The sequence below is a fragment of the Mirounga angustirostris genome, unplaced genomic scaffold (genome assembly GCF_029215605.1).
Source record: "Mirounga angustirostris isolate CCGP_5_RB_7025 unplaced genomic scaffold, mMirAng1.0.hap1 SCAF_11, whole genome shotgun sequence".
NCBI lineage: Eukaryota > Metazoa > Chordata > Mammalia > Carnivora > Phocidae > Mirounga > Mirounga angustirostris.
In genome coordinates this window covers 25,922,595-25,994,683 of record NW_026991719.1, presented here as the reverse complement: position 1 = coordinate 25,994,683, position 72,089 = coordinate 25,922,595, and the positions used below count along the sequence as shown (strand labels likewise).

The 72,089-nt window shown below is 41.1% G+C and overlaps 2 protein-coding genes and 1 long non-coding RNA gene across 3 annotated transcripts; 2 read left to right on the top strand and 1 right to left on the bottom strand.

The window, feature by feature from the left end:
• Positions 1-1,785: 1,785 nt before the first annotated feature.
• LOC123853620 (uncharacterized) lies at positions 1,786-3,738 on the top strand. Its single transcript, XR_006793176.1, has 3 exons — positions 1,786-1,873; positions 2,044-2,142; positions 3,647-3,738. It is a non-coding gene; the product is annotated as an uncharacterized LOC123853620 (long non-coding RNA).
• Positions 3,739-14,288: 10,550 nt separating this feature from the next.
• Positions 14,289-31,478, top strand: TASL (TLR adaptor interacting with endolysosomal SLC15A4). The gene is made up of 2 exons (XM_064573895.1): positions 14,289-14,439; positions 27,809-31,478. The coding sequence occupies exon 2, from the start codon at positions 27,810-27,812 to the stop codon at positions 28,701-28,703; it is 894 nt and encodes a 297-aa protein (XP_064429965.1). The 5' UTR covers positions 14,289-14,439; position 27,809; the 3' UTR covers positions 28,704-31,478.
• Positions 31,479-40,549: 9,071 nt separating this feature from the next.
• LOC123843531 (voltage-dependent anion-selective channel protein 1-like) lies at positions 40,550-42,235 on the bottom strand. The gene is made up of 2 exons (XM_045873020.3): positions 41,944-42,235; positions 40,550-41,851 (listed from the first exon to the last, which is right to left on the bottom strand). The coding sequence occupies exons 1-2, from the start codon at positions 42,211-42,213 to the stop codon at positions 41,270-41,272; spliced, it is 852 nt and encodes a 283-aa protein (XP_045728976.2). The 5' UTR covers positions 42,214-42,235; the 3' UTR covers positions 40,550-41,269.
• Positions 42,236-72,089: the final 29,854 nt, after the last annotated feature.

Below are 72,089 nucleotides of genomic sequence, written 5' to 3'. Positions count from 1 at the left end.
CTAGCCCTTTATCTGATATGTCATTTGCAAATATCTTCTCCCATTCTGTCGGTTGTCTTTTGGTTTTGTTGACTGTTTCCTTTGCTTTGCAAAAGCTTTTTATCTTGATGAAGTCCCAATAGTTCATTTTTGCCCTTGCTTCCCTTGCCTTTGGCGATGTTTCTAGGAAGAAGTTGCTTCGGAACATGGATGCAAAAATTCTCACCAAAATACTAGCCAATAGGATCCAACAGTACATTAAAAAGATTATTCACCATGACCAAGTGGGATTTATCCCTGGGCTGCAAGGTTGGTTCAACATCCGCAAATCAATCAATGTGATACAATACATTAACAAAAGAAAGAACAAGAATCATATGATCCTCTCAATAGATGCAGAAAAAGCTTTTGACAAAGTACAGCATCCTTTCTTGATCAAAACTCTTCAGAGTATAGGCATAGAGGGTACATACCTCAATATCATAAAAGCCATCTATGAAAAACCTACAGCGAATATCATTCTCAATGGGGAAAAACTGAGAGCTTTCCCCCTAAGGTCAGGAACGCGGCAGGGATGGCCACTATCACCACTGCTATTCAACATAGTATTGGAAGTCCTAGCCACAGCAATCAGACAACAAAAAGAAATCAAAGGCATCCAAATTGGCAAAGAAGAAGTCAAACTCTCACTCTTTGCAGATGATATGATACTTTATGTGGAAAACCCAAAAGACTCCACCCCAAAACTGCTAGAACTCATACAGGAATTCAGTAAAGTGGCAGGATATAAAATCAATGCACAGAAGTCAGTGGCATTCCTATACACCACCAACAAGACAGAAGAAAGAGCAATTAAGGAGTCGATCCCATTTACAATTGCACCCAAAACCATAAGAGACCTAGGAATAAATCTAACCAAAGAGACAAAGGATCTGTACTCAGAAAACTATAAAATACTCATGAAAGAAATTGAGGAAGACACAAAGAAATGGAAAAACGTTCCATGCTCATGGATTGGAAGAACAAATATTGTGAAGATGTCAATGCTACCTAGAGCAATCTACACATTCAATGCAATCCCCATCAAAATACCATCCACTTTTTTCAAAGAAATGGAACAAATAATCCTAAAATTTGTATGGAACCAGAAAAGACCCCGCATAGCCAGAGGAATATTGAAAAAGAAAAGCAAAGCTGGCGGCACCACAATTCCGGACTTCCAGCTCTATTACAAAGCTGTCATCATCAAGACAGCATGGTACTGGCACAAAAACAGACACATAGATCAATGGAACAGAATAGAGAGCCCAGAAATGGACCCTCAACTCTATGGTCAACTAATCTTCGACAAAGCAGGAAAGAATGTCCAATGGAACAAAGACAGTCTCTTCAACAAATGGTGTTGGGAAAATTGGATAGCCACATGCAGAAGAATGAAACTGTACCATTTCCTTACACCACACACAAAAATAGACTCCAAATGGTTGAAAGACCTCAATGTGAGACAGGAGTCCATCAAAATCCTAAAGGAGAACACAGGCAGCAACCTCTTTGACCTCAGCCAAAACAGCTCATTTCTGCAGAATGGAAGTGGAGGCGATGTGAAGAAAATACAGATCAGAACCACTAGGTGTAGCAATACTTGTAGGATAAAGAGCTTTCTGACCCCTCGAGGCAGCTCTAAATGGGAGAGTAGATCCTTCAGGTTCCCAGCTTCAGGTGGAGTCCCTCTGGGCAGGGACGGGAATTCTAGGGTTGGGGAATAAAGACCCTAATGGGAAGTGGGAAAGCTTTAGGAAGGAGAAGCCTGCATCAGGTTTGGAGCTGAGGGGCCGCAGTGGGCAGGAGGGAAGGGATGAGCCTGGGGGAAGAAAAGTTCGTGTACAGAAGACAGGTCGGTCATCTCTTCCTTTCTCCTCCCTATTACTGGGCAATTCCTGTGGGTGATAAGCAGAGACTGAAACCTCATGGGGAGGAGGGCAAGGAGGAGGAGAGGAAGAGCATCAGTGGAAAAGTTGGTTCTTAGTTACTGAACAAGATTTTCTCTTCCTTGCTTTCTGGCAGGTAGATGGCGCCCACTCCAGGAGGCTTTCCTGCCCCCACAGGCCCTTCCTGCCCTATAGAGACCCTCTGCCCTGCCCTGCTCTGATGTGGGAAGGCAAGGTTGGTAGAAGACCTGTTCCCGAGGGAGGCATTTTCTTGAGCACACAGGGACAGGAGGAGCAAGTGGGGGGCAGCCTGTCTGCATTTTTATGCTTTTTCATAGATAAAAGTAAATAACCTTTCTTTCTAGGTGAGGGGTCTCCCATTGGCTGGAGAAGTGGAATCCCACTTCAGAAAAAGAGCTCTTGTCTTGGAAGTTAACACAGAAAGCCATTTTAGTGGATTGAGTAACAATACTGCTGCCGTTATTTTTAGAAAAAGGAAATAAACCCCAAGAGGACTAATTCTTGAGGTGGTAAATGGTAAAGGAAATGGTTCTCTTGTTACACCCATGAGGGTTCCAGTGCCCTGGTCTTCTCCAGGAACAGGTGCGCTCTTCAACGGGTGTCTGTCATATGCTCAGTATGACATAGACCACATAATTTTCCCATCTGCACCCTGGGTCACCACATCCTGATCTTGAAAAGCTGAAATGTAAACTGAACTATGCTCCTTTTAGGACTCGAAGTGATTTATGTGAATTAACTTCTTGCCTAAATTTCCATACACTGAAAGTTTTTCTACACATGCTTTTGCCTCGCCTTGAGGAAATGAAACATATACACCAAGATTTGTTGATCATATGCTATTTTATATGTCAAGAGGCAAAATATTTGTTTCATGATTTAATTTGTTTCATATATATAATTTTAGGTTTCTCAGTGTTTTTAATTAGGGGATATTTTAGCAAAATGTTTTTTTTTTTTTAAAGATTTAGAGAGAGAGAGAGAGAGAGAGAGAGTGGGGTGAGGGGCAGAGGGAGGGAATCTTCAAGCAGACACCTTGTTGAGCTCGAGCACAGAGCCCAACTCGGGCCTCAATCTCACCACCCTGAGATCATGACCTGAGCCAAAACCAAGAGTCGGATGCTTAACTGACTGAGCCACTCAGGTGCCCCAGCAAAATGGTTCTGGAAGTCAGTCTTCTTGGGTTAAAATCCTAGCTCCGTAGTTATTAGCTCTGTGTCTCTGGAAAACCTAAGAAACTTCCCTGGGCCTCTGTTTCCTCACATTTAAAATAAGGCTAATCTGGACCCTGTTGGGAGGATGAAATAAGCTAATACATTTCAAATTTTGAGAATGGTTTTTACTTATATTTTTTTCTGAGAATAGTTTTTAGAGCCTAGTAAGTGTTCATTAAGTCTTATACCTGCCATTCAAGCCCAGAATAGTTCAATAGAAGGAAGGGCAAGAGAACAAGCTTAAAATCACCAAGATCTAGATTTTCATCTAAATTCCTGGTCCTTGTTTCATCCAGAAAATTGCTGAACCATTCTGAGCTTCAATTTCCTTATTTGTGAAATGGGAATAATGCTATCTACTGTGTGAATGTTACTGTGAGGCTTAAATAAAATAATGAAATAACTATGTGTGGTAGACATTCTAGTCTCAGAAATATAAATGTAAATGAATGCTCAACCTGCCCTACCCAAATCCCCTATTAACACTGCTCTCTGGTCTTCTAGGTCAGCAGTTCTCAAAGTACAGTCCCCAAGACCCTTCCAGGGAGACCAGGAGGTCGAAACCATTTTTTATAATAATACTAAGAGGCTATCTGCCTTTTTCACTGAATTGACATTTGCACTGAATATGCAATAGCAATAAAAAGAATTCTGGCTCCTTAGTACAAATCGAGGCAGGGGCACCCCGCTCTCTATTAGTAGTCATTTTATTCTTCCCCACCACACAATGACAGTTAAAAAAAAAAGCTGTTGAATTCAAGAACGTCCTTGATGAAGCTGCACAAAAGATTAATTTTATTAAGTCTTGACGCTTGAGTAGATTTAAAAAAATTACCTGGAATGAAACATGAAGCACACATAAAGCATCTTTGCTGCGTACTGAAGGAGAATTGATGCTTTCAGGAAAAGTCCGTGAGTGAGTTGCAAGCTGAACTAGCAGCTTTTCTCATGAAACACCATTTTTACGTGAAAGAACAATGGACAAACTATGGCTATTCAGACTTGGAATTTTGGCAGACATTTTCTGGAAAATGAATAGAGTCTGTCACTTCGAGGAAAACAACTGATTGTATATGTTGCCTATGATAAAAATTCAAGTTTTCAAATGGAAATTAAAATTTTAGAAAATTTGATCCACCATTATCATCTAGCCAGCTTCTCAATACTTAAGGTCTTTCTGTTGAGACTGTGATATTAATAAATGTGATTTTTTGACATTATACAATATGAAATGTGCAAGCATTAGGAAGAACCACAAAACTCACAGTAGTTTTTCAAATGACCAACGCATAATACAAAATCATGCCTGAGTAAAAGATATATTCAAAGTATAAGATACACTAATGGATTTTAATGGAACAGGGCATGAAAAGTTCACTGATACACTTTCAGACTTCACATAACAAAAAACCTTTACAAAGTTAGCACTTAATGAATTATGGTGTGTGTCTAAGAAGGATCTCTGCAATTATCTGAAAAGCCTATTAAAATACTCTTTCCTTTTTCAACTGCTTATTTCCAAGAGGCTGGATTTCCTTCATATACTTCAATTTGAAGTCTTTAAACAAAACAACATAGTCCGATTAAATCCAGAATCTAGCTGTCCTCTATAAGCCAACATTAAGGAGATGGACAAAAATAGAAAATGATTCTACTCCTCTCAATGGTTTTGGAAAATAAATTTTTCTTTAAAATCATGTTATTTATATTGTATTACTACTTAATGAGTTTATTATGATTCTTTTTCATAATCATCATTCTTAAATGAATACATACTAAGAATTTTCCTTAGTTTTAATTTCTATTGCGAGAAATATCAATATAAACCACCTAAACGAAAGCTCTTTGGTATCCTCACTCCTTTTTAGGTGTACAAAGGAACGCTGACACCAAAACATTTGACAACTACTGCTTTGGACTATCATTTCTGAACACTGGAATAGCTGTATACTAGAATCACCTGAGAAACTTTTCAGATACACCAGTGCCTGGCCCCACCCCTAGATAAATTAAATCAGAAAATAGTTGAAAACTATTGCCCTAGTCTTTTCCCAACTTGTCCAGATATAAAATTCATCTGAGACTGGTGTTAAATGCAGCAGTCCCAGGTCCCTTTCTAAATTTCATGAACCGTATCTCTGGGGGAAGTGGCTGGGAAATCTGCCTGTTTTGTAAGAACCTCAGTTGACGCTTTTTTTTTTTTTTTAGATTTATTTATTTGAGAGAAAGAGCACGTGCAAGCAGGATGACAGGCGGAGGGAGAGAGAGGGATTCTCAAGCAGACTCCCTGCTGAGCATGGAGCCCTATGTGGACTCCATCTCCAGACCCTGAGATCATAACCTGAGCCCAAATCAAGAGTCAGATGCTTAACCGACTGAGCCACCCAGGCGCCCCATCTCAGATGACTTTAAAAATGAGACAACTTTGGAAAACATCCCACTGTTCTCTTCCCACCCTCCTCATTCTTATTGGCAGGCTAGCTAAGGCCAGAGTTGTTAACAAAGGCATTACTTGACTAAGTTCAACCTGCCAAGTTTGGAGTACACACCTTAAAACTTCCCCTGGGAAATTACCTTCTAATGTGAGGTGTTGCATGCAAAAATGACTTTAGAATTTAAAAGTATAAAGACAGAGTAGTTAATTATTTGACAAGGTACTATTCTTGTATGGAGGGACTTTTCTCCCAGGTCACTCCAGTTTCACCCAGTTCTGTGGGAAGTACTTCCCAATTTGGGTTGGGTGAGTGAATTCCGCACACAGCGCTGACGCCTCAGCCCTAGTGTGTGGAGGGGGCCTGTGTAAGAGGACTGGCAAGAACCAGTTTTTCTTGATTTGATTGTCTTGTACCTGGGATAAAAGCTTTGTCAATACAACAATGTCATTTCCTCATGAATTTTAAGGAGGCAAACAGATCGAGAGAGGGGTTCAAATGGATTACCTTGGAGGGCAGACTGGAGAGTGGTTTATGGGAATTACTGTGGAGAAGTGAAACTTGCCTCAAGAGAACACGTCCTCAAATTCCTACTTTTTATCTTTGGGTAAAACAGGAAGAAGGCACTGACAGTATTGAATAGTAATTTCCTGTCTGCGCCACCAGAGTTCATTCTTTTTCCTGGTCACAGAGACATAGAAATCACTCCACTCTGAGTGAGCGGAGGTAGAAATTGAGCCTTGGTCGTTTTCATGTGCTAAATGACTAATGCCTGGTTCTCATAATAAATGTTCAGTAACAGTAGTGATCACCTGTCTAGAGCTCAATGCCAAAAAGATACAAAAATATTAATAATTCTATACAGAACATTTCTTTAACTTGTGTTCAACAAAGCTCACACTGCATATTGGCAAAAACCCCTAAGAAAAACTTAGTACTGCCAGAAAAGATAACCATAAGGCTGAAAACAGTATTTCCCTCTGGGGAGTGCCAATGAAGGGGCTAGGGGAGGAGACTTTTTTTTATAGCTCTCTACCATTACATATTTTTAACCATGGGTAGCTAGTTTATAGACTTTTTTTAAATGACACATTGACATTTTGAATTACATAATCATACAAGCGGAGCCCGTGAAGGGACCTTGGAGACTCCTTTCTCGCCCTCAACCCCAACCCTCTGCAAAGGTCCAACTTCACTATTATCTACAATTGGCCTTGGCTGGAATGCTGACAATTCTCTTCCATCAAGACATACCCATACTGTCTTTTGAATATGGGTTGGCCCTGTGATTTGCTTTGATCAATGGGATGTTAGCAACTGTGCCACAAGCAGAAGCTTAAAAACCACTGGTTCACTGGGGCCTGCGCTTTGGTGCCCTTCTCATTGTGCAGCTTGTTGATGAGAGACAAAAGCCCATTCATACTCGGTGCCCTAACCAACCACTAGACATGTTGGCAAGGCCACCTGGGGCTGCCATCTGATTCTACTGACCAGACACTTCAACAACCCCGGCTGAGATCAGCCCAGCCTTGCCCAGACCCGAAGAAGCCTGGCGCAGAACTGAGAACTAAATCAATGGTGGTTGTTTTAAGTCTCAAAGTTTTGGTATGGTTTGTTATGCAGCAATTGGTAACTGATACAGTCTTCAAATGATGAGTTCTCTGCTCTAATTATATAGGTTCATTCAATCTCCACCACAAGCCACTGTTCATACACTCTTGTTCATACCCTTTCCCTAGATGTGCTGTCTTCAGTTTTTATCCAAGATGCATCTCTCTTCTTTGAAGATATTCTCAATTCCTCTACTTCTCCATGACCAAGAACTTTCTTTTCTAAACTCTTGAAATATGCTTTCTGTTAAGTGTGCTAGTGCTAGATTTTGATTTCTATTGGCAACATTTCCATAGTTTAATACAAGGGAGATTAATGGGAGTTAATCCAAAGTAATTCTATAAAAATATGTTGAGTAATCTTTTCCCTTTCCAATTTTATTATTATTAAACTCAATATTCTATATTTCTGTGATCCTTGCAAAACACTTAAAAACTGTTATCTTTTTATGTGTATGCCCAGTTTCTGCCATTATATTGTTTTTTTCTGCCTTCGTATTGTTGACTTCCAAAGGGTAGAAATGCTTGCCTCTCTCTCAAAGTGCTCTGTACAAGACCTTATATGTACCATACACACACTAGCGCTCTGGCTTTGGAGTCAGAAAAGCCCGAGTCCAAATCCCTGGCACCTACTAGCTGGGGGACCTTGGCAAAAGAATTAATTTCTCTGAAAGCCAACATTTGCTTATTTACTTGACAGAGTTATTTTGAGGATTAAAAGACATAATTTAAACTTTCTAGTTAGTATTGCACACATAATGGTCATGCTACAAATTAAAACTTTGGCTAGAAATGTAAGCCTCATGTTAAGATGCAGAATGCAGGTGCCTTAAAACCTGGCAACACAAAGTGTGGTCCGCTGCTGATGAACAGCATGGTCATGCCCTGCGAGACTGCTAGAAAGAGAGAAGGTCAGGCCCCACTCCAGACCTACTGAATGTGGATTTTGACAAGATTCCCAGGTGATTTGTATGCATGTTAAAATTTGAGAAGTATTTCCTTAAAAGACCTTAAAGTCAAGAGTTCTGTAAATTGATTTAACATGGTATCTGGGCAATTAAGCACTCATATGAACTGGATTAGATGCTCATCTAATCTCATTTGGTGGGAATTTCTGATAATGAGCCCCCAAAAGAAAGCTTGGATCATCATCCACATCACAGTAGTTCCTCCCAGAGAGCTGATATAAAGGATTTCTTTTTTATCTAAACTTCAAAACCAATTAATTTATTTCTGCTAAATGTGAGTGCAGAGGAACTTATAGGTTTAAAACTTATCTTGAAACGTTTTTTGTTTTTTGGTGCTTTTTTTGTTAGCCTCAAACATCTTTCTTTTCATCTCCAGGAGTTAGAGAGCAAGGGAAAGACTTAAAAAGAAGAGAAATTACTTTGTTGTTGTAAATGGCACCTGTAAATAGAAGACAATGCTAGCTCTTAAATCCATGATCCGACATAGGCATTACTTCAAATTTTACCCTACAGGGACAAGAACCAAAGGAGGGTTGGCTGTGGCAGGTAGGAGACAGAGATGGAAAATTTCCACCCCAGAAGGCTCTCCACAAAGGGAGGAAATCTGGAGACTTCAGGGCTCAACAGCACTATTTTCACTTCCCTGTTGCTTGTGAAATGATATTATTTGGACTGAAGTTCTAGTGTCTCCTCCATAGGCCTCACGTGCTCCTTTATAAACATGAGTCAGTACAGTGGCATGATAAAAATAGAATCAAGGGGTGTGGGGGGGATAAGAACAAGCATGCCAAAGAGAATGTCAATTTTTAAACATCTGGAACTTTCTCTGGGGTGCTAGAAATTTCTACTTAGTTTCAGTTGTGTAGTCCCCCTTGCTTTAGCTCTCTGCCCTTATTGCACAATCTGGTGGGATCAGAACTCACAAAGATGAGGCAGGTTTAACTTTTCTAGGCCGGCATCTAAGCGCTGTTCAGTCGGCTCTCATGAACGAACCTATGAACTTCTAACTGCTTGGGGACAGAAGCTCAAATTTTCATTAGAAGCCAGGGTGTAGGGAATTATTTAAACTGTTTGGAACCTTTGCCCTTTGCCCTGTCTCAGTCAGGCTGCGAGAGAAAATGCATTTGAATTTGAAGTTTTACTATGCTCATTCTCTGTATTATAGTTCAGATTATCCTAAAATGCAGAGACAAGGGTGCTCAAGAGAATGGAATCCTTAACTTCTCTCAAAACCCAATTTTTACCTATTGGTTTAACATATCTTTCCTTTTCTTCTAATTCAGTCCCTCAGGGAGGCACAAGTAGGAAGGGAAACTAACAGATTCAACTTTCTCCTTTCTTTTCTTTGATAGAAGTTTGAAAGGCAGACAAAAGGAAGGATAATGAGATACACTGGGGTTGAGGATTAAAACTGATGCATAAAAACTGAAATTCTCCACAGATTTGGCTGAGTCTTTGGCCTCTTGGTCTTAATAGAAATAAATGATTAAGAGGCTAAAGCAGAGTTCATGCAAATACTCATTTGTATGAGCTGCAAAGAAAAGGTAAACAAACATCAGTAAAATGGAAATTCTCAGTTGCTCAACTAAGGGAGAGAACAAGTTTTTCTCTTTAAGACAAATTTACGGTAGAGGAAGTGAAGCATTATCTTGACTTGAGGAGGAAGTGTCCCTGTGTCCCAAGACCTGAACATTGGATTGGGGGGAGAGGTAAGACGTGAATAGAGGAAAATATTAAAACTAGGGAAGAGGGGCACAGTTATGTAAAAATGGGTAAAAAGCAGCAAGAATTTGTAGCCAAACTATCGAATATTTCTGGGGTCACTTACTTCAGAGTAAATGAGAGGGATTTGAGTTTTGGTGTTAGCAACTTTTGGCTAGATTGTTAAGGCAGAAGACGTCAAGTAATAGCAAAGACTAATAATTAGAAAGCAGGAGCCGAAATAGTTCATGGGGTTGCTAATTCCTTAAGCATTCGGGTACTTGTCTTGCTACCTTTCATTAATACCAATTACTGGGTAATGGTCAATGAGATGAATTATTCTCTATTCTACACACAGACTTAAAATGAAATCTATGGGATGAAATTCAATTTGCCCTTTTAATTTATATCACATTTTGAGTCATTTTTCAACTGAAAGAATTCCAAAATGCTTCAGAAACTTTACAAATGCAATAATCATATTATTTGATGCCAAAATGAAAATCTCTCTGAAGTGGAAAATGGGAGTTATCCAAGAGCAAACAGTACACATTACAATCAATTATATCCTAAATAACAAAATCTCTAGTGCACAACAAACCATTACAACTTCATAGGAATTCAGAATGTTGTACTTAATAAAGCAATTATAATCTGTCATCCCATCCTCAAGATAAGCAGTATTGCCCCAGAGCTTATGTTATGGATTTCTTTGGTAACTTTGGTATAAATTAGACTTACTGAAGTATAAACCAAGAATTTTTAAATGTCATATTCATTTTACTCTATTGAATATGTAACATGTTCCGAAACTCTAACATGTTCATGTTAATTTTTAGGGAATATCAATTAAGATTAATCTTCTATGGAGGGAATGCATGAAAATTTTCTATATAAAACTCTAATTGTGCCTGCAGGAAAGAGTGATTCTAACAATGACTAAGATAAACTGTGAGAATGAATATGGGAAAACAGGATTGCTTTTAAAGATGCTACAAGTTATACGTGGCTATGAAAAAAGCTTATTCTTCCACCATTATGTACTGTCATGTGGACACGAGGGCTTCTGTTTTGTTGGCTTTTCCTAGAGGCACAGCTCAAATTGGGTTATAAACTACTCTGGTCTATTGAGTCGAGTTGGCAGGCACTGGTAATTAATCTTTTGTAGAGATTAGGGATAAAAGTGGAATTAGGGAGAATTTCAAAGCACTTGAGTAATGCTATCAGGATAAGTACAGATGTAAATTTTGGGGCCAAAGATTAAAGATATGGCCTCACTTATGTGAAGCAGTCAGATATCCACAATTGAGAATCTGGAGATCACAGGAGAGACACCTCGAGGACTGGAGATACATATTCACAGATGATCCAGAGAAGATAATGGCGGGTGTGCCAAGGGCTGAGTTCACCAAGAGAAGATACTGGGGGACGGAGGGGGTTGGGGAGGAGAAGCAAAAATTTCAGTTCTAGGAAATGGAACGTTGATAGGAAACCAATGAAAGTTCTTAGAAAGGAGAAAGTGGGGAGGTAGGAGAATGAGGAGCAGTGTGCAAGGACACAAAATCCACCGGGTGGTAGTAGGGAAACCTTCCTAAAGGAGGGGTTCTATCGATAAAGAACTGGACTCATACATTCTTACTGGAACATTCTATACTTTGAAAGACTGTGTAGCCGTTCAAAAAGGATGTCAATCTACACATACGGACGCTGAAAAATTCATACAAAAAAGGTACAGGACAAAATCGCCTATATAGTATCCGATCACTGGTGTACAAAAAAGATGTATGTAATCTTCAGAATGATACACAAGAAAGTGACAATCCTAAGTGCTTCTGGGGAGGGCACCTGAGAGCTGAAGATCAGATGGAAAGAGAGCTTGAATTTTCACTGTATACCTTTTAGTACCATTTACACGTTTACCACGTACATGAACCTTTAAAAACAAACCGTTAAAAAAGAAAAGTGATTTGTAGACAGGGTCAAAGTCTATAGCAACGTCACAGAGGATACAGACCGAGATAAAGGTCATTAGATTTGTTTAATGGGACTTGGTAACTTTGAGAAAGTAGGTTAAGGTCAGTCATTTGATACTGAGAGACAACATTGTATTGTACGTGGCTGGAGAACATAATTCAGGAAAACAAAGAATTTGTCTTGGAAGTGTTGAAGTTTCAGGGATTAAGCTTGTGAACTGATCAGGTGTGTGTATGTGCATACATACACATATCCACCTTTCTCTGGTTATGGGACAGGCAATAATAGATTTTACTGGGAACTGGCAATTGGCAAGTATGATGTGACAGAAAGACCAACGGTTGAGGAAATTGAGAGCGTGGAAGAAACCTATTGAGGACTAGGGGTGAGCTAAGTATGGATGAAAACATAATGGAAAGAGCTTGGAGGAACTTTCGACACCAGGAGAGGTAATTGAATAATAGGAAAAAATATCCTGTTAGAGACACAGAAATCAAGGCAGTAACTCTTTACCTACCATCCAGCAGAAATGACAGAAAATCGTATTCTAAGATTTTAGTTACACAGGATATAATTCTGCTTTATTACAGCCAGGAAAGAGAAAGTAGTCTAAAGCCAATTTCATAAGCTCAGGTCTTATCAAATGAGAAATGGTAAGGCAACCTGACATGATGCCAACTTAAAAAAAAAATTTTTTTTTAAGTAGGCTCTACACCCAACGTGGGGCTTAAAACTCACGACCCCAAGATCAGGAGTTGTACGCTCTACCGACTGAGCCAGCCCGGCACCCTAACAAAATGCTAACTTTTTGATGACAGAAAATATTTCCTGCAAAGAATGATTTCCATAAAATGCTTGACTTGAGACAAAAATCAATAGTCTGATACAAATTCTGCATATTCTATTTGAAACAATAAACATGCGTTAACGCAACCTAGAGCAGATAGAATCCCCCCCAAACGGTTATTGCATGATACTGGTGGGTGAGCTCTCTGGGAACCCATCAGAAAGTGCTTCTGGAGGTAGGTGTGACCCATTCTAGAATATCCTCAGTATATCTGCTTGTGGTTGAACCTATACTCAAATAAAACAATAAACAAATAAAACAATATTTGGCCCTTAAGTTACGACAACCTCTTGCTCACAACTAAGTTCTTAATGGTCAGATTCAACACTAATTCGTATGATGGCTCACATGTGGGAACCTGCCTTTCCATCTTGGATCTAAGTAACATCCCATGAAATAATGCAGAAAATCCCCAGAGATGCTAACATACATAAAATGCCAGTACACTTTTAAAGATAAAACTTTTTAAGGCAAGTTGTAAATCAAAGGTAAACAAAACACACCCATTAAGTGGACATATTCATAGTTTGGAAGGGGAGGTGGGTGGGGGGGATGGGCAACTGGGTGATGGGCATTAAGGAGGGTACTTGAAGTAATGAGCACTGGGTATTATATTCAACTGATGAATCACTAAATTCTACCTCTGAAACTAATAATACACTATATGTTAATTAAATTGAATTTAAATAAAAAAATTTTAAAAAGGCAATTGCTTCTTTTTAGTTTCTTCGATCTCTCTACAGAAATAGTCTATGTATAAGCAAACATATATATACACACACACACACATATATATTCTTTTAAATATACAAATTGGAGTATATGTTCTTGCTGAACAACGTTATCTTGGAGATTTTTTCCTATGATTCGATGCAAAGCCAATCACTCTAACAACTCTACACAGCTCTACATTTATTTAGCTCATATCCTATTTATGCATATTTTTTCCAGTTGTTTACTTACTTAATGCTGCGACAAACACCTTTTCACATTTTTTTGCACAGGTATAAATATGTGACAGGTGAATTTATACATATAAAATTGTTGGGTCAGAGGGTATGAATATTTAAAATTTTTGGGAAAAAAAGTCAACAGATACTGGGAAATGGCCCTTTAGAAATGTCTACAATCTCACCACTAACATAGGAGAGTGCCTGTTTCTCCATAATTTTGCCCACTCAGGGTGTTACCACATTTTTTTTTTTTACCTTGGTTAATTTGAGAGAGCAAACAGTTTTCATTTGCATTTTTTAAATTTGTGAGTACAAATCTGAGAATACTTCTCAAAAATTATAGATCCCCGAAGAAACTGAGAATTTTCTAAATGCTATCTGATGCTGGCTCCCTTTTGGTAAAGGGATCCCAGAGAATTTACTGTTAGAGGAGTAAACTTATGTTGATAGAGTTCTTATATAAAGTGTGGCAATCAACTCTTTTAACAAGAGACAGTTTCATAGATCGGTTTCATTTTGCACAAAAGGGGAAGAAACACCATTCTGTGGCTCGATGTGGGTTTGCCAGTTATTACCTCCCCCCTTCCTGGGACTTCCCACTGTTCTTGAGCACAAATCAGACTCGAGCAAACACAACTCTTTCCATGGGATCAGTTATAAGAAGAATGGCCAGGCCATGAGCAGCTTAGTTTCTTGGTCTTACCAGTGGAAGGCTTGCCAACATTTCTGAAGAAAGCCCTGGCTGGCTCATTCTTCTCTATATGGTTGACTGCTGTTTCTTCCGGACGAAAGGAGCAGATTGGTTAGTGAAGGTAAGACAAAGGAGGCAACAGGCCCTCTTAGTGCTACCCCTTCGGTCATCTCTCTTCTCACCTTTTTAGTCTGTTCTCATCAGAAGCCAGATGCAATCGTAACATCTCAGATGCTTTTCTAGCTGACCGAATCAGGGGTGAGCGGGAGTTGAAGCGAGCATTCCAGAGAGCGGGACGAGAAAGGGCAATTAAGTCAAACACTCCTTTCTCTGAGCTCCCCGTGCTCACCGTTTGGGCATTTCTGGGGGATTTTTTTTGACCTAACAATTTGGACGGGTGGGATCCAGAACTAGTTGTGTGACTGATGCAGCCCTCGTGCATTAACTGCTGCACAGATTTAGCTTCTATGTTTTGAAAAGAAGGGCTTAAAAACCTGACCACAGTTTGGCAGGGACAGCACAATTCTAGAACTGAGTTACACTGGTCGAGTTTTTGAGATGAGTACCATTACAGTAAGTTCCAACCGGCTTTGACCCTCAATTATTCATTCCAAGAGCTTGAGGTAAGTGTTTTGCTGTGTGGCAGGGCCGACTCAAAGCGAATGTGACCTCCCGCGCTGTTGCTTTTCAAATTGCCATCCGGCTGACCATGGGCAAGTCTACCTGTTGGTAGGAGAGACTGCATCCAGGTGGGCTTTTGTCTGAATTCTCTGTAGATCTGCTCAAACATCCCTTTCTTCTGTGCTTCAATGTAGACCTGACTTGGCCAGAATATTCAGACTGATATTTTTGCATCGTTTCTTTTGTAGGGCAGTGCAGTAACCGTGTGTTTTGGAGCTTGAGAAGCTTCTCGGCAGAGTGGAGAGTATTTTCAATTCACATGAGAATGGTCATTTAGGGGATGCACAAAGGTAGTGCACTAATCCTGTTATCTCACAGCACAGCTGTGTTTCAGTAGCTATTTCAAGTTACTGAAACATTCCTAATCACATGCCTAATGATTACTTCAGATATATAAGGTATTGTCCCTCTAAGCTCTTCACAAACATGACAGAATATAAATTTGCCTTCATTAACTCAACAGAGTTATTTTCCTCCCAGTTTTTGTTTTGCAAAGTTTCAAACCTATACTAAAATGGAAAGAATAGTACAATGAACACCCATATTTCCATCATGGAGGTTAATCAGCTGTAGCCTGTTGCCATATTGACCTTCTCACTATCTTGCTCTCTCCTCACACACACACATACACACACACACAAATATAGACACAGTTTCTTTGGTGACTTTAGGACACATGTCACCCCCAGATTCTTGAGCATTTATCTCCTAAGAAAAAGGGCAGTCTTCTACATAATTACAGTGCTAAGGAAATTTAACATCAATATGTTACTATTATCTAATATATGATCCATATTTAAATTTCTCCAATTATCCACACGTTCTTCACGATTTGATTTTCTTAGTTTAGAACGTAATCGAGTATATTGTACCGCATTTTGTTGATAGGACTACGATTAAATAAGTGTTAATGGCAATGGAGGTAATTAGCAATATAATGAACAATGATTATCAACTGTAACACCAAAGAAATGTAACATCAGTCAATACTATTATGATCACTTTTTTTATTTCTCTATTCCTCTCATTTTATGTCAAATTCAAGAAAGTGATAAGCTTTAATTTTTTCGTTTGTGAGATGTCAAGACTGAATATGAAGAAAATCCAAACTATGACAAAAGTGTATTTACAAATTTTCTGCACCAAAATTTACAGTTTCCATAATAAGGAAACGGACATATCCAGATAGAGCCCTTGGAAGTTGCTGTTACCTTTGGTCTGAACTGAACAGAAAATTTACCTGCTGATGTTAATACGGAAAAGAGAGGCCTTTTGACTTATATTTTCTTAGCCATCAAATTAGACTTTCAGAAATCAAGAATCACTTCATGTTTGATAGAAGAGATAATCCCAAACTATTTCTTTTGTAATAAGACTTGATATATTGATGAGTGATACTTCAGAGCATCTGCTGACAGATGCCACCAAAGATGAAATAAGAGGAATATAAAGCAGGGTATATGGTGAAGGGAACGCTCGTTTCTAGCTCTAGAAAACATGTGCTTTCAAAGACAATAGTAAGGAAACTGCAGAAGCTTTTTTTAGATGGGGAGATCCCTCCTAAAGAAACCTTGTTTTGGGTAAAGTTCTTGCATCACTCGCTAAAAAACAAAACATGAAACATAGATTTACTTCTCATGATGAAAAAAAGTGTAATATAGATTTGGTTCCATAATAGATTATGAACAAAATAAAAATCAAGGTTTTCAGCGATAACCTTTTGGTAGTTTAGTCACAAGACCCAGAAATTGAGATCTTAATAAAAACAAAAACAAAAACGAAAACCGGAATTATGGAATGCAGGATTTAGATTAGAGGAAAAAAGTAGATGAAGAGATGAAATGGAGTATTTTGAGGATTGGGGGGTATTAAAAAATATCTCTGATAGGTCACTTACACATAGTCTTCACAAGACAGTGCTTTATCCTCGAATTTGAGGCAAGAATAAATCTGCTCATCTGATTGGCAAATTAAAAAATAAGACTGTGCTGAAGAATGTCAGTGGAAACAGTTAATTTCCCGTGTTGCTGGTGAGAGAATTGGCCCAAGCTCCTTGAAAGGCAGTTTGCAAGGGGTGTGAGGTAGTAATTCGCCTTCTCCAAATCTGGCCTAAGGAAATGCTCATGGACATACGTACTGGGATGACACACAGTAAAAAAGCAAGAAAAATCTCAGTGTCCGCTTTGAGAAAAGATTTGCTAACCTAAGACGTGCCTGTAGACATATTATTTTGTGCCTGTTAAAAGGCAGATCTATTTAAGCGGATATCCTGACAAGAGGTGGGAACCAAACTGCACCCCAGCTAGCCGGGCCCAGGATCTCAGAAACATCAAACAGCATTTTCCTGCCTTTGTTTCCTAGGATGCCAGGAGCTGGCCCCATCCTGCCTCCTCCACGTGGCTCTGGAGGCCTCTTTGCACCCCTCTCAACCCAGCCCCTCAGACATATCACCCCCAATTTCCCCACTTCCCACCAATGCCCCCACTTCTTGCTTTCCTTTTGCTATTGCTAGTTACTCCTTTATTCAAAGGACTTTCCCAATGATTCATTTCACTGATTTCTTTAAGTTTCAACTGATTTTGCTCAAATTCCATGCAATCCTGAAAAATATCTTAGGGGTAGGGACAGAATAAGCCAGACCTCTCATTTTGGGGCAAGGATGCTGAAGGGATGGCCAGGGGCTCGGAACTGTGGCTTGAGGAGATGTGAAGGGTGAAACAGGGGATGGATAGGGAAGCAGGGCTCTCAGGACAGAAATAAAAATGCACGAAGGCCTGGGACAGGCATGAGGTGCCGAGAACAGGGAGCAGTTGGGCACGGCTGGGGTCCCGAGTCTTGCGGGGAACAGGCAGAGAGGAGGTTGGGAAGACAGACAAAGACCATGGATCACGAGGGCCTCACGTGTATGGACTTGAACCCGGAGGTCACGGGGTGCTGCTGATAGTTCAACAGTGCATCTGTAATATTAAAGTACTCTGTGGTTTTAACATTAAGGGCGCGATGATGTCAGGCCATTGCCAGTGGGCGTGGTTACGGAAAATGTTCACATGGTATGATTAAAAGGCCAGAGAGGGTGAATTATTTGAATACCTCAAAGACATACTGGCATTGATACAAAATTGGGACATGTGTGTAGCCCTCTGGACCACTCCTCTGGGGTGGGCACTGGCTGTCTTCTTGGAGTTTTCTTTCTGTACTTGCCTGTACCTTCCTTCCTTTATTCCCAAGTGCTGTTGTTAGTAAACGGACTCAGGGTGGACCCCCTTCTCCTCGAAGGACTCACTGCTTGTCATGACTGCTTGATGTTAACTGCTCTGAACATGGCAGCAGTGGGATATATTTTACCAACAGACCACACGCTTTGGGGTTCATCCATTTGGACTTGAATCTTGCCTCCAGCACTTAGTTGCTTTGTGTCCTTGGGAAAGTCATGGGTCCAATATCAACCTTGGCTTTCTAGCTGGGAAAATCCAAATTACGGTGATAGCTAACATGCAGTGTTATTGAAAAATGAGGCAGAATGCATGGCAAGCACCCGACACAACTACGATTATTATTATTATGCTCTATCCCACTACTGCAACTGCTTTGTGACCTAGGTCAAGGGGAGGCAAACAGCGGCTCATGAATCAAATTGGCCCTTTGCCTGGTTTTCTAAATGAAGTTTTATTGGAGCATAGCCACATCCATTTGTTTACATATGGTCTACGGCTGCTTTCCTGCTATGATGCAGACTAGCAGGGGCACACACTTAAAATACTAAATATACTTTTTATAAAAAAAAAATTTGCTGATCCCTAACTTAGGTTTTTCCAAATGTTCCCTGTTAGAGAGTTCTTAATGCATGCTTGTTTTGTTTGGCCATAAATGAAAAGTATTTCTATGTACAGAGTATAACAAGAGTTTTTGGAGAAACGATGTAAATGCTAGCGAAGAAGGGAGAATTTGTATTGCCATTTCTTCTGAAATCCCAGTCAATGATTTAACAGGGTTCTGCACTTTAGCACAGAGTTCTAAGATGTGAATTTGGACCTAAGGTTAATTTTGGTATTCCCCTGTCTGGTAATGATTAATGTAGACTAAATTTGCCTGGAACATCTCATCTGCAAATGTCCTTGGATGTCTTTTCCTTCACACTTAGTTATGGGCAATTCTAAATATACCTATATATCTTCTCTGAAGATATTTTTTGAATTTTTGATTCAAAAATTTTTGAAACAAAAATTCAAGTGATAAACTATCTTGGAACAATTAAAATAATCCATTGGCTTACATTTCAGGGTCTCAGATGACATTTACTCTAATGCATGTCTTAATATTTGTCTGAAGTATACCTTTTACAATATCTGTGAAGAGATTAAGGTCATAAGAATTTCACAAATAATCACTGAAATTTTTAAAAATGCTAACAATTAAAATCAACCCAAATAACATTATTTCTCTATTTTTAAATTTTAGGATGTCAGGATATGCAGCATTCTTTTTACTCTAATGGTACATTAAAGGGTTTTATGAATATTAAATGGGTTAATACATGTATAATTTTTGTTCATAAATTTCACCCAATATTCCTCGGCATAGCTTTAGAGCAAGCTTTCAAAAGCTGCTTTAGCCTGCTCTCTGCTGCCCTCTGCTGCTAGTTTTCAGAAACTGCTTTCGATTCTGAGTAACGCCCGCTTAACACTCTTTATGCTTGCAAACTCACGCAGTATTAAAGTCTGAGGGGACTCAACCGATAATTTCATCCTACAGTCTTCATTTCCAGCTCAGAAGTTGAGTCTCTAAGGAGTGAAGCGACATGTGAGTGTGGGCTCCGTTTCCTGACTGCCCGTGTTCGAATGTCGGCTGGCTTTGGACATACTAATTTTGACTTCTACGTAATGAGCAGAGTAATAGTACCTCCATCTTAGAGTCTTCGTGGGGAATCCAGTGATCTAGTACGTAAAAAGCACTTAGGATAGGATGGGGGTTGTAGCTAGCACTGATGTGAGCTATTTTATTGACTTGTCATTAACAAGACTAAAATTCTGGTCTCCTGACGACTGGTTCAAGAATTTTTTTTTTTTTTTTTGCCTTAGTCCGAATATATGATGAAACTTTACCTTTGAATGTAGATTTTAAAAATATGAGTTGCCCAGTATATTTGAAGTTCTTGTCATTTTTGCAAAGCTACCGATGCTACCGCTCTGGCTGTGGCTCATTCCTCCTTGGACTATGCAAGGCTGGCTTCCCCTAGAAATTACTACAAGCTCCGCTAGCTCTCAGTATAAATTCCTGCTGCACACACCTGGAAGATGATTTCACTGTGGACTGTGAGCAGCCTCTCTAGTGGGCTCCCTGCCCGAATCTCCAATGCACAATTAGACACTTGCCCCCAGAAGGTTCATCTCACATGAGACTCAAGAGAACTCAACTAAACCCGTTAGCTCCTTTTCCAGCCCTTTCTCCAGATCTCCCCATTTCGGTCAGTGCTGGTACCATTTCCCCAGCAGGTCCAGACTCGGTTATTTTTGGCTCCTCTCTCTCCTTCATTTCCATGTCCATGAGTCTTGGTCTCTCAAGGTCATTCCTTCTCTTCCTCTTCTGCTACCTTGCTCCCAGGTTCCTGTCCCAATTCCCTCCACTGGGAATGAATCCAGCCGCCTCCTCACTGGGGTCCTAACTCCAATCTCACCTTGCTGAAGTTGGTCTTGTACTTTACTGAGAGATGGCATCACGTCCTGTATCAGCTTGGTTACCTTCCAGAGCTTTGTATGGCCTGCAGGGTACCCTGATGTCCTCAGCCTCACATGACCCAACTTACTTCCCCAAATGCTCCTCCCTCCGAGCAATCTTTTCCTTTAGCCATGAGCCTATCTCTTCCTAGAAATTAGGATATATTTTCTGCTTTTCCATCACCGGACTTACTACTTTCTGCTTTAGTGGCCTGCCTTGGGCTCCACACATCAGAATGGTAGGGTTCTCGTTCCATCAGAATCAAGTTACCAACAAAGCTCTCAGCTGATGACAAATAGTGCAAATGGCCCATTATTCCAAGCCAAATCCTAGACTCTCTTCCATCATTTTTTTGAAGGAGTGGAGATGATCTCAGAGTGCTCATAAACGTTATTCACATAAAATGAGAGAAGACTCCATTAGGGCCGATTATTTGGTGCGAAAAGAAGCAGGACACACAGTGAGAGATTTGGGATAGGGCTAAATGGCAACAATGGCTAATAAAGAAGGATTGTGAAATTTTAGTAAAAGCCTTAGGTGACCATGACTTTGAGAAATAACACTCGTATCCCACCCAGACTGGTGTCTGTTACTGACGACAGGAGAATGACAACACAAGTCTCTTTACTTCTGTTGACTTCCCCTCTCTCTGCAAGAATTCTTCCTTTTTCTCATGCCTGTTCAAATCCTTCTTGTTCTTTAGGGCCAAATAAAAGTTTACTTTTTGCACAGTGATTTTTCTGTCTCTTCTTCACCCTTAGAATATGTTCTATCTTTGGGGAGCCTCGGTGGCTCAGTTGGTTAAGCACCTGACTCTTGATTTCATTTCAGGTCATGATATCAGGGTCGTGAGATCGAGCCCCAGGTCCAGCTCTGCACTGGGCATGGAGCCTGCTTAAGATTCTCTCTCTCTCCCTCTGCTCCCTTCTCCCCTACCCTCCCTATGCTTCCCCACCCTGTTTGCACGCTCTTTCTCACTCGCTCTCTCAAAAAAAATGTGTTATATCTTTAACCACAAACTCAGCTGTATATGAAGGGCCAGCCTTTTTTTTTTTCTCCCTCTTACTTTAAAAATAGTTCTATTTCGTTTTTATTTTAATTAAGAATTGAATCTAAATTCTACATGAACATAATTTGGGTCAAATGATCCTAAGAGGTTTGTTAGGCAAAACAGCAGTCCCCGCCCCTCTTTTTCAAAAGCAACTACTTTTATCTCCTTTTTATTAATTATTTAGTATTTACCTCCAACTTTTGTATTTTTCACTTTGGGGCCTTATTTATTGCCTTGTCACCAACGAGATGATAATTTTTTTATTCCCCTCCCCAGGCTTCTACCAAGTACATACACCAAGCACATGCTAAGTCAGTGTTCCTTTGTCTACACTGGCTGGCCACCCAATCTGGACACAGAGGCAAATGCCTAAGACAATTTTTATTGCTATTACATTACTCTACGTGATAAAGTACTATCCTTGTCTCCTGACTTCATCATCCTGTGACTATACCTCACATTTGGTTAGATTAATTTTCACCGTTTTATATAGTGTTGTGACTATCGAAAACTATGTCCAATTGGGGAGGGTATGTGCTATGGTGAGCGCTGTGAATTGCGTAAGACTGATGAATCACAGACCTGTACCCCTGAAATAATACATCATGTGTTAATTAAAAAAAAAATAGAAAACTATGTCCAACTCGACCATGTAGTAAACCACTTTTTTTTTTTTGTGCACAACTTTTTCTTAATTATGAGCTGGAGTTTATAATTGCCTAGATCTGTGGAGCGTGATATGGTAGCCAAATGCGGCAATTTAAATGAAAGGAAATGGTCTGTCACACTAGCCACGTTTCACGCCCTCACTACTTCTACGTGGCTCTCGGCTATCATATCAAACAGCACAGATATTTCACATTTCCATCACCAGAGAAATCTGTATTAGATGGCACTTTCATCACCTCAGAGACAACCTAAGAAACTACACTATTAAAACAAAAATAGCTTTAAAAAATTTCCTTGAACTACTCACACAGGGATTCTAGACTTCCCCAAATAGTAATGGGAAAAAAAAAATTAAAAGGAAGTGTCATATAATCTTGGTTTCAAAATAGCTAAAGACAAAGTGTCTCAGATTAGGGTCCCATAGATCATCACCAAATAGCTCAAAATTTATGCCCTTGGTTCACTAGCTTTTGGTAACCCCTCTCCAACACTCCTTGAAAGGAGTACAGAGATGAATTAATCAGATGTTACTCTAGAATTATTGCGATGACAGTGAATGACAGTGATCATCTGGTAGACTTTAAATTGCAATTATAATTGCCTGTCTTGAGTATTTGAAAGTTTTAGGTTATCACCTTCACTATCTTCTAAGCCTGTGCTGTCCAATAGAGTGCCATCTGGTGTTTTAAATTAATTTAAATAAAATTAAAATTCCATTTCATTAGCTACATTTCAAGGGCCTGCTAACCACATGTGGCTACCACTTAACATTTTGGACAGCACAGATAGAGATCATTGCATCATTTCAGAAAGTTCTGTTGGACAGCGCTGGTTGAAATTTTTCATTTGCTTCGCTTTTCCTAATTCACCCCCAAGTCCATAGTCAATTACATAAATCTTACTTCACGGTGCTCAGACTTCTGAAGTGGTCTTCAATTTCATCTTCGTCTCCAGAAGCCTTCTGATCTGTTCCAACCAGCCAAGTTGCCTTTTGAGCCTTTAATACTTACTCCTTTCTATAGATCCCATCTTCCACTGACTTCCTGAGAAAGGTGCCTGGGAGATGAGCTATTTGAGACGTGTGACTTAAAAAATATCTCTATTTTATCCTCATACTTGATTGATGATTTGGTCATTAAATTCCAGGTTGAATATAAATTTCATTCAAAAATTTTTAAACATCATTACATAATCTTCTTGCTTCTCATGTTGCTTTGGAGAAGTTTAAAACATTCTGGTTCTCATATTCTTTTTTCTCTCTGAAAATGTATAATGTTTTCTCTTTGTCCCAAGTGCTCTTTTTACAGTAACAAGGGGGGACATATTAAAAAAAGTGGGCATTGACCCAGTATTCTGGAAACATGTCCTTCAGTTTTGGGAAATACTATGTTTAAATTTCTCCCCTATATTCTCTGTCTTCTTTCTGAGCCTTCTATTGCTCAGATAATGAATCTCCTGGACTGGTTTTCTAATTTTATCTTTACTATTTTTCATCCTGTATTTTTGTTCTACTTTCAAAATGGGATTTTGCCTCAACTTTACTTTTCAGTCTTTCTACTGAGCTTTAAAATTCACTAACATTTTTAATTTCTAAGGACTTGAGAATGGTTTTTTTATAGCCTTAGTTTTTTTTTTAATTCTTATGTTAATCCCCGTACATTACATCATTAGTTTTAGATGTAGTGTTCCATGATTCATTGTTTGTGCATAACACCCAGTGCTCCATGCAGAATGTGCCCTCTTTAATACCCATCACCAGGCTAACCCATCCTCCCACCCCCCTCCCCTCTAGAACCCTCAGTTTGTTTTTCAGAGTCCATCGTCTCTCGTGGTTTGTCTACCCCTCCGATTTCCCCTGCTTCATTCTTCCCCTCCTGCTACCTTCTTCTTTTTTCTTAACATATATTGCATTATTTGTTTCAGAGGTACAGATCTGTGATTCAACAGTCTTGCACAATTCACAGCGCTTACCAGAGCACATACCCTCCCCAGTGTCTATCACCCAGTCACCCCTCCCTCCCACCCCACCCCCCACTCCAGCAACCCTCAGTTTGTTTCCTGCGATTAAGAATTCCTCATATCAGTGAGGTCATATGATACATGTCTTTCTCTGATTGACTTATTTCGCTCAACATAATACCCTCCAGTTCCATCCACGTCGTTGCAAATGGCAAGATCTCATTCCTTTTGATGGCTGCATAATATTCCATTGTATATATATACCACCTCTTCTTTTTCCACTCATCTGTCGATGGACATCTTGGCTCTTTCCAAAGTTTGGCTATTGTGGACATTGCTGCTATAAACATCGGGGTGCACGTACCCTTTCCGATCCCTACTTTTGTATCTTTGGGGTAAATACCCAGTAGTGCAATTGCTGGATCATATGGTAGCTGTATTTTCAACTTTTTGAGGAACCTCCATACTGTTTTCCAGATTTATAGCCTCTTAGTTTTAATTGAAGTTTCATCAACTCTGTCCCCTTGAGAATATTGACAGTAGCTCATGTTCCCCCCCGCCCCGCCCCCCGAACTGGCTCTTGGAGTTTTCCATGGTTCTTATTAAAAGTCAGTTTTCTCATCTCCAAAGACATTAACCCTTGGTCTCCCACTTTCTGGCTTCTGAAATGTTACTGCACTTGTCTCTTCTCCTGTTCTCACCTTTCTTATGAATATTAACATTTTAAATTAATCAGGATTTCTTCAGTCACTTCAGGGCTCCTTCCTCCTTGAGTGCTCCCCTCAATTCCAGCTATAGGGTCAGTTGTGCATATGGGGGGGGGACGGGTTTGGTGGTCAACGTGTCATCATATTGGCATCCATGGAAACTTATTCACCCGGTCCCTGGGAAATAGTCTATAGATACGTCTGCAATCTTCCCACCCCCAACCTAGGTCTTCTCCAGGTTTGGAGGCTCTGGGTGTGTGAGCCAGCTTGATGAGGCAGCCTCAGGCCTGTCCACCTAAGCAATCCATGTGGCTGGCTCTCCTTCTCCCACACCAGGCTGAGCAGGAGAGCATTTCCTTTGACTTCCTGCTTCCTCGGATTTTATGTGGGAGGTAGGGCACAGACCTCTCTTCTTGGCTTCTCAAACCTAGCTGGAGTCCTAGCACTTCCATCCACGGGGACTTCTATCCAGGAGTCTCTTGTTGATGTGTAAATACTATGCCCTAGATCCTTTAGGGCTCTGGATTCTCAAGTTTAAAAGCTCAAGTTACGTTTTCTCAAAAGCCCTTTTTCTAAAACGGAAATCTGCCAAGAGTTCTAGAAGCCCATTTAGGAACTCAGAAGTAAAGAGCCTCATTTTTGTTCTGGTTTTTTGGATGGTATTCTGAGACCTTGAAGGCCGAAGCCCCTAGCTGCAGCCTGGGTGGGGCGGCACAGGCGAGTCGTGAACTCTGTTGGACCTGTATGATAACGTCCTTTGCTCTGTCAACGATCTGCTTTTCAAGAATGTAAGAGCCGTCTTTTCATATTGATGTTCAGTTTGAGGGAAGAACTACACTTAGAAAGTTTTCTCAGGAAACATTTTCATTATCCTAAGTGTGTCCAGCATACAAGAATCACCTCACAGATGTGTTGAAAACCCTTAATTTTGTGTCTTTATGGTATGTAACACTGAGTAGAAAATAGTAAATACTTAATTGATAAATTTACTGCATCTATCTCCAAATAGCTCTAAAAGAGAAAATCAACACTGAAAAATTACTCTTACACAATTAAAACAATTATACTATTTTTTTCTGTTTATAATATTACCTTTATACAATTAAAAATTCACTTGGGAAGTAATTGAATTTAGATGCTGAACTGTACAAATAGGACCCTTCTATTTAGATAAAATTATTTCCTAATTTGATTTTTCCTTTTTTTTTTTGAACACTGGGTTTTTGTTTTTTTTTTTAAGATGTTATTTGTGATAGAGAGAGACAGAGAGAGGGAGCGAGCACAAGCAGGGGGAACAGCAGGCAGAGGGAGAGGGAGAAGCAGACTCCCCTGCTGAGCAGGGAGCCCGACGCGGGGCTCCATCCCAGGACCCCGGGATCATGACCTGAGCCGAAGGCAGATGCTTAACTGACTGAGCCACCCAGGCGTCCCCTCATTTGACTTTCCAATTTCTGACTTAAGTTAATAGATGTGTTTGAAAAGCCTGGCCCTCAAAGCCAAAGACGAACAGGTGCCTGTTTCCAGCCTGTTCTAGCCCCTCCAGATTCCACGGACACCCGCTGAGGGGGAGGAGGGGAGGCCGGTGGCGCCACAGCCCCAGATCAGGAAAGCTCCCTGCTAGCTAGGGCAGAGGGAAAGCCATCTGCTGGGCACAGACACATTTCTAGGATGTTGTACAGTGAGAAGCGGGCCGGACAGAGCTGGGAAAGCCTCCCCGGCTGCAGAGGAAGGGAGGCTCCGTGGGCCTTCGTGGTGGGTTGGTAGTGAATTCTTTATCCTCCCTGCCATTGTTGATTATTTAATTCAAGCTCTTCACAACAATCTTTTGAGTCCCTCCAAAATGCAAACACTTGTGCCAGTCCCCAGGGATAAATGCGACGATGAGTAAGACACAGTTCTTACGTTCAGCAGAATTTGCCGTAAGTTCCTGCGATGTTTTTTCCACCCCCATAACCCACTAGTTACTTCCCCAATTTCCAGCTTCTCAGTCATTCCCCATTTTCTCTGGGGTAGAGAGCAAGCACTGCTGCCTGACACCCAATTCGTGTCTTTTCCAGCCCCTTCTACTTACGTTCGGCATCTTGGTACACGGTGAATAAGCCAAGCCACTATATTCTCTTTTAACTCTGTATGGCTGAAACTCCCACTCAGTCTTCACTTTAGCTGAAATGTCACTGTCCCTAGGATACATCCTGTGACTTCTCTGCCTTTGCCCCAGGCTGTGTTAGGGACTCTTCTGTGCTTCCTTAGTGTCCATCACTCTTCGAATCTTCAGTGATGTAATATTGGAATTGTCTGCACCCAATTTTTCTCCCATAGTAGAACCTTCTTGCGACACAACTCTGTTCTCTTTTTCTCTCTACCATAGGCCATAGTCCTGGTACACAGCATGCACATCATTATTAATGGCTTGGTAGATGAATGAAATCACCTGCTTTGTTGTCCTCTATTTTTTAAAAAAATTAAATGAGGGAGAGAGAGAGGGAGAAAAGAGCATGGGTCAGAGGGAGCAGCAGACTCCCCGCTGAGCAGAGAGCCCAACACGGGGCTCGATCCCAGGACCCTGGGATCATGACCTGTGCCGAAGGCAGAGGCTTAACCATCTGAGCCACCTGGGTGCCCCCCTTTATTTTGGCTATCACCAACTGCTCATTTTTACAATTCCAATCTTCATTTCCCCCATTGTTACTTATCAACTCTCTTTCCAGAATGCTGTCAGAAGGGTATCTCAGTGGACTTGCCTACCAGAAGGACATCCACTGGAGCTGTTCATCTTACAATGAGCAGGTGGCTGAGGAGAAGGAAGAAGAGACAAAATCTGTTACTCATTCCTACTGCTCGGTGGATGAAACCCAAGTCCGAAGTCTGTATGTGAGCTGCAAATCCTCGGACAAATTTATTTCTTCAGTGCATTCAAGAGAGAGCCAACACAGTAGAAATCCGAGAGCCACAATGCTGCAGACGAACCCCAACCCTGTGTTTGAAAGTCCCAATGTGGCTGCGGTCGAAATATGTAGAGACTCCAGCCGAGAGACCTACTTGGTCCCACCTTCCTGCCAAAGTATTTGCAAGAATTACAATGACTTACATATTGCAGGGGACCAGGTGATGGCTATTAATTCAGTGACAACAGAATTCCCCCCTCAGAGCAGTTTTGAATACGGCCCTTTGCTGAAATCATCTGAGATTCCTTTGCCCATGGAGGATTCCATTTCCCCTCAACCCAGCTACTTTCCCCCAAAACCTATCCAGCGGTATTCATCCTACTGGAGAATAACCAGCATCAAAGAGAAAAGCAGCCTGCAAATGCAGAAGCCTATGTCTAACGCAGTGCTGAATGAATACCTGGAGCAGAAGGTGGCCGAGTTATACCAGCAGTACATTATGGACACTGAGTTTCACGACAGTTCTCCCACCCAGATCCTGGCATCTGAACTCATCATGACAAGTGTGGATCAAATTAGTCTCCAAGTGTCTAGAGAAAAGAATCTGGAGACCTCCAAAGCCAAGGACATAGTCATTAACTGTCTATTACAGCTGGTATCAAGTGAAATCAGCACACCTAGTCTCCATATTTCTCAGTATAGCAACGTGAATCCATAGAGAGGATGCCTCTCAACTACTCCAAGCTAGAGCAACACTTTCTTCATTGAGTCCGAGAATGTGCAGGAGTTGGGTGTGAAGCGCAGTCCAAAGCTAGAGAAGTAAAGGTTGGATGGAGGTCAGGTGTGAATTCAGAGGAAATCTTAACCATTACATGTGATGAAGGCGTGTGGAAAGAGGAGCCCTGAAATTAGTCTTTATGGTTGTTGTACAGCAACGAAGCAAAAATAAAACCGACCCAAGAAGAAAAGGTATGATTTAAAGGAGTACAGAAGTTTAAAAAGAAGCCAAGCCAAACAAGAACATACACCATGGGAAAACAAAAAGCCAAAGGTTTCAGGGTCAAGAGTTAATGTTTGTTAAGCAAATAAATTCCTCCAAGTTGTTTCTTCTTGAGAAGAATGGACTATAGAAGGGTGCTATGTTTGGGTAGAAAGACCGGTTTCCAACCGTTGTGAAATTCTATTTCTATTTCTTTTCTCCATTCTTTATCAGATCATTTAAAATCTATATATTCTTTATAAACATTCGAAGAGTAGCAAATTGCAATTGTGGTTTTTTTTTTATATTTTTTTAATGATTACTTAGCTATGGCCACTCTAACCTTCTAGTTCTGTTTACTAGTGAAGATGAAGTTTTCTAAATGGAAAGTATCACATCATGAATTTTTCTTTTTAAGATCTTATTTTTAAGTCCTCTCTCCACCCAACTTGGGGCTTGAACTTACAACCCTGAGACCAAGAGTCGCATGCTCCACCGACTGAGCCAGTCAGGTACCCCTCACATCGTGAATATTAAAATAATTCCTTTTATTTTGCTACATATGATTTTCTTGGTGGTACTAAGCTTCTAAAGAAGTTATGAATGTCAATTCCCCCCCCGCAATCATTTTTTTCCTCTACTTTCTCTTGACCCTTCTGGAGCCAGGAAGGGGTCTTCTGCATCCTCCAAACAAGGTTACAAGCCCTAGGGGACCATCATAGCAAATTCTGTCAACTCATGCCCTAGAATGGTAGCTTCATGAGCACCTCACTGCTCTACCCCATTCTTCTCGCTTAAGGGATGGCAAAACATGGCTCACTGGCCTTATCTAGTCTGCTGCCTATTTTTTAAAATTATGATATAATTGACATAACATTACATTAGTTTCAGGCGTATACCATGAGTTAATGTATCAATTGCAAAATGATCACCATAAATCTAGTTACACCCTTTTTGAACCCCCATGAGCTCAGAATTTCTTCTATCATTTAAAAATGGAAAAACCGGGGCACCTGGGTGGCTCAGTCATTAAGCAACTGCCTTTGGCTCAGGTCATGATCCCAGGGTCCTGGGATCAAGCCCCGCATCGGGCTCCCTGTTCCACAGGAAGCCTGCTTCTCCCTCTCCCACTCCCCCTGCTTGTGCTCCCTCTCTTGCTGTGTCTCTCTCTGTCAAATAAATAAATAAAATCTTTAAAAAAAAATAAAAATGGAAAAACCATCAAAAAGTATTTGACATGTGGACTTAAGATACTCAAATTCAGTGTCCATAAAATCAGGCTTTACTGTAATTCAGCCACACCCATTCATTTATGTATTGTCAATGGCTGCTTTCACACTCGAATGGCAGAGCTGGATAAACACGACAGAGAAAGTATGGCCCACAGGAGTCTGAAACACTATCTGTCCTCTTACGGACAAAGTTTGCCAACCATGCTCCCCAGTAGGGCCTTGCCCATACAATGGTTGCTGGACTTAATTGAGCTTCCTTGGGAAGGTGACGGAGATGAAGCCTGAGGCAGTAGCTTCCTGGGGAGTGAGGAAACAGAAAAGGTTTCCACAGAGGTCTCAGGCCATCTCAGGAAGCTCTGGAGCTGGGATGGCCCTTCAAAATGGATCCAAATTGAAATTAGAGGGTTGGCTGTGGTTCTCCATCTTGGCCAGAAGGGGGCATAACTTGAGTTGAGGCAGTTCAGTTCAGGGCAACATTCTCCAAGTGGGAAGTAGTTGCTGGGGGAAGGAGAGCCTCATACGGAAGCAGTGATCCGGATGGAGCAAAACAGCATCTTCTACATTTGTCACTATTTTTATAAATTAAAGTTTTACAACATATAATCTTGAGTAAGGAAACCTGGTTTTGAAATGATTATTCAGATATTTTATTCAGTTTTAAATTTACGGAAGTAATAGCTGCTCTTATTAATTGCTCGGTATGTGTCTGGCACCATGTTAAGTATTTTGCACGAATTATCTTACAGAATCCTCACCACCTATGAGGGCAAATGCCTATTATCCCTTTTTTCAGAGATGAGCCCGCTGGGCTCGGGGAAGTTAAGTAATTTGTGGTAGGGCTAACAGTGGGTGGTGTACTTGGATTTGAATCCAGTTCTATTGAAATTCAAAGTCCTGGTCCTTAAGTGCTACCACCTGCTCTCCTGTTGACCACCATGTTTTTTCTCATTAAAGACTGGTTTTCCTCTCCAAAGGAAAAGAACTCAATCCCTTCACCATCACGCTACATCATCTTTTTCTTCATTGTTTCGCTTGATTATATTTGCACGTCTTCATCCCCTCCCAAGAACATAAGCTTTGATTTACTCATTTGTTTCTCCAGGTCTCAAACACTATTTACACATAGTAGGCACCCAGTTAACGTATGTCAAATGGATACATCTGGTGGTCGAAGTGAGAAACCATCAGTATGAAAACCAACTACTTCTGACTAGAATCAAGTGCTATTGAGAGTTCCTCCTCAAGGAGAAAAATAACTGAATAAATGAGCTTAATTTCTTCTAACATGTTAGTATAATAAAGTACATTATAATGAAATATCATGGATATTTTTTTTGCTTATTTACTGAGAAATAACTCGTTACAAAAGAGACTGGTTTATCTTTTCCAGTGAGCCTTATTTTGATGCTATTTTGAGGGGGGGGGTTGGAACAGTGCATTAAACACAGGTAGGGAAGACACATGTGTGTGCACACACAGGCAGGGGAGTAGGCCCTGTTCTCCGCCAGCTTACTAGATTGTTGGGGAGACCTAGTAAGTAACTAGGTGACAAGTGACAAAGCCCCTTATTAGGCAGCAAGTCGGCAAAGTGGCACAAACAGAAACACAATTATCAGTGATTGCAACTCAAGTGTGATATGGGCTAAAAGATGGGTTAGGAGGTGGTGGACAGTGGGGGAGCCCAGCGCAGATGCCAAAGGAAGTGATGGTTTAGATGACTCTTAAAGAGCAAGACAGGATCTGGGTAGACGGATGGGAGGGGTGTTTCATGCAAACGCGTCAGTGTGTTTCATGCCACGGGGAGCTCCGAGTCCACAGCTACAATGGAAGCTGCATGAATGCACCAACGGCAGGATGCTAGTTTGCTACGGCTCACGTAACGAATGGCCACAGAATTAGTAGCTTAAAATAAAACAAACCTATTATCTTAGGGTTATGGAGGTCAAAAGTCCAAAATGATTCCCACTGGGCTAAAATCGACATGTTGGTAAGGCTGAGTTCCTTCTGGAGGTTACAGGGGAAGAAATGGTTTGCTTACTCTTTACAGCTTCTCGAAGCTACCCACACGCCGGGGCTCCTGGCTGCACAACAAAGCGACCACGACCATCAATGGAACTTGGCCTGCCCTGCCCCTCCCGCTTCCCTCTTATAAGGACCCTTAGGACTCCATCGGGCCCACCTGGATAATTGAGGCTAACGTGCTCACCTTAAGATTCTTCAAGTAATCACATCTGCTAAGTTCCTTTTGCCTTGTACAGGAACATTCACAAGTTCCAGGCATCAAAATATGAATATTTGCCAGGGCAAGAGGGTGGTGGTGGACAGTATTCTGTCTACCACAGAAAGGACCATTTTCCCCCTCCTGATTGTCAGAAATTTGCCTTTCCACTCTTAATTCTTATTCAAGATGAATAAGTCCATGTTTGCTTATATGTAAAATAGATGGTTTCCTTTTCTGCCTGTTGTCATCCCAGGCTGTATATTTTGATTTGTCCATATACATTAATCCACTTTTTCTTGTGCTCATTTTAGATATCCTTTTCTGGATTCTAATTCTATTTTTATCTTTCTTTTAAAATATGTTTATTCATTATAAACGTGGTATCGGCTTGTTCTAGAAAATCTGAATAACAGCAAAGCAGAAAGTTGTCCTCAGTCCCCAAATATTCAGGAAACGTTTTTGAATGAATTTATTGCCGGTCTTTTCTCCATGTACTTTTTAAAAATGGAACTATGATTAACATACAGTGTTATATTAGTTTTAGGTGTATAATATAACGAATCAACACCTCTATACATTGCTCAGTGCTCATCAAGATTCCATGTATTTTTTTTTTTCATTTCTCTGAGCAGGGTTCACATCTTTTTTTTTTTTTAAGATTTTATTTATTTATTTGACAGAGAGAGAGAGACAAAGCGAGAGAGGGAACACAAGCAGGGGGAGTGGGGGAGGGAGAAGCAGGCTTTCCGCGGAGCAGGGAGCCCGATGCAGGACTCCATCCCAGGACCCTGGGACCATGACCTGAGCCGAAGGTAGACGCTTAACAACCGAGCCACACAGGCACCCCGATCACATCATCTTTGAAAAAAATATTGTATCTTTATTTGTTTCAATGACACTGTAACAGAGGGAGAAGTTCTAAAACTAGTAGATTTATAATGTTCGTCTGGGGAACAATCTTAGTTTTTCTTCCTCATATACTATTTGATAATGTCCAATATTTTGTGGACATTTTTGTCTGTTGTAGAACATTGGGCCAACAGACTCAGGAACTTGTCTGTATTAACAGTAAGGTCTCTCTCTCTCTGAGTTTTAACTGTTAACCTGAAGTTTGACATTCAAGAAATATGATTCAGATTATTTGCCTTTCTGAGGGCCTGTAACCTCCAGAAGGAACTCAGCCTTACCAACACGTCGATTTTAGCCCAGTGGGAATCATTTTGGACTTTTGACCTCCATAACCCTAAGATAATAGGTTTGTTTTATTTTAAGCTACTAATTCTGTGGCCATTCGTTACGTGAGCCGTAGCAAACTAGCATCCTGCCGTTGGTGCATTCATGCAGCTTCCATTGTAGCTGTGGACTCGGAGCTCCCCGTGGCATGAAACACACTGACGCGTTTGCATGAAACACCCCTCCCATCCGTCTACCCAGATCCTGTCTTGCTCTTCAAGAGTCATCTAAACCATCACTTCCTTTGGCATCTGCGCTGGGCTCCCCCACTGTCCACCACCTCCTAACCCATCTTTTAGCCCATATCACACTTGAGTTGCAATCACTGATAATTGTGTTTCTGTTTGTGCCACTTTGCCGACTTGCTGCCTAATAAGGGGCTTTGTCACTTGTCACCTAGTTACTTGCTAGGTCTCCCCAACAATCTAGTAAGCTGGCGGAGAACAGGGCCTACTCCCCTGTGTGTGTTTCACTTGTAATACTCATTGACACATAAAATTAACCATCAGAAAGGCAAATATGCCATTAGACAAAATTATGTGTTACTATTTCACTTGTCTATCCTGATAATCACCTGCCAGACTTTCATTTACTCACTTTAAAGTCAAAGAAATCCAACTAATATTTATTCAGCACGAACTATTATACAAAGATGAGGTTGTCCCGGTCCCTGTTTAAAGAGCTTATTAATGTGGTACAAAATGTAGCAAACAATGCACACTAGTGTGGTAAGACATGGGCAATGACTATTTGAGATATGCTGAATAATTTTCCTTTCAATTTATCCCAGTTCAACATCTGCAGTCCTAGCCCATATCTTGTTTTATTTATTTTCTTACTTTTTGACCCTCAGCCCCTATTAGAGGGCTATGACTAGAACCTTCTTTACTAAGCACACTGAGAAGCAGGAAAGGGGTAGGGATGGGGTACCTTCAGTATGGACTTGAGTAATCAAGCCTGGCTTTGACTTTGACTTGGTCTTAATCTCAGAGTTGGCATGATGTGTGGCTAAGGCACATTTGGTACTGAAACCTCTCCCCTCCTTTGCACAACACTGATTTCTGTCTTCCTGTCTTTCCTTCCTTCCTTCTTTTCTTTCTTTCTCTTTCTTTTCCTTTCTTTCTTTCTTTCTTTCTTTCTTTCTTTCTTTCTTTCTTTCTTTCTTTCTTTCTTTCTTCCTTCCTTCCTTCCTTCCTTCCTTCCTTCCTTCTTTCTTTCTTTCTTTCTTTCTTTCGAGTGTGAATGTGAGCAGGGGGTGGGGAGTGATAGAGGGAGAGAGAGAATCTTAAGCAGGCTCCGAAGTCAGCATGGAGCCAGATGCGGGGCTCAATCTCACCACCCTGAGATGACCTGAGCTGAAATCAAGAGTCAGAAACTTAATGGACTGAACCACCCAGGTGCCCCCCTTCATTTTCTTTCTTGTTCTTTCCCGTTCCTCCCATCCTTCTGCTTCCCTCCCCTGCTCCATTCCTTTCTTTCCTTTTCTTCTGTGTCTTTTCTCCCTCCTCCTTCCTTTCCTTCCCTACTTTTCTTCTCCCTCTCTCTCTTTTGTTATTTATTTGGTAAAATGCAAATTTCTGAAATTTCAAATACATCCCTCTGATTTGATGAAATGCTAATGAATAAGAACATTGCACAAAAGAAGTTCAAAGAGAGAAAACTCCTTACTTCAGCACCCCCTTGTCTTCTGATTTCCCAAAGAGCAAGTCTCATAGTACTCTACACTTAAACAAAGGTATAGATCAGTATTTTTAGGCACATGGTATTCTACTATCTTGTCCTGGCTTTTGTCACTTAACGATACAACTTTCCATAGGAAGGAGGACTGTAAAAGGTTTGTCACACACACTCTGTGAGGAGGATGCTCTGAGACCCCATCCCACTCCAGCTTCCGCTGGGATGGGAAATATGGAGACCTACACACGCAAATGTCAATACAGAAGAAACACTTAACACTATCTATTACTCCTTGTAAGCTGTATCTCTTCCAGGGGGAAGAATATCCTCACCAAATAAATGAGACTCTTATTGTTTTTTAGGCATCCAGTGTTTTGTTTTGTTTTGTTTTTATTTGACAGAGAGAGAGACACAGTGAGAGCAGGAACACAAGCAGGGGGAGGGTCAGAGAGAGAGGCAGACTCTCCAATGAGCCGGGAGCCCGACGCGGGACTCGATCCCAGGACCTGGGATCATGACCTGAGCCGAAGGCAGACGCTCAACGACTGAGCCACCCGGGCGCCCTAGGCATCCAGTGTTATGTGGAGCATAATTCAGTTGAAGCACATGGTCTTACACTGAAAAGGACTCTATAAGTCACTCATTTGTCATAAGTCTCCTGCCATACCAACACTGGTCCATCAACAAACTTCTCATCTATGGATCACAGATTGTAGACTGTCTTTTCATCTAGTTCTCATTTCTGTGTCTTGTCCACAGGATACTGTGATGGTTCATTTCATGTGTCAACTAGACTGGATGTGTCTGTGAGGGCATTTGGGCATGACAGAAGCATTCGAATCAGTAGACTGAGTAAAACAGATTGCCTCCCTTATGCGTATGGCCCTCAGCCAATCAGCTGAAGGCCTGAATAGAACAAAAAGTTGACCCTCCCCCAGGTAACAGAGAATTTCTCCTGCTTGATGGCCATTGAACAGGGACATTTGGCTTTTCCTGCCCTCAGACTCAAGCTGAAACATGGCTCTTCCTGGGTCTCCAGCCTGCCAGCCCCCTGAGAGCCTTGGGTCTCCTGCTTCCCAGGCTTTCAGATTCAGGCCGGAACCACACACCGGCCCTCCTGGCTCTCCGGCTATCTGACTGCAGATCCTGGGACTTGTCAGCCACCCTAATTGCATGAGTCAATTCCTTATAATAAATTTTTTTTTCTTTTCAAATTTTTTATTTAAATTCTAGTTAACATACAGTGCAATATCGGTTTCAGTGCTCATCACAAGGGCCCTCCTTAATACCCATCACCCATCTAGCCCATTCCCCACCCATCAACCCTCAGTTTGTTCTTTATCTTTAAGAGTCCCTTATGCTTTGTTTCCCTCTCCCCCCCCAAATGATCATCTGTTTTGTTTCTTAAATTCCACATATAAGTGAGATCATATGGTACTTGTCTTTGACTGACTTATTTCGCTTAGCATCATACTCTCTAGCAAGACTAAACTAGAATGTCTAGGGGTGATACAACTATTAAGAAGGATAAGGATATGATTAGTTTAGAGGTCAAGATCGTGGTTACTTTTGGAAGGAAGAGGAGGCTGTGATTAGGGTGGAACACAGGAGTGACTTCCACAGTGTCTGGCAAATTTCTATTTTTTTGCTTGAATCAGGATTTAAATAAAGTCAATATATTGCAATTGGCTGATATGTTTCAAGTGTCTTTCAACCTTCATCCTTGTTTAGTTGTTTTCCTTACAGTTTGGAAACTAACTTGGTCACTTTACTCTTAGATTTTGCTGACTGCATTCCCAGAGTATTTTTCTGTCCCCTGTATTTCTTTTAAATTATTAGTTAGATCTAGAGGCTTAATCAGTTGCAGGATTTTTTGTTTTCAAGAAGAATTCACGGGTAGTGTTGTGTCCTTCCACGAGAAGGCACATAATGGTTGGTTGCCTAACATTTTTATCTGAGATAATATCCTTCCAACTGCTAAAAAGCAAGTATTACAATCTTTAAAAAATATCGAAAAAGTATATTTTCCAGATGATATCTTTGACTCGATTTTTCAATAAGTATTTTTACAAGAGAAACTGAGTCCAGTACATTGTCTCTACCTATGATACTTGGGAATGTTTTGCCAAATTTCAATGCTACAAAATTAAAGCCTTCTTGATTTTATGCTGATAAAGATAATAAATTTATCCAGTTAAAAACTAGAGCTCCACCAAAGGATTTTTTCCACAAGTTGAGATATTCCAAAGCCCAAAAATAGAATATCAAAATTAAATCTTGCATACTATTTGTGCTATTGTCATTCCATTTGTTTAGTTCCTCCTTTTTTTTTTTTTTTCAAAGATAAATTTCCAGTCTTCCTTTTTGCAATTTTCATCTAGGAGCTCCAATGGTTTCCAATGGAAAAACCACTGCATTTTGAATGAAATGCAACCACATTTGAGAGGGCTAATTTACATAAAAGTTCAATATTAATGAAGATACTTAGGTTGATTTACAAAGGAGTTTTTCAAAAGTGCCAGCATTTCTACAATCTGATTGATGATAGGAAGCAGAGAAAACTCATGTTACCATGTTAAAGTATTTTTAGTTTTCAATGTCAGCTTTATTACATTTTATAGTTCACTTATCCTGTGTCTTTATTAAAATACTTAAAAGTATTTACAACTTTCATTTCAGTTGGTAGAATATTACTCCTTATTTGGATGCAATTCGGAATTTTGTGTTCACTATGATCTATTCTGAATATCTTTTTGTTTTATAGGTTTCTTAATTTAGTGAAAAACACTGTTCTTACCATGATGCTCTGCTCTACCAAAATTAGCCATTATTTTATCCTATAAAAGTAAAAACTTTGTCTTCAAAGTTTAACTTTTTAATTGATTTGTAATACCATTGATACTAATGTCAGATGTTTTATCTTCAACAGAATTAGCACTCCAAGCTTTACTTTAATTGCATAAATTGAATGGAAAAAAATGAACGATTCTTGGAATTAACCGATTTTCTACTTGAAGCATCCGGGGTCATTTCACTTCCAAGAAATTCCTCCTCTGTTCATGGTACAAGCATATTTATAATGCTTACATTAGCTTTTTTATACATGCACAAGAAAATCTGGAACTGAAAATTAGTAAAATTAATTTAGAATGGGTATTTGATCTCATTGAAAAGTGATATGTCACGTTCCTTCGATCTTTTGCAGGTAGTCTTAAATAACTATAAAACTTTGTAGTAGATGCTGATGCCTCTTCAGCAGATTTCTATTTCCATGCAGTCAGTAATACTTTCGTGATCCCCATGGTTGATGACAAATGTTTCTTCTAAAGTTACACATTTACCATTTCTGCCTGAGTAATGAAAATCCAGTTCTTATTAATTTTTTAAAGACTTTTATTTATTATTTATGAGAGAGAGAGAGCAAGAGAGCATAAGCAGGGGGAGCAGCAGAGGGAGAGGGAGAAGCAGGCTCCCCACTGAGCAGGGAGCCCGATGCGGGGCTCGATTCCAGGACCCTGGGATCATGACCTGAGCTGAAGGCAGATGCTTAACCACTGAGTCGCCCAGGTGCTCCGAAAATCTAGTTCTTAATTACACTTAATATTCTTCCTTTTTTATATACAAAATGGTTTATTACAAAATAAGACATTACCATATGATAAAATAAATAAATGGTAGTAGATTCACAGTATTCAATAAATGACAAAACTACGTAGCAAGAGTGTTAAGACTTGGGAGACTTCTCTGCCTCTTTTTCCTGTACATGTTTCATATAAACCTCAATGATAATTTTCTACATTTCCCACTGACCTCCCTGTCAGCCTGGTGGCACCGTGTGGGTGTATTTATGAGTTTCTCTTGGGTGCACACCTAAGAGTTGAATTGCTGGGTCATAGGCTACATGAATTTTCAAAGTAAGGAGATAAATCCATTCTCCGCAGCAATATGTAAGACATCTTGTCAATTCCTACCCTTGACAAATCTTGACTTCATTTCAGTTTGCATGAGATTGAGATGATCTCTTCTGGGTTTGGTGTTTGCTTGAAAGGAAGATTTTAAATTATTTTAAATCTTTAATTCCTATAATATTAGCAAGACAATTCAAGCTTACAATACTGTTCTCAAGTCAATTCTGTTTTTTTTTTTTTCCCTAGGAATTTGTCCACTTTTGCCTAATTCATTACAATGTGTATACCTCACACTCATTATCTTTCTCATCTCTGTTTTATCTGGGTTAGGTTCCTCTTTTTCATTTATCATTTTTATTTTGGGTCCTCCTCTCTCTTTCTTGAATCTTGCTGGAAGTATGTCTACTTTGTAATGTTTTTTCTCCCCGAAGGATCAATTTTTGTCTTTGTTGTTCTTCTGTGTTTTCTCTCATTGATTTACACTCTATTTTTATTCTTTCTTTAGGTTTAATCTATTTTTTTTCAAACGTCTAATTAATTTGCAGCTTTTCTTTCTCTGAGAGAAGTAATTTTTTTGAGAGAGAACGCATGTGTATGCGTGCTTGAATGTGGGGTGGAGGGAGGGGCAGAGGAAGAGGAGAAAGAGAATCTCAAGCAGACTCCGCCTTAAGCACAGAGCCAGACTTGGGGCTCCACCATGACCTGAGTTGAAATCAAGAGTCGGGCGCTTAAACTGACTGAGCCACCCAGGTGCCCATCTAAGAGAAGTATTTAAGGCTATAAGATTTCCTTTATGGCATGACTTTTGCTATATTCCTTAAGTTCTGACATGCAGTATTTTTATAATTTATTTTTAGACATGATTTTCATTATGACTTATTTAGCAGTGTGTTTTTAAAATTTCTGAAAATATGGATGTCATTCATCATGAACGATCAGACATTTTACCCTACTTATGAGCCAACAAGGTAACCTATCTTCGTTTCATGGATGATGACAGAAGATTTGACGCCTGGGTCAGAGACAAAGGATGTTTTTACGCACAGTATGATCAGTAGCCAGCATATCAGCCCTCATAGGCGGGGTCCCCAAGCCCCAACTGTTCCAGGGTGATGCAAAAGGAGCCAGATAGTACCTGGATTTGCAGTGAGTTGTGTTGCAGGAGAGGAACTCTAAGGAACACAAATCTTTTTTTTTTTTTGAGGTTTCAATATTGTATTCAAGTTTTACTTTAAGTGATGTTAATTACAGCATCTGAAGGGGAGGATCTAATTCCACACAAAATGGAAGACTCTAAAATGTACCCATTAAACGGCTAAAAAATAAACCAAGTGGTGAGAATAGAACAAGTCCAATTTAGATTCTGAGTGTTGTCACAATGTGATTACAGTCACAGAGACTCTTCCCAGCTCAGAGCTGGGACTTTTAGAAGCTATTTCATACTCTGGTGCAGGGGCAGAAAACCACGACATGAGAGGGAATTAAGTCCTGACTTACTGGCTTCATCACATCCATCTTCTCTACCCCAAAATGGCACAAAAGAAACAGCTACCACACCCTGCAGACTACTTTTGGTGTAAAAGAGGTGATGGACTGGGGTGGAAACAGGTCAGGAAAATGTGTCTAAAAAAGGCTCTTTCACACCATCAGTGAGTCTCTCCTTCCTTCGGGTAGGAAACCCAGTTCAATTCTCAGGAAGTCATAATTTCATTCATGTACTCCATACCAATTAACAAAGTGCCTATAAATTATCAGCTTCCATTTGCAGCCATTTCTAGATAAAAAAGAAACCTGAACTCTCTGGAGAGGCCACCAAGCTCCCCCCAAGTCTACAGCTGAAAGGACTTTTCGTGGACTTGGGTTTCTTCTGTACCTCTGAAAGGGTAACACCTTAAAGCTGAATCATCTTTAACCTGGAGGTCTAACATGATACTTAGCAACACTTGCATCCCAGACATACAACATTAAAAGTTACACTAAATTCTGAAGGTAGCTATGCTCAGCATAGTTTAAAATTAAACGATTGTACAGTATTCATTTATGCCTGAAATTCCAGTCTAGACCAAGCTTGTGGCCGCCAGCACTGACATTCTTGCCACCCAGCAGAGCTGATAGGGTCAGGTTGATACCTGGCTTTAGGGTCTGAGTGTATCCTAAACCTATCAGGCTGGAGTTGTTCACTTTAGCCGAGAAGCAGGCGTCAGGGGCGATCTGATACTTGGCCGCTATTCCAAAGCGGGTGTTACTATTTCCTGCTGTCCAGGCCAGATTGACAGCGGTCTCTAACTTCTTGTTCACCTGATAAATGGAGCCACCAAATTCTGTTCCATCGTTTACGTTAGTGTGGAGCTGGAATTCGTCAGTCTTGTAGCCAGCCGCAAAGTTGCTCTGGGTCACTCGAGACTCTGCAGTCTCAAAATTCATCTGGTGGCCTGCCAGCCAGCCTTCATACCCCAGCACCACAGCACCCCGGACTGAAGGACCGGCAATGTCGAAATCCACGTCACAGCCCAGGTTGATGTGCTCCCACTTATACCCTGTCTTGATTTTAGCATTTTTTCCCCCAGTGTCTGGTGAGAAGGATGAATCAAAGGTCAGCTTCAGTCCACGTGCAAGCTGAACGGAAAAGAAATTTGCCAGGTTTAGTCAAAAGGCAGGGAAACAGAGGTCAATGAATAAAACTGTGTCTCTTCCCGGGTGACCATTACCTGATCTTCCACAGTGATCTCTGTGCCTAGTGTGTTGTCAGTGTTCCATTTCTCTGTAAACGTCAGACCATATTCGGTCCATCTGTACTTGGTTTCCAGACTGCCTGTCACTTTGGTGGTCTCAGTGTTGGCTGAACCTGAGCTTGTCAATTCCTGTCCATTCTCAGATTTTGTTTTCAAGTCAAGTGTTATTAAGCCAAATCCATAACCCTTGGTGAAGACATCCCTGGCAGACTTGCCAAGATCAGCATATGTGGGAGGCACAGCCATCTTCTGCTCAGGGGCGGTGGCAGCGGGCTCAGCGGCTGCTACCGCGGGGGCTGCAGCGAGAGGGACGGAGGAACACAAATCTTTTATACTGTAGAGGAAGCATACCTGCCCTTTGCTCTGAAGGAAGACTCTGTCTCTGAGTCTACCAAGCCTGTTGGCTATACACACATCCTCGAAAAGACAGCCCAGCAAAAAGTGAGTCAGTGTCTCTGCTTGCAAGACTTGCAGAAATGAGACCCATGGGAAACTGACTCCCAATAGTGAATAGATTTGTTAATTACATGTTTGCAGTCTTTCTAATTTAATTGACTTGTAGTCAGAGAAAATAGTCTGCAAGATACCTATGCTTTGAAAACTGTTCAAGTTCATTTGGTGACCCAGTATATGATCCAGTTTTTTAACTGCCTTATTTACAAAATATGTTGTTAAGAAGAACACGTATTCCCAAGCTTTTGAATGTAAAATTCTCTACAGGCCTATTAGATCAAAATTCTTCATTGTGTTGTTCAGATCTTCAATCCCCTTCCTGAATTTTGTCTCCCTAATCTATGGATAATTGAAAGAGCTGTATTTAAATTTCCCACCATGATGGTATCAATTTCTCTTTTTTGTTCTTGTAATTCTATCAATTTTAACCCTACATATTTTGAGGTTATTTTGTTAGATTCATCCGTCATTACAATTTCGATATCTTCTTAGCAAAACGAATCTTTATCATTGTGTACGGACCTTCCCTGACCCTAAGAGTGCTTTGTTTTTAAAAATTTATTTTGTCTGATACTAACATAGACACTAGGTTTCTCCCCTCCCCCCACGTTTTTTTAGGTTTCTTTTGGTTAGTATTTGCCTGAGATGACTACTTCCATCCATTTACTTTCAACCTCTGCATATCCTTGATGCTTTCCATGTGGCTCTCATAAAGATATTTTGTATTATGTTTATTATTCTGATTTTTCAAACAATTGTTCTTTGTGTTGTAATATTTCTTTCTGCTTAAGATGGAATCTTTTGAAATGATCTTTTTCTGTGAAATAGCCCTGCTCGGGCGCCTGGGTGGCTCAGTTGGTTAAGCGACTGCTTTCGGCTCAGGTCATGATCCTGGAGTCCCGGGATCGAGTCCCGCATCGGGCTCCCTGCTCCCTCTGACCCTCCCCCCTCTCATGTGCTCTCTCTCTCTCATTCTCTCTGTCTCAAATAAATAAAATCTTTAAAAAAAAAAAAAATAGTCCTGCTCTTCAGATACCTTGATGTACCGGCCTGTGGACTCCTATTTCTCGCAATATGGGCTACTTTTTCTGGCAGTGGCTATGGGGAAGGGGTCAGAGGCCAGACCTCACTCTGTGTTCACTTGAATAAGTTCAGAGATTCACTACGGGGGGTGGGGGATAAGCCCCCTAGAGTGGGGAACTTCTCATGGAATCACTCCCCACTCCACCACGTTATTTCTTCACGATGAAGCTCTACCTTCCGTAACTCCGTCCCCTGCAACTGTGCAACATTTGGAGAAGGCACCTGCCCCACAGGCTGGGGGTGAAGCGGGAAGGTGAGGGCTGGAGATCAGTCCGTCTGCACCTATCTTTCTCCCATCCTCAGCGTTGTCCGCTCACTGCCCTGATTTAACTGCTGAGAACCCCCATACCCAGACCTTGATATTCTCTCTCGGAGAGCGATCTTGGCCGAGGGAGCCAGGTGTCCTAGTTCAGCAGCTTGGTTGATACTGAAGCTAGAACTTGGAGTTATTTTGTAGAATAATCTGACATATATAATCACTGTTATTTATTCACGGTCTCTCTGCTGTTGAGAGTGTTCGAAATATTCAAACTGCTGTAAGGTATTTAAAGTGTTCAAAAGAATCAGTTACACCAAATTTCTTATGGAGACTTGAACCATTTGGGAAAACTTAATTAGGGCAGCATTTAATCTCAACGTGTTTAAGAAAAAATGACTTTCCTACTTTTTTTTTTTCCACTAGACATGTATGTTTGATGAACTGAACATTAAGGCCAAGCGCAGGTGGGGATGATTTTCTATGTACAAAAGTTTCTCAAGCTTTAAAGACTCCATTAACAAATGGAAGTACATTTAGTTGTATAAATATTGTAAAAGGTTAGAGGAGCTCAGTGACCAAAAATGCAAATTGAGGCAACAATAAGAGACCATCATTTATCAATCACATTAGAAAAAGAAAGCTTGGTCAGGATTCTTAGTTTTGGGAAGTGTGCAATGGATGAATGCTTGAAAGGAATCTTACATCATGGAAGGAAAATACATTGGTGCAAAACTTTAGGAAATGATATGAAATAAGTATTCAGAGTGAAACATGTTGATGATGCAATTTTGTTTCTGGGAATGTACCCTGAAGAAATAGTTCTAAACATATATATATATATATATATATAACAGAGATACTACTTTAAAAAAATGTATCATTGTAGTTTTACTTTTTGTATAGGTGTATCTGACTTTTTAAGCTGGTCTGGTGTGTTTTTCCTATGTGTAGGGAAGGGGATGGGGAGCTGAAGCTGTTACAGCAGAAACACACAGATTGAAAAAAAACCAAACAAACCACCCAATCCTTAAGTTTTGACTCCCCAGGTAGAATTTTTGAGTCGAGAAAAATGTTCAGTTCGGTTCGGTCATCATCGGGCCAACTAAAGCAAAAATCACATCATTCAAATACAAGAAAGAAAAGCACATCGATATATTTTTTTGAGAGAAAAAGATTTCACCCTTCTTCCAGTTCCCATTAGCGTATTATTTGGGTCAGGGTTCAGTCGTAGGGCGCACGCTGCGCTTGAACCAGTTTGAGCAGGAAGCAGTTACAGAACTGTTGAAAGGGCTGGGGAAAGGATTCTCACGTGAGCTTTCACCAACAACTTCCGCAGACTCACCACAGAACCTGGCCATCTAGACAGATACTACCTCTTACGTGGCTCCAGAATTAGGTGATTATCGCCACAGTCAGGATCAGGACAGGGCTCCCCTGAGCTCCAGAGCGCAGCATTCCTGCCGGGATCCACACAGACAAAATGAAGGCCCTGCAGCCTGTCTCGCAACACCATGTCTGGGTCCCGAGGCTGTTGAAGTGGCCGCAGGAAACCACGTGCCTACACCACCACGCCTGCTCCCAAACATGGTACACCCAGCACAGTCTCAGCCTCTGTCTTGCTTCCACTTTCTTTTGATTTATTTACTTTAGAGGCTGAGAGGGGAGGGGCAGAGACAGAGGGAGAGAGAACCTCAAGCAGACCCTGCGCTGAGCCGGGAGCCCAGTTCAGGGCTCGATCTCACGACCCCGAGATCGTGACCTGAGCCGAAAGCAAGAGCCCGACGCCTAAGCGACTGTGCCCCCCAGGTGCCCCTCGCTTCCACTTCCTAAGTTTTGGATGGATGTATCTGATGATCTGATTTGAACTCACACCCAGAATTCCAATCGCAAGGAAGCCTGGGAAATACAGTTTTTGCACAGAAGGAGGGCCGAGTGAGTCTTGAATGCCAAGCCACTATGAAATCTGGACCCAGGGGATTGTAGGATATTGATAATGAGAAGATACGCCATAGTGGACATTGTCCCGTTTCCCCTAGATCTCCTGTGATCCTTTTAGCTGTTTCCACAACTCCTCAGTCAGTTTTGACGTGTTTAGCTTTCAGCCTCCTTCCTACCTGTCAGTGGGAGGTCTGACGTTGGACTCTTGAAGTCAGCTCTGCCCACAGGTGCAGAGGCCTGGAGCTGCTTGGGAGTTTATGTACCTCTGGGGTGGCCTGTTATGGACTGAATGTGTGTGTCGTTCCCCATATCTCAAATTCATTTGTTGAAATCCTAACCCGTGAGGTGATGGTATTAGGAGGTGGGATGTCTGGGAGGTGATGGGGTCATGAGGGTGGGGACCCTCATGATGGGATTACTGCCCTTATAAAAAAGACCCTGGTGAGTGTTTTTGTCCTTTCTGCCATGTGAGGAGAGAGAGAGAACATGGCCTCCTGTGAACCAGAGAGTGGGCCCTCGCCAGACACCACATCTGCTGGCGCCTTCATCTGGGACTTCCCAGCCTCCAGAACTGCGAGAAATAAATGTTCATTGTGTAAACCACCCGGTCTAGCAGGCTGAGTGGAATGAGACACAACCCTCAGCCAACAGCAGCTGAAGAACGCACTAGTATGAAAGCCTAGGCCCCTTGTCTCTAACTGGGACCCACTCCCAGGCACTATACTGCAGAGCTGTCCCTCGGGATCAGGCTGCAGCTGTCTTCCTAAGGACTATGCCTGCAACTGCAACCTTGCCTGCCTTCTCCTGCTTCTTTATCCTGATGTTTTGTTCCCTTTTTTTCCACCCCTTTATCGTAAGAGCACTTCCTTCATAAATCAAATGCACAGGGATCCTTGCCATGGGGTATGTTTCTCGGGAACCAAACCCCCAAATGGCCCATCCGTCATTCAGGATCGGAGGAAGGGTAGCAGAGATGGATAGAGAGGGAGTAGATGGTCAGTTATGCATCCTGATCTCCCTTCTCTAACCTTGGACTTTAGGATAGGAAGCCAGGATAGATCCTGCAGAGTAGAGCCCTTAGGATCCATTGCAACCACCTTCCACCTTACTTCCCTGTACAATCAAAGCTGGAACTTTAAAAACGACATTTCTCCATTTCCCAGCCTCTAGAGTTCTGCATGTGACCCAGTTTCTTTTTTTTTCTTTCATTTTTTTCAGTTTTTTTATTCTTATGTTAATCCCCTACATTACATCACTAGTTTTAGATGTAGTGTTCCATGATTTGTTGTTTGTGCATAACACCCAGTGACCCAGTTTCTTGAGCACCTTAGCTTTCAACCTGGAGGCAGCAATGTGAGTTAATGGTTGCATGTGGGAAGAGTTGATTATCTGGAAAGTACCAGAGCTGAGGCATTTGATGTTCAGCTGTGGTGGAGTTTCTGGCACCCAAGGTCAAAGACCTCCGTGGTGGGTCTGTGATAGGATTGTGTGTTTTATTTTCCCAGACTGTATTAACTCTTCATAGTTTGATCCTGAGAGTAAAGCATCTAGGTCCATCCTTTGGTCCTTTTAGAATGTCTAACATATTTTGGGGCGACTGGGTGGCTCAGTTAAGCATCTGTCTTCAGCTCAGGTCATGATCCCAGGGTCCTGAGACTGAGCCCTGTGTCGGGCTCCACGCTTGGCAGGGAGTCTACTTCTCCCTCTCCCTCTGCCCCTACCCCTGCTTGTGTGCGCTCTCTCTTTCAAATAAATAAATCTTTTAAAAAAAGAAGGTCTGCCTAACATATTTTAATACACATTTTGTGCTAAATTCGTCCATGAATCCTTTTGTGTGCAACTATGAATCCTGGCAGACACAGGAGGTATTTAAGAGAGGTTGAAGATAAAGCTGACAGGGGGTCATTTTCCCACTTGCCCCAGGAACAAGGGACAATGGAGTGATCAGAAAGAGAGAACTAGAGCTAGTACTCCAAAGCTGCCCTTGGTTCTTAAATGGTACAGGGAAATTTCTGCAGGTCCCCAGTGGGTTGCCTGGAGTCTCACTGGGTAGTATATGAGAGTGGGTTGCTATGGCTCTCTTGTCTGCAATTGAATAACAATCACAGTGTGTCATAGGTTATGAAAATGGCCACAAAATACTCCTTCCCCATTATCACGCCCTTTGGTAGTGTGTTCTTGCACTTGCTTTAGCCAGTGGGATGTGTGCAAACATTATGTGAACGTTAGCCTGGAAAGCAATTGCGCAGTGGAGTTTGCCCTCTTCCTGCTTTTGGAACTCGGCTGCTATACAAAACGGTCCGGGCCAGCCTGCTGGATCACAAGGGATCTGTGGACTAGTCACCCCCAATAGCCTCTGCCTACCACCAGACATGAGAATGGGGCTCTCTGAGGCCACCCGGCCCCTGGCTGACCTGGCAGCTGACCACAAATGCACAAATGAGCTCAGTTGAAATCCCTGGAGCCCGATGCAGACAAAGAACCGCCCAGCAGAACCGAGAGCTAAATGGTTGGTTTAAACCACTCTGTTTTAGGGGGGGTTTTATGCAGCGAAAGCTGACACATATCAAGACTTCAGAGGTGTCTCAGGCACCACTGGGAAGTCAGATTGAGCAAAGTTGTCAGGAAGACAGGCTCCCAATTCTAGCAGCAGATGCTGGTAGGACATACAGGGCTGGGCTCCGATCAATACCATCCTATGGCCTCCATCTCTTTCCCCAGGGCCGGGAAGTAGAGGAAGCCCTATAGCTTCCCCAGGAGCAATAGGAGATGTAAAGGCTCATCCAAATAAAACTCCACCTGACTCATTAGACTTAATGGAATTTACCAGGTTGGACTAAAACTTAATTTTTACTCTATCTTGTGAGGTGAGGATGAATATAGCAGTTAAACAAAATGAAGGAGTCGGTGTAAGGTGATGTCACCTGCATAGGCAAGACAATTTTTAGATAAATTACTAATTTCAGGGTAATTTATGATCACAAAAATTAATGTGTCAATTAAACATTAATTAAAGAATGAAGAATGTTTAAGCAGTCCATGGTACTGCATTTGATGAATTATTTTGCAAAACCATCCAGGATGTCATTTGTGAAGATTATGTAATAGTGTAGAAAAATATTGCCCTGTAATATTAAACACGAAATCATGACATAATATTATATATCCGGTAAGACTTATAGTTCTGTTTTCCTAAAATGAGTCACCTTTGCAAGGAGAGTAGGCTGGAAGAAAGGACATAATATTCAAGATGACTGTATGTAATGGATAATGGGACAAGATGTGAGTTTTGTCCTGTATTTTCCAAATTATCTTTGATGAACAAGGAGTTGTGTTTGCGATGTTGATTTTGAAAAATTTACACTGTACTGATTTTAAAAGTCTCTTCTAGATATAGGATTCAATGATTCTAAGAACTCAAAGCCATTCACTAACAAATGGCTTAATGACATGATGCCTTGTGGAAGAATTTAATTATTTTTGTTGATTATAGCCAGTATCTAATAAATATGAATGGTTTCTTTACAGTCAAGTAACAATTTATTGTTGGCTAGAAGAATCTGCATTCTTACCATTACTTACTATTACCCTTCCATTTCTTAGTCATAATTAATTAGCTATTAATTAATTAATAATTCCTGCCTGGTATTGTGGGATATAAATGAAGACGACAAAATGTCAAGACAAAATGATATGCATGTCTGGAGGGGAGAGAAAGTATCTTCTAGAAACCCAAGGCAGAGAAAAGCAGCTTCAGGTTTCCAAGAAGCAAAGACTTACACTCAGCTGGTTGTTTTGTAGGCTTTGTGGCAGTTTTTTGGGGGCAAGAGGATTCTGGAAAACAGTGTGGTACTGTAGGCCTGGACTTGTTCATTTCGATGTTTAAGAACCATAACATTTTTCTTGTTATTTATGAAACTTTAGGAAGACTCTCAAGGGAAATGGGGTAATGGAAGAAGCCAGGTCTTTTCCCTTATCTCACTAAGGATGGAAGATCTCTTAGATATAAAGAGCTAGAAACTTAGGCGTAGCAATATAGAAAAGTTCATAGGAGAGGAACATACGTGTGTGAGTGTGTGAAAGAATAGGATCATTTATTCTCAAGTTCACAGCTGCTCAGATTGTGGCCCACACACCTCTGCTCGTCTGCAAATGACTTTTAGTCCCAAACAGTTTTTCCTCGTTCATGCATAGGCACTTGGGGCAGGCTTGCCCTAACTGGTTTATTTGTTCTCGATGGTGCTTGAAAGTTAATGTGATCTCCTAAGCTCAAGTATATGCTTGTTAATTCAGGGGCTCTCTCTTACCAATCTTCATATGCTGCCTCAGTTATTCCCCCCAAACTCCTGGAGTAATGTGCCAACATGTCGTGGCGTTCTGTGACCTCTACTTTGTGTGTTGTCTTCTGTTAGAGGTACAGGTAGCCCGGTGTTTTCTAGACTTTTTTTTTCTTTCTCATCTAGATTGTCACGACAGCTGCTTTTTCTCCTAATGACCCATGAATCCTTCTGGTGGAGGGGAAAGTTCAAACGACCGCCCTCATACTGTACTCAGGATCACCACTGCCTCTCTGGGACCAAGGCTTATGGTATTGGTTTCGGATCTTTATGATTGATATTAGGTTTCTACAGTCCCCAGCTGCTGCAACTCATGAATCATCTTCCGTAGCTGTGTTACTGTGGCACATTCACTGCGCTTCTTTCTATTCTCAAAATGAGGTGTTTTCCAGGAGCATTGCAGGCTCTTATGCAAATGGACTTCTGACCACCTGTTCCAACAATGAGCCAGACATGGCCAGCCAGGTTTGTATCCCTGATTGTTTGTTTGTTTGTTTTTAAGATTTTTCTTTTCACTACATTCTTTATTTATGAGAGAGAGAGAGAGAGAGGGAGAGGGAGAAAGAGAACATGACGGGGGGAGGGGCAGAGGCAGAGGGAGAAGCAGACTCCCCGCGGAGCAAGGAGCCCGATGCAGGACTCGATCCCAGGACCCTGGGATCATGATGTGAGCCAAAGGCAGACGCTTAACCAACTGAGCCACCCAGGCGCCCCTTCCTGATTGTTTTTTATCTGGTGCTAGGAATGTCGCTCCTCGCAGGACAATGACCCTGCCAGGTGTGTAGCACTTTACACCTTACAAAGCGATGTCTGATCAGGGAGCTCACCTCATCTCTAAAACCTGTGAGGTAGGAATTAGCATCACTTTTGTAAGAATTTGTGGTTTTCTCCTTCAAGGCTGTAGAGCCAGTCATAGACAGAAAGAGGACGAGTTAGATGAGAGGGAGAGATGTGGGTGTCGGGGGGGGGGGCGGTGGGGGAGGGACAGACCTTCCGAGGAGCAGAATCTGACAGAGGTTGAAGAAATGCGAATGAGAGTAGACGCAGGGTGTGCTATACACGGGGACATTTGGGAAAGCGAGGCAGGAACTGTCTCTGTCATCCAGGTGGGCTTCTTTTCTCTTCCTATGTCCTTTCTATCAGTCAGTTTCCCCCAGAGCGCTGCCCTGGGAAGCAGAGGTGCCCGGGGTACAAGGATGATCATTTCACTTTTAAAACTGGTGAAGGGGGGCACCTGGGTGGCTCAGATGGTTAAGTGACTGCCTTCGGCTCAGGTCATGATCCTGGGCTCTCAGGATCGAGTCCCGCATCGGGCTCCCTGCTTAGCAGGGAGTCTGCTGCTCCCTCTGACCCTCCCCCCTCTCATGTGCTCTCTCTCTCTTTCATTCTCTCTCTCTCAAATAAATAAGTAAAATCTTTAAAAAAAACTGGTGAAGGGAAGGACTGTTACTTAAACACTGCACGTTACTCCAATGCAGGGAAAGGGAAATTTTTGTGGTGCCAGAGAAAAAGAACTGAGAGGTTGTGAAAGAAGAGTGGACAGAAGCAAAGAGTAATTAAAACTGGTAGCTTTTATTAAATGGCTCAGAGAGGTCAACTGATCGGTTACATATCATACAGCTACTAAGAGCTGAAGCCAAAATGTGAACCAAGGTGTGTTTGGTACCAAACCTGAACTTCATCCCACCATCTAACACTCTGCCTCACCTGACAGGTAGGACAGGGTAATATTTAAAGACAGGACCGAGAGAGCTAAGGCATTTTACCTAAACTTCCACATAGAAGGGCTCGCATTCCCAAACACACAGACAACAGAATCAGGGTCTTGTCTTTTGAGTGGAAAAACAAAACCAGGTTTGTGGCTTAAGACAAAAGATTCAGGGCGCCTGGGTGGCTCAGTTGGTTGAGCAACTGCCTTCGGCTCAGGTCATGATCCTGGAGTCCCTGGATCGAGTCCCACATCGGACTCCCTGCTCGGCGGGGAGCCTGCTTCTCCCTCTAACCCTCCCCCCTCTCATGTACTCTCTCTCTCTCTCATTCTCGCTCTCTCAAATAAAAAAAAAAGATTCAGAAGATTATATTATCAGTAATAGCTTTTGTGGACTCATGAAAAGGGGAACAAAATTGAAAGACAGGAAAGAGCTTGAACATCAGGGCAGTTTCTGAAGAGAAGCCCTTTCCCTGACCTTCCCTGCCCAAGTTAGGCCAAGCCCTTGTGGGAAGGGAAAACTTGAGCCCTACTAAACCACTAAAGGATGTCTTAGGTTCAGGCTGACAATCACATTCAAAAGATACCACTGGCTTCACACAGCCCCGAGTGTAGTGAGTTTTCACCAAGGGTGCGGGGCAGGAAAATCAGCGTACATAATGACAGCAACACAAAGGCCTTACAACTCCAGGTACAGCTTCCACTGTCTTTAATTACTCCACACAGGGACTCGCAAGGTCACAAGAGACGAGGCTGAGTGTACATGGGCTATGTCAGATCAGGGAATGCTCTGGGGTCTCGTTAACATTTATATTTTCATAGCATTATAAACCTTTCAGGAGTACATGACTAGATTCCATTCTCCAGTGCTCCTTAGTCTCATCAATCACAGATTACACAAGTAAACAATGAACAATCTCAATAACCGAATTACCATGTATAGCCTGCCCACGTAACAGGGCTCAGTACATAGCAATCTCAATAGGACCGTTGTTCACCTTGGGTCTGGTATACTTCTGCACATTCTGTGAGTTAATGTTGTAAGAAGCTAGGTCATGGGTCAAGTATTCAGGGGTCTCTGAGTTGGGGAAACTTTTATAATTCACCTTTTGATGGTAAATAGGCAGATGTGCCTAAGACATCTCTACAGCATTCAAGTATCACCCCACAGGACCTACTAGTGGCCAAGAAGTCTTGCCAGAGAATCAACCCACTTGAAAAGGCCTTGCCATTGGTGAAAGGAGATGTAGTAGTGACCTATGTCGACTGATGACCAAAGAGCACAATGGAATGAAGAGGGGAATTAGAAGATGCCAGAATGAATAAATGATGATCATGCATAAAGGTTGTTCCCCACCCTTCATGCTTAGAATTATGAAAGCCCGTTGCCTAATCTATAAATGTAGCCCCAAGGGAAAACTTGAGGTATCTAAGAATTAGTTTTGGCCATCTGGCTGGTTGTTCAGTTGTGATAGATTGAAACTACTGGCCTTAATTATGTACCCTCCATCTGTCCATGACCTTTGCCATATAATTTGTAGGATCTCACACAGAAGGCTGAGAGTGTACCTCCTCACACTCTGACTTGGGGCCTGGAAATATGACTTGCTTGGTCAATGGTGTATGGATAAAAATGATAGTGAGTTTCAAACCTAGGTCTTGAGAGGCCTTAATGTTTTCATGTGCCCCCTTGAGCCTCTGCCAACACCATGAAAAGAGCTTCCTCAAGGGACCAGCTGCTCCTTCTATCTGGACTCCAAAATGCACACATGTGGGGTAAAGCCACCCAGCCGTGCTCAGTCAGACCTACAGTTTCGAGGAAAGCCATCTAGCCAAACCCTGTATAGATGAGCCTATAAAACATGCATACTATTGGGGCGCCTGGGTGGCTCAGTTGGTTAAGCGACTGCCTTCGGCTCAGGTCATGATCCTGGAGTCCCTGGATCGAGTCCCGCATCAGGCTGCCTGCTCGGCAGGGAGTCTGCTTCTCCCTCTCCCACTCCCCCTGCTTGTGTTCCCTCTCTCGCTGTGTCTTTCTCTGTCAAATAAATAAATAAAATCTTTAAAAAAAAAACCAAACATGCATACTATTGTATTTCACTGAGATTTTCAGTTTAATTCTTATGCTGGATTATTTGCACAATAACTGACTGATACAGGTGCATGGAAAACCACATTCAGTTTCAGAAAAATAAGGTTAAAGTTTTAGCACATACAATTTTTTGTGGACTGAGATTTACACCTGACATTTCAAAGTTTTAGGGAAATAAAAGGAAGTATGGCACATGAAAAAATGTTTAACATTATTAGCCATTAGGGAAATGCAAAGGGGTATCACTCATATCTTTCAGAATGGCTAAAATAAAAAATAGTGGCAATACCAAATGCTGGTGAAGATGCAGAGAAACTGGATCATTCATAATTAATGATAGAAATGTAAAATGATACAGCTACTCTGGGAAACACTTTGACAGTTTCTTTGATAACGAAAACTAAACCTACCATATGTATTAGTTGGCTTGGGCTTCCATAACAAAATATCCCAGGCTGGATGACTTAAACAACAGAAACTTATTTTTTCATAGTTCTGGAGCCCAGAAGTCCAAGATCAAGGTTCTGGCAAATTTGGTTTCTGGTAATAGCCCTCTTCCTGGCTTACTGACGGCCACCTTCTCAGCATTTCCTCATATGGCTTTTTCTCAGTATAGCTCGCTCTCTGGGGTCTTCTTATAAGGATATTAGTCTTCCAGTTATTGGGGCCCCACCCTTAGGACCTCATTTAACCTTAATTACTTCCTTACTCCAAATACAGTCACACTGGGAGTTAGGGCTTCAACAGAGGAATATTGTGGGGCTGGGGGGGGGTGGTGGGAGATGCAAATATTCGGTCCATAACACCATACAATCTAACAATTCATTCCACAGATATGAAAACATACTCACACAAAAACTTGTACACAAAGGTTTATAGTAGCCTTATTTGTAATAGACAAAAACTAGACACAACCCAGATGTCCTTCAATGGGTGAATGTAAACAAACTCTTATACGAACAATGGAATACTGCTGACTGATAAACAGGAGCGAAATACTGAGGCACACATGACTTGTACGAACCTCGAAGGAACTATGCTGAGTGAAAAAAAAAACAAGTGCAGAGTGTTAAATATTCTATGATTATGTCATATTATGTTGCCAAAGTAACAAAATTGTGGAAACTGAGAACAGATGGGTGGTTTCCAGGGATCAAGAATGGGGAGGGCAAGAGAGTAGGCATGGCTATAAAGGGGGTAGCAGGAAGGAGCCTTTTGGTGATGGAAAAGGTCTGTATTTTGATTGTGGTGATGGATACACAATTCTAAACATACGACAAAACTGCAGAGAAGTATACACATAGACACAAGCATACACACACTACGCATAAAAGAATGCACGTAAAACTGATGAAATCTGAATAAACTGTGCATTGTATCAGCATCAACTTCCTGGTTTTGATATCGTACCATAGTTATACCATGTTATTATTGGGATGAAGGGTACACAGAAGTCCCCTGTGCATTTCTGGCAATTTCCTAGGAATCTATAATTAGTTCATAATAACAACTTAAAAGAGTTGAACAAATTATGACTAGGGAGAAAATATCAAGTGAAACAAGTTGTATAAAATGGTAAGGATGGGGGGCCTGGGTGGCACAGTCAGATGGGGGTCTGACTCTTGGTTTCGGCTCAGGTCATGATTTCGGGGTTGTGGGATCGAGCCTTGCATCAGGCTCCACGCTCAGCGTGGAGTCTGCTTGAGATTCTCTCTCCCTCTCCCTCTCCCGCTCGTGCTCTCTAAAATAAATAAATCTTTAAAAAATATGGTAAGGATAGCGCAAGTACAATCAACTATAAAAATAAAATATGTATTTGGAAACAAGAGAAGGACATGTGCAAAAAGATAATAATGGTTGTGCTGTGGCGGTAGAATTATGTGGGTTTACCTTTTCTTTCTCTATTTTCAAAAGTTTTGGTGTAAAATTTATAAGGTAATTCCAAAAAATAAGACTTATGGTATATTCCCCGAAAGACAGAAATAAGAGCAACACTGATTTTCAGATAATCAGAGCACCTCAGAATTAAGAGGGACACAGCAGATGTCTCGTTCAACCCCCACCTCATTGAGTGGGTCAAATGACAATAAACCCATTTCTTTGGTCGCCCAGGCTTTTTTCAAATTGGATATTATTATTACAAAATTATTACTTTAATTGAATCAAAATATACCTTTCTGTTACCTCTAGCTTTTTTTTTTTTAAAGATTTTATTTATTTATTGGAGAGCGAGCGAGAGAGAAACAGCATGAGAGAAGAGAGGGTCAGAGGGAGAAGCAGGCTCCCCACTGAGCCGGGAGCCCGATGTGGGACTCGATCCCAGGACCCTGGGATCATGACCTGAGCCGAAGGCAGTCGCTTAACCAACTGAGCCACCCAGGCACCCTGTTACCTCTAGCTTTTGTAGATGTTCAAACATAAATCACTTTTCAGTTTGTTAAATATGTTCCTTTTCTTAATTATGGTCATGATTCCTTGGTAGTGTGTTAAAACTGATTAAATTGTATATTTTAAATATGCACAATTTATAAAATAACTATTGTACCTCAATAAATCCAGTTTTAAAAAAGGAAATATGGGGGAACCTAGAAAGTATAAAAAAGTCCTCTTTTATTAGTTTTTGTTTTTGTTTAAATTTTATTTTTTTTTAAGTAATTTCTGTGCCCAATGTGGTGCTCAAACTCACAACCCCAAGATTAAGAGTTGCATGCTCTACCAACTGAGCCAGCCAGGTGCCCCTAAAGTTTTTATATTTTAATTCTGGTATAGTTAATGTACAGTGTTATGTTAGTTTTAGGTGTACAATACAGTGATTCAACAATTCCATACATCACCTGGTGCTCATCACGACAAGCACACTCCCTATTAATCCCCATCACCTCTTTAACCCATCCTCCACCTACATCCCCATTGGTTACCATCAGTTGGTCCTCTATCATTAAGAATCTGTTTCTTGGGGCGCCTGGGCGGCTCAGTTGTTAAGTGTCTGCCTTTGGCTCAGGTCATGATCCCAGGGTCCTGGGATCGAGCCCCGCATTGGGCTCCCTGCCCCGTGGAAAGCCTGCTTCTCCCTCTCCCACTCCCCCTGCTTGTGTTCCCTCTCTCACTGTGTCTCTCTCTGTCAAATAAATAAATAAAATCTTTAAAAAAAAGAATCGGTTTCTTGGTTTGCCTCTCTCCCCTCCCTTGCTTGTTTTTTTCTTAAATTCAAAATATGAATGAAATCATATGGTATTTATCTTTCTCTGACTTATTATGCCTAGTATTACACTTTCTAGCTCCATCCATGTCATTTCAAATGGTAAGATTTCATTCTTTTTCATGGCTGAATTACACACACACACACACACACACACACCGCATCTTCTTTATCCATTCATCAATGGATGGACACTTCAGTTGCTTCCATATTTTGGCTTTTGTAAATAATGCTGCTATAAACATAATGGTGCACGTATCCCTCTGAATTAGTGCTTTTGTATTCTTTGGGTAAATACCCAGTAGTGCGATTACTGGATCATTGGCTAGTTTTTTTTTTTTTCTTTTTTGAGGAAACTCCATACTGTATTCCATAGTAGCTGTACCAGTTTGCATTCCCACGAACAGCAATAGTGCACAAAGGTTCCTTTTTCTCCACATCCTCGCCAACATTTGTCATTTCTTGAGTTGTTGATTTTAGCCATTCTGACAGGAGTGAGGCGATATCTCATTGTAGTTTTGATTTGCATTTCCCTGATGATCAGTGATGATGAATGCATGACTTCTTTGTATGTTTTGGATATTAACCCCTCATTGGATATATCATTTGCAAATAAGTATACAAAGACAAGCATCATGAAAGATAATATTATTTAAGAAATAATTAGTGAAGGACAAGGAGGAAAGTGAGAAAAAGGGAAATGAATTTGAGTTATTTGCAAATGTCATGAATTATTGCTTTGAAAGATTGACTTTTTTTAGTTAAGATGTATCAGAGTCTTAAGACAAAGCTGTTTAGGGGCGCCTGGGTGGCTCAGTCAGTTAAATGTCTGCCTTCAGCTCAGGTTATGATCCTGGAGTCCCTGGATTGAGCCCCGCATCAGGCTCCCTGTTCAGTAGAGAGCCTGCTCCTCCCCCTGCCACTCACCCTGCTCATGCTCTCTCTTGCTCTTTCTCTTTCTCGCTCTCCCAAATAAAAAAATAAAATCTTAAAAAAAAAAAAGGGACAAAGCTGTTTAGTTGCAACTTGTTGGGGAAGAGGACTTGGGAGTCTAAACATTGCAGTGTAACAGACACTGTATGATTTTATGAATAGGTTGGACTTTGTCATTTATATAACATTATTTGAGATTTAAACCACAGGGCTCCACAGTGCTGAAAGAATGTATGATTAAAATAGGCATTATAAAAAAAATAAAATAGGCATCATCCAGCAAGTATTTACTTTTTTTTTTTTTAAAGATTTTATTTATTTGACAGAGAGAGACACAACGAGAGAAGGAACACAAGCAGGGGGAGTGGGAGAGGGAGAAGCAGGCTTCCCGCGGAGCAGGGAGCCCGATGCGGGACTTAATCCCAGGACCCTGGGACCATGACCTGAGCCGAAGGCAGATGCTTAATGACTGAGCCACCCAGGTGCCCACAAGTATTTACTTTTATAAAAACTTATAAGAGGTGCCTGGGTGGCTCAGTCAGTGAAGCATTTGACTCTTGATTTCAGCTCAGGTCATGAACTCAGGGTCATGAGGTCAAGCCCCATGTCCATCTCTGGGCTGAGTGGGGAGTCTGCTGGAGATTCCCTCTTTCTCTGCCTCTCCCCCTGCTGGTATACTCTCTCTTTCTCTCTCAAATAAATAAGTCAATCTTAAAAAAAACTTATACATAAAGTCACGGCGAAGTAGTCTGTTACGGCAGTATCGATTTTCCTTCCAAGTAAGGATGAGCATCCCCGTAGCAGGGACGCTGGAAGGCACACAAGTGGGAGGGGCGCACTTGCCGCTCCTGAGCCCATAATTACAACAATTGTCTTCATGTAGCACGTGCTATCATGATCAACCTCATAAAATCCCTTTGAGCTAAGCTAGCTCCTGGAAAGAAATGCTCTAAGATTACAGGCCTTTATAGGTAGAATGCACAACTAATTTCAAATTCGCACTACAAAAGTTCATAAACTCATTCTGTAAGCAGCTACCCCGGATATCTCAAAAGATACAAGAAGAAACAGCTCAACTGAAGGAAAATTCTTGCTGGAAAATGTGCTTTATAAAATTTTCTTTTGCAGTGCTTCCTGCTCCCTGGAGAAGGCAATGCTTTCAGAAGTTGCTTAATGGGCCAAGGAAACTCATCGCGCTAGTGACTGGCAGGCCTGAGAAGTTCCAAAGCGGCTGTCTATGGTATCATACTCACCACAGGAATCATCTCAGTTGAGAGACACAAACTTCCGTTACTCATCCATGTATTTCATCTATATTAGTCCATATACTCCTTTTTCAAAAGGTTGATTTATTTTGAGAGAGAGAGAGAGAGAGGGAGGGAGGGAGAGAGACAATGAGTTGGGGGGAGAGGCAGAGGGAGAGGAAATCTCAAGCAGACTCCCCACTGAGCAGGGAGCCTGATGTGGGGCTCAATCTCAGGACCCTGAGATGATGACCTGAGCCGAAATCAAGACTTAGATACTTAACTGACTGCACCACCCAGGTGCGCCTAGTCCATATACTCCTATAGAAAGAAGAATTGATTATAGAGATTCTCAAGCTTTTCAAATAGAAGGACCCCTTTTTTAAACAACAAAACATTTTAGGATCCACATAAATTGGGAAAATACAGCATTGCAAATTACCACTATGGATTCCAGAATACTATAATGGCCATCTGTTACTTCTGCTGGTCAGCATTCCCTCCCTTTATTGACATCCCAGTACCCCAAATTTCCTATGGTGAATCATCTCTCCCTTTCTATTTTCAATCCATTCATGTTGAATGATTTTCACTCAATTCTTGGCTCTAAGACTGGGTATGTGACTCAAGCCTGGCCAATCCTAGTATTTCTTCTCCATGGTCACAGCAACTATTTAGTCATTATTTCCAGGATGAGTACGGGCTACCAGTTGCAGATGGTTTTTCATCCTATGCTGGGACTGTTGAGAGTGGTGTTGTCCCTTTTGTCCTGGAGTGTCCGGATTGGCCTATATCAGCCTGTAGCTCTTGGCAACGTCTACACAATGATAAAGTATGCATGAGAATAAAGCTCAAGGACAGGAGATAAAGCTGAGATCTTTAAAGAGATGGAGTGGAGTACCATTTTCATGGTGTGGGTCCCTAAAACTCTTCATGCCTGCATTTACTCATATACTTTTCAGATATATGAGTCCATAAACACCATTTGGAGTTCCAATTGGGTTTCCCTGACTTGCAAGCAAGAGTCTTTTCTACTATGAATGCTTTGAGATGGTATTTCATTAATCCCCAAGAGCAAGTAATGTTTAAAATATTAGCACAAATATTCATGAAGAATTAGTTACTGAGAAATTAACCTTGTGTGTATATGAACATGTACACTTTTGCAACCAACCACCACAACGGGTCAGAGATCTAAGGATCTGGAACCACTATCATCTAAATTTTGGAGGTCACAGAGGTACAGATTATGGCCGTGTTTACACAACTGAAATGTAGAGAAGATGATTATCTTGAAAATCTAGTGGGGCTTAGAAAGCTAACCAACACTGCATTTTCTCTCTCCGTCAGCATAGTTTCAAAGTCAAATACGGCTTGCATCTAAAAACCAGGCACTGCAGTTAGATGGTATTTTATAGTGACTGAAAATACTTCGGGGAATGTACTATAATTTTATTTTAGCATGTAGAATATTTAGAACTTCAATATGGCTACGAGGTATTATTCAGTAAAATAAAATAAGTTCATTCTCAATGTTGACTTCAAAAGAATCATACATTGGCTAAAGCTATTTTTTCAAGCATCATTTTATTACTTTGTAAGCTTGTCAAGCTAATTTACTGCTTTCCAGGTGCCTCCAAACACATTGTTTCATTTAATTCTAACAGTAATTCTGTAAGGAAGTGAACTAGAAGTTATCAAGACTATGTTGAGTTCTATGGTGGGTGATGCATTATAAGCACACATACATATACATATTTTAATTTAAAGTGACATCGTAAAGTGAGTGTTACTACAAGTATTTTATAACCAGAAAATCAGGGCTCAACAGGTAAATAAAATGCCCTAGTTTACATATTTCAATACAAAGCAAAGCTTGGATTAATAGAATTTTTTTTAGGACTCCAGATCCTATTTTCTACCTTGTTTTCTACTTTTTTTTTTTTTTAAGATTTTATTTATTTATTTGACACACAGAGAGAGACAGTGAGAGAGGGAACACAAGCAGGGGGAGTGGAGGAGGGAGAAGCACACTCCCCGCCGAGCAGGGAGCCCGATGCGGGGCTCGATCCCAGGACCCCGGGATCATGACCTGAGCTGAAGGCAGATGCTTAATGACTGAGCCACCCAGGCGCCCCGGCTTATTTTCTACTTCTAATAGATCTGAGTAGGTCTATCTGTCAGAAGCAGAATTAATGGGTCTAGCTTTGTCTGATTAATGAGTGTTGAGGACTGGCATATCTAGATTTCTTGCCCCCATGTTGACTTGAATAACTGAAAACAATCATCTTTATGTGATTATGAGATTGCACCTCAATGGCACCAACCAAAACATTTTTTCCTTCTTTCCTCCTTCCCTTCCTCCCTCCCTTCCTTTCTTGTTCTTCATTTTTCATCCTCCTCTGCTCCCTCCTCCCTCTCCCCCTGCTTCCCCCCTTCACCTTTTCTTTCTGTGGTGCCGATTTGGCGAGGGAAAAATCTAGCTTTGCTAACCTGCCAAATTTTTATTCTATTCCTTTGTCTGACAAAAGTGATTAAAAAAATAAAAGGCTCACTTTAAACACTGCCGTTCTGGAAACACTGATTCAATTATACCCCTGGGTTTATGGTCCTACGAGACTAGCCGTGAAGTAAAAGACTAGATGAGACCTAAAAGGCTTGAAGAAGAAGAGGTCGTGATTCTAGGTAACAATGCAAAAGCCATGGAAATCAGGGGAAGTGAGCAAGTTTGCTATAGGGAAATAAACCACAGGGTTTGTTCCTTCTGTCTTGTCCATTCTAAGACCAGCCATTTCAATACCGCTTTTGCTAGTAATTTGAAATAGTCATTCTTCTTGGCCTCATTCCAGATGGGTCTTGTTCCTCAGTGAGGTCTTGACTTCCTTCCAGGTGGGTCTCATTGACAGGCGGATCACAATACCTAGCCTGTGATTAACTCTACTGTCTAGAGTTTCTGCTCACACACAATCACAAAACTGAGTAGGTCTCATGAAGTTCACACCACTGAATGGAAGTGGAGCTTCCTAGCCGATTGTTTCACGGGGGCCTCAAATTCAGCATATTTTATTTAATTTTAATTTTTTCAAATTCAACATATTTTAAACCTGAACTAATTATCTCTCCTCTTCCATATGCCCCACTTTCTTGGCTTTTAATTTGTATAAATGCCACGTGATTTTCCCAGCCCCACAGACTTCACAGTGAATTCATACTTGTCTGTACCCATTTAATCTTCACATCTCAGGACTTATATTTTTTTAATTTATTTTTATTTTAATTATTATTCTTTTTAGAGAGAGAGAGCCCGAGTGGGGAGAGGAGCAGAGGAAGAGGGAGAGAAAGAGAGAGAGAGAGAGAATCTTAAGCAACACGGGGTTCAATCTCACGACCCTGAGATCATGACCTGAGCAGAAATCAAGAGTCAGATGCTTAACTGACTGAGCCACCCAGGCACCCAGACCGCAGCACTTATAAACCCTGGAGGTTATGTCTCTCTTTTTAAAACACTTCATTTTTTATAGATCAGTTTTAGGTTCACAACAAAATTGAGAAGAAGGTACTGAGATTTCTCATATATCCCCTGCCCCAACACATGCATAATCTCTCCCATTAGCAATTGCACTCACCAAAATGGTACATTTTTTTGTTTGTTTGTTTTACCAAGGATGAATCTACATTGACAGATCATAATCACCTGAAGTCCATAATTTACCTTAGAGTTCACTCTTGGTGTTGTACATTCTGTGGTTTGAATGAATATGTAATGACATGTACCCATCATTGTAATATCACGTGTTTACTGCCGTTTTGCATTCCCATCAGCAATGAATGAGAATTCCTGTTGTTCCACATCTTCACTAGCATTTGGTGTTGTCATTATTTTGGATTTTGTCCATTTTAACAGGTCTCATAGTGGTATTTCATTGTTTTAATTTGCATTTCTCTGATGACATATGATGTGAGACATCTTTTCATAAGCTTATTTTGTCATCTGTATATCTTCTTTGGTGAGGGGTCTGTTGAGGTCTTTGCTCCAGCTTTTAATTGGGTTCTTCATTTTCTTATCATTGAGTTTTAAGAGTACTTCGTGGATTTTGTATAGTACTTTACCTGATGTTTCTGCAAATATTTTATCCCATCCTGTGGCTTGTCTTTTCCATTCTTTTGATATTGTCTTTCACAGAGCCAAAGTTTTAAATTTCAATTAAGTTCAGTTTCTCATTTATTTCATGGATTGTGTCTTTGGTGGGGTACCTAAAAAGGCATCACCATACCCAAAGTCATCTAGGTTTTCTCTTACGTTATCTTTTAGGAGTTTCATAGTTTGAAGTTTTGCCTTTAGGTCTATGATCCATTTTGAGTTAATTTTTGGGAAGAGTGTATGGTCTGTATCTAGATTTTTTTTTTTTTGCACGTGGATGTCCATTTGTTCCAGCACTGAGCCTCCACCAGTTCATCAATTATAGTTTGGGTTTTTCTACCCTGGCACTTGTTCTTATGATGGTTTCCACTTGTGAGTCTCTGCTCCAATAAACTGTGACTCCCTGCATTTGCTCATCTGTCTCTCCAGTTTTGGGGCCAGTGGTTGGCCCTGTGTCCTCCCCTCTCTTAGGAGTCTAAGAAGAGTCTTCGGTTTTCCAGCCTGTTCAGCTTTTTACTGGTTGTTAGGACAATGTGGTGACTTCCAAGCTCCTTACATGCAGAATTGGATACTGGAAGCCATTCTGTCTCTTTATAGCCCTTGAATTTGGATCCTCCTGCCCATTGCCCCTGCTTGTGCTCTGGTTTAAGGTTCCATTCCTGGACTCTTATAATAGCTGTCTTGTTGGTGTGTCTCTGACGTCTCTCTCTCTCCTCTACTGCAGCCTCACATCACTTCCTAATTAATCTATTTTTAAAAAAATATTTTATTTATTTATTTGAGTGTGTGTGAGAGAGAGAGAGAGAGAGAGCACAAGCAGGGGAGAGGCTCAGATGGAGAGGGAGAAGCAGACTCCCCGCTGAGCAGGGAACCTGATGTGGGGCTCGATCCCAGGACCCTGGGATCATGACCTGAGCTGAAGGCAGATGCTTAACAGACTGAGCCACCCAGGCGCCCCACTTCCTAAATAATCTAAAATGCAACTGACCTCACATCATTTCCTGGCTTTGAAGCATTCACATTATCTTATAAAATCCAACTTCTTGGTGCTGACACTCGAGGTCACTGATTATTTGTTCTACACTTAGTTTTTCAAACTTTCTCTCACTGCTCTTACTCCTGGGGGACCCGGACTCTTTGCCTCTTCTTGAAGACCCCTGGTCCTATGTTTATCCCATTTTCTTTGACTAGAATGCCCCCGGGTTCCCAGGCCTGGTTAGTTCTGAAGTTAGCCCTTCTTTCTCTGAGTATTGTTGTCACTTCTGACACCTTTCCAAGATAATGATCTCATTATTCTGTACATTTCAGGTATGTGTGTACACCTCTTATTGTCCCTGCTAGACTGGGTGTTCTCTGAGGAAAGGGATTATTTATATTTGCAATCTTCGCAAGGGTCTCTTACTTCTAGTTTCTGATTTTTTGGATGAAAAGTAACCAAGTCTCAGGTTTGGATCGTTTCTTATATGATGACTGGAAAACTGGAGAAGAGTAGTGTGTATGTGTTCATTTTAACTTGTTTTTGAACCTCTTTCTAAATACTGACTTAGGGGCACCTGGGTGGCTCAGTCATTAAGCATCTGCCTTCGACACAGGTCATGATCCCAGGGTCCTGGGATCGAGTCCCGCATCGGGCTCCCTGCTCGGTGGGAAGCCTGCTTCTCCTTCTCCCGCTCCCCCTGCTTATGTTCTCTCTCTTGATGTCTCTCTCTCTGTCAAATAAACAAATAAAATCTTTAAAAATAAATAAATACTGACTTAATCTAGGGTTGTAGGTAGTTAAGGAAAATGAAATGTTCTTTGTTCTTTGTGTTGTTAAGGCACTGTTGGGAGCTATTTTAAAAAGCATGGGGATAGCTAGAAGGCAGTAGGGCTGGTAGATGAAAGTAATCTTTTCTAAACTCAAACTGACACGGGAACAGTTAAGTCTGATTTGTGAGCTACTGAAGTGTCATCTTTTATTCTTCTCAAAGACCTTAACAACTTGAAGGTGAGAACAAAGAGAAGGAAAGAAATGGAGGCTCATTTATTTTTCTTGATATAGAAATTGATGTTCATCAAAATCTTCTAACAACTTGTGATGATACAATTGATGGGTCATAAAAATGTTCACCAAGTTTTGACATATTGGGTCAAATTTTTATTTTATTTCTGGTGGATTTTGGAATTCAGCTCTCTTTCTGTGGACAGGATTGTGCCCCACTACTTCACATGGGGGTATTCATGGCCACTCACTTCTACCACAATTTGCGATAATATCCCAGGTCTTTTCCCACTTTATTTTATTCTGAATGTGTGGATCTAATGCTACATTTTGTTTATTCATAAAAAAATGTTTTTCCTCACTAAGGTACAAGAAGGGGGAAATACTAATTCATATGCTATTCTAAGAATTGAAACACGTTCCCACTTCTGGTAGAACTGAATAGTAGTTTGAACTGCAGAAAGTAAAAATGGGGGAAAAAATCAGAGAATATGACAAAGTATTTATTATGCTTTTTTATTGCAACCACGGAGGGAGGGCATTAGTATTTTCTTACCATTTCAGAGACAAGTATCACAAGAAAGTCATTTATGTATTCTTTTTTAAAAAAAGGTTTTATCTATTTATTTGAGAGAGAGAGAGAATGAGAGAGAGAGAGAGAGAGAGAGAGGGCACAAGCAGGGGGAAGGGTAGAGGGAGAAGCAGACTCCCCGTTGAGCAGGGAGCCCGATATGGGACTCGATCCCAGGACCCCGGGATCATGACCTGAGCCAAAGGCAGATGCTTAACTGACTGAGCCACCCAAGTGCCCCTCATTTATGTATTCTTGGTATCTACTTTTCCTGTTCATTCATTCATCCATCAAATGTTCCCTGAATACTACTCTATGTCAGGTAGAGCTCTGGGCACTGGCATTCAATAAGGGGTTCTTAATTGATGAGGTAATATCCCACTCCCACTCTCATCTTTACCCACTACGTGATATCCAGCACTAATCGTGGAGTGCTAACATTTTATTTTCTGCCTGCTTTCACAATGTTTTGTATAGTACCTGTGTGACAAAGTGATTCTCAGAAATTTATTATTATGTGAAGACATGTAGGCCCAATGCATATTGAACCTTCTGTTACCAATGCCAGGAGGGCAGCCATTTCAAATAAGGATTTCCATGGAAAGTAATACAGTAGTTCTGTTTCCATTGAGAATGTGAGTCTCCCTATGACAGGGGACTCCTGTCTTGTCACTAGCAGCTGCCTTACTTAGAGAGAACAGTTACCAGCAGGACAACTACCATATACATCACAGGAGTTGGAAAATGTCAGTTTTTTCCATACATGTGACAAAGTAGTTGCCTTCTATATACGTCTTGTTTGAGTACTGAGCTTTCATTATTTCTACCTCCTGAGGTCACCGAGAAGTCCCTCCTCTGTCCCCAGACTCCACATTTTATTTGGTCTCTTTTAATAGCTCTTGACTGATTGATTGCAAGAACCTCTTAACTAGTTGGACTGCTTTTTCCCTGCCTGAGTGCTTTTTTGAGAAAGCTGATCTAATCATACCTTTCTCCAGCTCTAAGTCTCCAGGGGCTTTTCAAGGCTCACCTGAGCTACGGAACCTCCCCAGACCTACCTTCTTCCCTCTCTCTGAAAGCGCCGGGCTAGATCACTCTGTCACTTGCTTATTCCCATATGGCTCTCTCTGTACCTTGCATGTAGAACTTACTACACAGCAATACAGTCATTCATAACTCTGTCCTCCTCCCTTAGACTTTGAGCGTGTTGAGGACAGAAGAGTACGCCCTGTTTATCTCTGCTCTTCCAGCACCGTGCCTGGCATGAAACAGGTAATACTTACGTGTGGAATTGAATTAAACGAGTACACTGGAAGCTCTCAGTGAGGTCCTAAAGAATTTTACAGGCAACACTGAATTCTTTTTATGTCTTACAAATTTGTACTTTTTCCAGCAACTACCCACTCCTTGGTAGTATATTCCAAGTTTAAATAATAAGTCATCCTATAGTAATTCAACGAATTCTGTATCTTTTTGCTCTTGATGAGGCACAGTTGATCACTTACTGTATGACAGACTTTAGAAGAAGTAGACGCAGCTATCAGCCCCCAGCTATGCCCATTTTGTCCCATTTCTCCTTCCCAGCATTTATAAAAATATGAAATAAATAATTTTGAGGCCATTCTTCCTTGGGCAATTCATTCCAAAAACCTATGGATTGAAACGGATGTTTTGAGCTTGGGATCAATCCGAATTATAGTGAATGCCACAGTACGTGTAGGATCCAAAGGAAGCCCATCTCCTTGGTTTTCCCCACAGAAGAGAGAAGTGAACTTCCTAAAGACTCTGTGTTGAGAGAAAATGATTTCTGTATGTTACGTACTAGGGCTCACTTAGTGAAAAATTATTTCTCAGACAAGACTTGGTTCTGTTTTGAATTCACCTCACCTTTCCACTTACATCTTCCTTTTTTTCTGTTCAAAAATTTTTTTTTTTTTTTTTAGAGCTTCTCCTGACCCCTGGTCACCATGGCCCTTGAACATCTAGGACTCACATTTCTTCCTCCACCTATCTGTGCTGTCTACAGGCCATCCGAAAATCCCGATTCAAGCTAAGGTATTCATGGATGGATGGATTGTTTCTCTAAAGAGATTCTACACCTTTACAAGGACTCCTGGGCAAGAAAATGCCCTCGACCAAAGGAGCAGAGCCTCCCATTTGCAGATACGCAGACACTGTCACATACTAAAGCAAGAAAAATTTCATACGCATCTTGGATCACATCACAGAGGCACTGGGACTAAGAGCGCTTTATGCTTTCACAGAGGTTGTGGGAGATTCAGTGTGATGTGAAAGACAAGAGGATCCATCAGACATTCCCAACATGAGAGTTCACGTTACCGGTTTTCAAGCTGTATTCCTCAGTACTTAGAGAATCTGTGGAAGAACTTCAGAGGTCGCCAGGGTGGAATGAGAGGGAGACCCAGAGAACAAGTCGGTGTGTCTCATGCCTGGTGCCCCCGTGTGAACTAATAATAGTTGACTAGTAATAATAGCATTAATATTATTGGACTACTAATAGGATAATAGTACAGTACCACTATTCTAAACATTTGGTTTTAAATTAAGGTCATTTAAAGATAAAAACATTCTAAAACATTTGGTTTTAAATTAAGGTCATTTAAAGATAAAAAGAGTTTTCCTTCTCCAAATTGGGTCGACAACGGCTATTTAGGCACACATGCCCTGCACCCAGGAATCCCTGGTGAAACGTACTCAGCTGTCGCTACCTCAGCGGGGGTTACATCTTGGACAGTTCAGCCCTAAAATGCAGAGGGTAGGGTTTAAGGAGATGGAATATTTTGTTACAGAGACAGGAGAAATAGATAAGACTGAGGCACGAAAGTGGGCATGACTGGAGGTGAGATTAAGGAGTGTTGAAGACAGATTGGCCTGCTCCATGGTTTTGCCTCTGATGGGCCCTGCCAATGATGTTAGGCCTCAGGCTTTCAGGACTGAGAGATGTAACACCCATGTCTTGTTAACTGATCACATTTGCTATCCTTTCAGCACCCCTGAGTATATCAGAATGATAGCTCATTCCTGACCTCACTACAAACACGTACATGTCCAATCATTTATGAAAGAGGACACCACTATGACAGTCCCCTGACAGAGTGACTGGGAGATGCTGAATTCCTTCCTGTATCCACGCTCCTCTGCCATGTAACTTTGCATGTCCTCTCAGTGCAAGAGGAATATACTTCCATGCCTCTGAACTTGGAGCTTGGCCACATGACTCGCTTTGGTCAGCGGGATGTGGGTGGAAACGACATTGTACCCATGCCAAGTTGAGGCCGGACAAGGCCTTGTGTGTTCTGCTTACCCTCGGCACTTCTGTCGTCACCATGAGAAGACCACGGTCCAGCCAGTCTGTTCACTGATCCACTGCGGTCGAGGGATGTGTGGAGCAGAGCTGGATCCAACCTGCAGCTTGGAGCTAACTAGTTAAGCCCAACCAAGATCAGTTTGAGCCACTTCGCCTGATAGGCAAATCTGCGAAAAATGAATGTTTAGAGTTGTAAACCACTGAGATTTTGTGATTGCTTATTATACAGCAAGAACTGGCTGATATCATAGGTAAGAGCTTGATTCTTCTGTCAGAGCAGAATTTGGACAAACCCCCTAAGGATTCAGCATTCTCATCTGTAAAATGTATATAATTATCACTATACCACAGTCTTATAGGCACTAACTAAAATAGTGTATGTAAAATACTAGGTAGATGCCTCACTATTAGTATTATTATACCTCCAGTTGTAAAGATACTTTGGGACTGAGAAATACAATGAAGTAGGACACGTGTAGATGTCAAGATAGGGATTAGATATTAGAATACACGGTAGTTTAAAGAAAGGCATTTATTCTGAAACCTGGGGCAAATAAATCCTTTTTCTTTTTTTTTTTTTAAGATTTTATTTATTTGTTTGACAGAGAGGAACACAAGCAGGGGGAGTGGGAGAGGGAGAAGCAGGCCTCCCGCTGAGCAGGGAGCCCGATGCGGGGCTCGATCCCAGGACCCTGGGACCACGACCTGAGCCGAAGGCAGATGCTTAATGACTGAGCCACCCAGGCGCCCTGATAAATCCTTTTTCTTTAGTTTAATGACTCTTAAACGTCATAAATTTACTACCTGAGGAGATGAATAATTGACCTGGAAATACTTTTCTATTAAAGGGAAATAAAAACATGACTTTACCAACATCACTTGGTGTATAAAGTGCTATTAGTCACATGCTATAGTTAGCACATTTGACTTGTTTGTGACCAAGAGTTCAGGCGAATACATTTGAGATTTATTTTGTAATTTCTGACATGCCAATATAAAACAGCTTTTTTTTTTTTTTTGCTCCTCATTGCCATCAGGTTGGAATAAATTGGCTCTTGATGCAAAGTTGTGGCCAGGGGTTGAAATCCCCGCCCCCCGCCGGCTTCTGGTGTATCACCTCCTGGACTGGGACCTGTTTTGTGTAAAATAATGAGATACTCACTGGTCTCTCTGCCCCTCACATGCACTTGAAAGTATAGAAAAATAGTTGACTAAACAGATTGTTAGAAAAGAAAAAAGCCAACTCCTAATGGATAAACATGTTTTGTAAAATATATTTTTTTGAAATTTAAACATTTTAATTTTAATTGAATTATTATACATATATTCATATGGAATTATTGTATATAAAGTACCCAATGAATGTATTAATTAAATAATTTGACTGCTAAATGATCAGGAACTTGAAAATATCGTTGTTATGTAGTACTTCTGTAAATAACCAAGATTTCATTTTATTCAAACCAGAAAAACATTGGTATAGGCAAAAATGTGCCAAGCTATACATTATCATGGAGCATGTTAAATTAAATATACTTTGGGCACTCCTTTCCGTTTATTGTCTTTTGTGAAACCAGTTTTCTGTGGTCCAATTTTATGGTACAAAAGATTTAGTAACTTTCCCAAGGTCACAAAAGCCTCGTTACTTGCTGAGATGTTGACTAGCCATTGCTTATTATTAAAATAATGAACTCGGTGGTCATTTCAGTCATTAGAATTACTTAGTCTGATTGATTCATGAATCACAAATCAAACATTTGGTGATTAACTATTTTAATAACTGAGGCAGTTTCCAAATACTCATGCTGGTTTTACCATGTCCTTTTTGTTTATAGGGCAAGAACTTAGTTATCTTAGTTCAATGGTATGACCACAAAACTTTCTTAACTATGAATACTTTTGATCTTTTATTTCTTTTTTCTTTTTTTTTGTATTCTTCTATTTTTATTTTTTTATTATGTTATGTTAGTCACCATACATTACATCATTAGTTTTAGATGTAGTGTTCCACGATTCATTGTTTGCGTATAACACCCAGTGTTCCATGCAGAACGTGCCCTCCTTAATACCCATCACGGGGCTAACCAATCCCCCCACCCTCCTCCTCTCTAGAACCCTCAGTCTGCTCCGCTGAGGGACATAAAATATAGTTCTAATTATTGGGTCTTCATGTATGGAATCTTAACATGTTATTTCCTAACAGATTAGAAAATCAATTGGGGTTCAACCAGCTTTTAGCAGCCAGTTCAAGTTTTCTTGCAGGGATTTAAGAATGGATACACAATCCCAGGAGTGAAGGTGCCCTCTTTCCTTACCATGGCAATTCCCCTTTGTTGAACTTGCATTTCCACAAAGACAAAACCCACAGGGACTGCAGCAGGTCTGCGAGCAGCTGTGAAGAGCTTTATGGCTGCAGTAAAACCAAGATGCCTTGGACTTGTCTTGGCTTTTTTCACTTTGGTAAAACTAGTAAAAATGCTTGGACCTCTTATTTTTTCCTTCGATACACCTGTTTGTGTGTGCGCAGCATGAGTAGATCACTATACCTGCGTGGATTCCTCCAAAAGATAACCCTGAGACAACGATTTGGGCATATGTGGTTTATGAGTGGGTGACCCCAGGGAGCATGGTGAAGGAGTTAGGAAAAAAGAAAAGAAAAGGTGCATTAGGGATTTATTTATTTGAGAGAGAGAGAACAAGCAGGAGGGGCAGAGGGAGAGGAAGAGAGAATCTCAAGCAGACACCACGCTGAGTGTGGAGTCCGACCCGGGTCTTGATTGCACGACCCCAAGATCATGACCTGAGACAAAAGCCAAGAATCGGTTGCTTAACCCGCTGTGCCACCCAAGGTGCAT

Bases quoted from the DNA above. Each gene is read 5' to 3' on its own strand.
- TASL (XM_064573895.1), top strand. From the start codon at position 27,810: ATGCTGTCAGAAGGGTATCTCAGTGGACTTGCCTACCAGAAGGACATC.
- LOC123843531 (XM_045873020.3), bottom strand. From the start codon at position 42,213: ATGGCTGTGCCTCCCACATATGCTGATCTTGGCAAGTCTGCCAGGGAT. The intron at 41,852-41,943 runs GTAATGGTCACC...TTTTCCGTTCAG, and splicing joins AGATCACTGTGGAAGATCAG to CTTGCACGTGGACTGAAGCT.